General features: G+C 37.7%; 1 pseudogene; it reads left to right on the forward strand.

Moving 5' to 3' along the window:
- Positions 1–2,466: 2,466 nt before the first annotated feature.
- Positions 2,467–38,147, forward strand: LOC142543166 (phospholipase SGR2-like; annotated as a pseudogene).
- The last annotated feature ends 33,942 nt before the right edge of the window (positions 38,148–72,089 follow it).

A 72,089-nucleotide genomic window follows, 5' to 3' on the forward strand; every position in this document is an offset into this window, starting at 1 on the left:
AGATTACCTTGTTCAGCTGGACCCGTATCTCTTCTTTCACTGTAGCCAGGGTCTCGATCTCACGTCTCCTCTAACGCAAAGTGGCCCTAAGTCGCTTGAGTTGGCGGGACTGATAGTCAAGGGCAAGTTGCTTCATACGGATGGCAGCTTGAGCACGGGTGCGGAGTTGCAGGGGAGTTGACGGAGCCATTTCCTGAAATAAAAATGAAAATTCTCAATATAGGTTCAATGACATAGAACAAGAGACAATATATATATATATATGAAATTTTCGAATATATATATATATATATATATTCCAAAAATGGGAAGTTTGGAGATAGACACATGGGTTCGAAGCATATGTCGAGAGGATTCCAGAACAATTGACAGAGTCAAATTCGGAATTTCCTACGAAATGTTATAGGATCTACGAATATTTCTTAAAACGGAAAAAACGGGGTTTTGGAGGCCTAAACGAAGGAATTTCGCGATTTGGTTCGCTCATTGGACAGTTTCAGAGGGGGTAGCATCAGAATTTATAAAAAATTCCACCGAATTTTTTTTGTACAAATTTTTCCTTTTTCCCAACCGGATTATGAACCTGGCGACTCTGATACCACTTAAATGTCACTCCCCGAAACTCAAGGTTGACACCGACGTTGTTTAACAATCACACAATCAAAAACAACCAGTCTCATAGCACAGTATAAACCAAAACCAGTTTATATCATAATTTCAAATAGAAATAACATTGTCTTTACAATCCAAATGAAATAGTAATGCGGAAACGTTTCAATTCGACTAAACATAAACTTTAAAATTTTAAAATCTCGAATCTCGAATTTCACCAGCCCCAAAACTGGCCCGAATCTTCTTCCTCAACATGGAGTAAGGGGTGAGTATTTTGGGAAATACTCACCAAGTGGGGCCGTATCGAGTACAATATAACAACATACATATATTTCGAAAATCACATGACTAGCATACATAATCCATAACACATGCATAAAATTGACCAGGCACTGAGATTCCTCTACTTTATATGGTTTACTGATATCAGTCCCTAATATTTATTCCTCTAAGGGGGCGATGCCATATAACGGTTACAATCCCACCGTGTAAGGGCCATAAATACATCATATTTGGATTCCCTACCATATGCAGTCGAATCTTCACAGTGCCGAAAACCATATGACAATCCACACAAGAAAGGAGTAGAAAAAGAATTTGTACTCGACCGAATTTTTGAAAATGAACATATGCATAATCCGAAAATGTAACTTTAAAACAAGCCCACTTGCTGTGTTTTTGAAATGCTAAAAACGTAGGTGCACGGCTTTGTGGATTAGATCGCTTCTTGCTCCACGTTCGACTCACGCTCTAGGCTGACTTTGGACGATTTTTGGGCAGGGTTTTGGCTAGGGAATGCTGCTGAAAATTCGAAAATTTGCAGCTAGGGATCTCAAAATTAGGGTGTGTTGAGGAGTATGGATGATGACCTGTTTATAGGTGAGGGGATGAGGTTTAATGTGGCAGCCAAATCCTACCCATATGGCATCAAAATCACCCGATTTTCTTTCCATTTCGTCACCAAATATCACCTTTATTTGACTCACATTTGTTCCCTAATCCAACAGCATAGGTTGGCTCGAAATTTAGGTGGCTAGGTCAAGGTTTTTTGTGCCAAAGTTGGATGCTTTCTTTCCAATTAACCATGTATCTATATATCACAATAATTAGACATATAATCTAGTAGGATTTCGAATTAACAATATCCATGCCTTATTTCCTCCGGACCTTGAATGATATCTTCCAATCTTGCGATATTTCTTACCCAATTTTGAAAATATACTTGTACAACTGCATAAATTATTAACTTGATATTAAAGATGTCCAATATATAAAATTTTTCAATATATCTCCCAATCTAATACAAGAATCCAATATCCCTATTTTCTTAAAATTTCCTTACAATTGCTTAGTTAAGCAGTTTAAAAAATCCGGTTCTTACACATGCAATGTTTTCTTGAACCTCCTTCCAATAATTTACAAGTCATGCCTGACCAAATTCATATCACGAGTAAATTGAAATAATGAATCGAAAGAAAAGCTAAACTACTCAAATGATGTTATGTATTGTCCTATGTTTTAACACAAAACTCTTATGAATTTGTCATACGATTCAATTTTATGATACAAATATCAAACTATACTTGTTTAATAAAAAATTATTACTTTTTATAAATTTTTTTTGTAAACATACACCGACTCATATTATAAATATGAATTCGTGAGATTGAATAATTATTATTATGTTTTAAATATGCCAACCGAAACCTTCTATGTTCCATCTTTTAAATATTGAAAAAAAATTCATTTCCGAGATACATAAGGCATTTGCCATGGAACTATAATTTTATATTATATGTTATCCCACGAAATTATGTAATATAAAATTTTTAAATCAGCAATAGGTCACTTTTTATTTTTTACTAGAATATTCCTTTCGTTTCTTCTCATTTCTCTTCGAATTATCTCGTAATCGACTTTTGACCCGCCTGTGTCTCCGAGCACAAATAGTGCCTACCAACTCCATATTTCAGCCGATCTTAAACCCCAAAAAAACTTCAATTTCCCGCAGTCAGTTGAAAATTCACCGATCAGGGTGTCAATTTGCTGTTGATATTTGATAAATTCTGATCACCCAAAAAGTTGGCAGTGTGCTGTATAGGAGAAAAAGAAGGTAATAATAATGCAGATTAATACCGGGGCTAACTCTGGAGGTGAGGAGACCTCACCGGACATGCTAAAGAACACAGCGTCGAATATTAGAAGGTTGGCTGGTAAAATTGAGCAGCATGCTGGCCGGCAGAAGTATCTTGCTCAAACTAGGAGTCCCTCGGATGGCGGAGACGTGCGCTGGTACTTCTGCAAGGTTCCCTTGACAGTAAATGGTCAGTTCATAGTTCTTACTCTATTTAAGAGGATTTTTTCATATATGTGGTCATAATTTAATGTATAAATTTAGATTATGTCATGTTTTAATGCAACCGACAGTTTATATTGTTGTATGATCATGCATGCTTGATATGATCCCGCTGCTATTTTTTTTTTCATATGGTTGATGATAGAAGTCTAAATTTTTGGGTGACGATAAACTGTGGTTGCGGCTTTGGAGACCAGATGGTTGTTTAAGAATCTCTGGCGATATGAAGAATTTGCTAGTTATCAGTGCTTGCGTCTTTCCTGGTTTGTCAAGGATATATTCAGAGCAGTCTCAAGAGACAGCTTTAGATTAATGGTCATTGACATACATAGTAAAATAAATTTCCTTTTAACCGTGAGAGAAAAGACAAGAGCGTCCAGCCACATGGAGCTGCAATTTTTTTTTTTTGGCCTAAGAATCTCAGTCAGATGCAATGGATATAAAATTCGATCGACTGAAACAACCGTGAAGAATTAATGGGGAGGGAAAAAAGATGTTTGTCATGAGTTAGAATGCACAATTTACACTATAACTAGAGAACTACTATCAATGTGGAAAGATTTGATTACTCTACAAATTCCAAATATGCGATCTGAAATAGATTGGAGCAGTTGTTCAGCTGTAGAGGCATGATCTCTGGCCGTGCGGTTATTATTGAAACTTTTTAATCTTCACTATTCAGGAGAATCAAACGTGTCCAGTTGTAAAGCAGCTGTACCATTGTGCAGGAATGGTAGTCATGTTTTGTGCTGCTTTCATCTAGTCAAGCACATTGCTCATTTTTTTGAAATTCAATGAAATAATACTTTACATTTCTGGACTGTTTTGATTAAGCAGCTAGAGGGATTTGCTGCGGAATTAAACTGTTAAGGAGGTTAATGTGATTCATGAGTTGTTTGGAAAAGTACATGGAAGGATTGGGGGACCTTTGAAATGCATAAATTGTATTATTGCACTTCCAATCAGATCTGAAAAGTTTTCATTCCTTCAGCATTATAGTGTTACATAAACCAGGTTTACTCGGGGAAGATAAATCTTGATATCTTTAAACAACAAGCTGAATGCAACCTCTATTTGCATTTTTAAGAAAATATATCTGTTGATTGACTACTTGAGATCCCGATTTAAGCTTATAATATAAGTTCCTACTTAAAGCATTCCACTTTCTGTGTTTGTGCCAGCACTAGCTGCATCTATCCCTCGTACAGAAATTGTGGGCAAAGGTGATTATTTTCGATTTGGAATGAGAGATTCTCTTGCGGTAGAGGCATCTTTCTTGCAGGTCATGCCCCTTTCAATTGCAACATGTCCATGGTGTTTAAACTTGGTGACAAGTGTCATTCAATCTTTTCTGTAATTGTTAACTTACTAAGGTTACGTTAACATTGGACAGAGGGAAGAAGAGTTGCTCTCTAGTTGGTGGAAAGAATATGCAGAGTGCAGCGAAGGTCCAGGGGGGCAGCCTAGTATTACTTCCAGTTCCAAGCTGCAGAAAGATGAATTATCCCCAGATTCTCCTGAGCTCATCCAGCTATATGCGATTGAAGAAGATAGAGTTGGTGTTCCGGTAAAGGGAGGGTTGTATGAGGTATCATTTTAATTTGTAGCCCCTTTTTTCACTTGTTTGTGTGGTAAGTTTTAATTGACTGTTGACTTCATGAATTTCTACTGGATTATTTTGTGTTAGAAAATTATATTTTGATATGAATGTTGACTACCCCATTAAAAAAAATGGTACTTCTATGTTAGATGTGCATTAATGGCATTTCACTACTGTTCAGTCTCATCTCTCATCATATGATGCCCTTGGTATTTTGTGGCTACAAACTTCTGGAAGCGGCACCACCCTTCCCCAACTTGTGGATCATATTAGCTCTTTTGCATGGAAGAACATGAAATGTTGCATTGCATCATTATTGCAGGTAGATTTGACCAAGAGGCATTGTTTCCCTGTTTATTGGAATGGAGAGAATCGACGAGTGTTACGAGGCCATTGGTTCGCTCGTAAAGGTGGTCTTGACTGGCTACCAGTACGCGAGGATGTTTCCGAGCAATTGGAGTATGCATATCGTAATCAGGTGCTTTTCTAATTAAGCATATTTGAGATGTATTTGAATAAATGCTTTTGCCATTTATGTCAATGAAAAGATGCTAGATAACCTTTTTTTGTGGCATGAGCTTAATTTTTCCACTCTTCTTTTATGTGCCTATTTAGCAGGATTTTATTTAATTTTTATGATTGTACTTCATTACATTTTGATCTTCTTGTTATTTTGTCATTAAGTTTTTGGATCAGTCGTGGCTGATGATAGCAAGAGTAATTAATCAAACAAGGGTGCCCTGGTTTTAGGTTTGGCATCGGAGAACCTTTCAAGAGTCGGGTTTGTTTGCTGCCCGCGTTGACTTACAAGGCTCCAATTCTGTATGACCCCGATGTCTAAGTTGAACTTATCTCTCATTTTTAATGAAGTAGTAATATTTTTCGAAATACAAACTTCTCTTTTTCAGGGACTTCATGCACTTTTCACTGGGGAAGATGATACATGGGAAGCTTGGCTAAAGTGTGATGCTTCTGGATTTTCCAGGGTTATGGGTTTTGGAGGGAACACCTTTAAATTAAGACGTGGATATGCTCCATCTCAGACACAAAAACCAACACAGGTGCTGTGTTTAATGTCCAAACCTGACCTTATCTTTTTCCTTAATGTTGATTGCATTCCCGGGGTGCTTTTTTATTCCTTAGTTGTTTGAAAGCAGGAGGGTTTGGAAGCATTGTGTTTGTTAGATATCCCACATCGTTAGATTAAGTTCTCGAGACTAGTATATATGAACTTGAAAAATCTTTCCCGCTAGCTTTTAGGATTGAGTTAAGTCAAAGTCCCATTCTTAACATGATATCAGAGTCAAACCCACAGTTACGTGTTGGACTGTCCTAACTCCTATGGCCACCTGATAATGTCTTGTAAACTTCACGCTCCAGTTCATATCTGGACGTGAGAGGTGTGTGTTAGATGTTCCACATCGGCTGGAATAAGTAATTGAGAGTTGTATATATGAACTTGGACAATCTTCCTTCTTGAGCTTGCTTTTGATGTTGAGTTAGGTTCAAATCTGAATTTTAAAATATTTTATAAAAATGAAGTGTAATAAAAGATATTTGAAACACGTATATATCTATGTATATTCACATACATACATGAATATATGTGCCAGAAATTTAAATGTAGATAAATGAATAACCTCATTAAACCAACTTCATGAAATCATATGAAGAAATAAATGTTAGATGATTGTGTAAATTATTGTTCCTAAATATATCGAATTATTTGTTTTTATCGGGGATCCAATTAAGGTTTCCAGCAATTACACTTTGAAAAGTTTACTATTTTGACTTTTTCACATGAATGCCATTTTCTAAGTTTTTCCATATAATGAATAGCCTATATCTATGATGTTAGGTTAATAAAAGCAAAGAGATAGGTTCAGGTGATGCAGAAAAAGGCTAATTCATTTCCAGAATTAGTTCATATTTGTGTAGAGATCTAAAATAGGAAACTGAATGGTTGTAATTACTCCTAGAATGTCTAGTCATAGTTATTTGCTTTACTTAGGCAATGTCTTTGTTGAGAAATAAAAAATGATGATACCAAGTATCCAGGAGTCAATTGAAGCTGTGGTACCGTTAGGTACTTGATTATCCTAACTTGATTATAATGGGCCGGATAAGTAATGATGGAGTTATCGTCAAGGACCTAGATAAATTGGGCCTATCCACTTGTCAAGAGAATTCTAGAACCGATAACTTGGAGAAGAGGAAAGAGACTAGGAGGCGAGAATATAAATTAGGAAGTTTGAAGGAATGGGGATTTATTCATGTTCATTACGTATTGTTCTTACTAGCTTGTGCTTGGGGGTTCTTACTAGCTTGTGCTAGGGGCAAAGAGAGTAGAGTGCATTTTTATGGTAAAATGATTCTATCCTTGGTTGGGATATTTCTCATATTATATTTCATATTAGTAAATCTGTCCTATTTTTCTATTAGTTAATATTTGCATAATGTTAGGAGATTTAGATCCTAACAATTGGTACGATCTGCTGGATTCGAATCGAAGAGGAGCTGCCAACTGAGTGATAATCAACAATGCTGCTGTCTGTAGAGAAAGACCTTGAAGAACAGCTTACTGCTGTGGGTTGGCGTTGTACAAGCCTCCATTTTCTGTAGATAAATTCATCTGCCTTCTCGATCGAGTTGAGGATCTTCTGTCGATGGTGGAGCAGTCGCCTACCGAAGCCATGCTAATTGCACTTTCACCACTGATGGATGCCTTTAGCTCTGAGCAGTTTCTGAAGCTTTATGATGCTGAGGTAAGGGTAAGGGTTGCTACGTGCATAAGTGAGATCATCAGGATTTCTGCACCCAATGTTCCTTATGATGATGATAAAATGCTGGAAGTTCTTCAATTGATCGTATCCACTTTTGAATAATTGGTAGACACATCCAATAGATCTCACACAAGTTAAGTTCTATTTTGAAAATCATGGCTGAAGTTAGGTCGTGTGTTATCATACTGGACCTAGAATGCACTGAGTTGATCATTAAGATATTTCAGTACTTCCTCAGAGCTTTCAGTGCACAACACCCAGAATGTTTCCTTAAGTCAATTGAGACAGTGATGTCTCTCATTTTAGAGAAGAATGAGGATATGCCTCCGGAATTACTGAAGTCTGTCTTGATTCAGTTAAAATAGAATGGTGTGGTGCTTGAGAAAATAATCCAAAAAGGTTCAGAGGGGATGAAACTCTTCCTAACACAGGCATTGAAGGCGTTAGATGCTGCTGCGATGCTTATAAGGGCACTGATATGACAGTAGGTGAACTGAAAACTATGGCTGTGGAACACGAGGAGAGAACGTCATCAAAAACCAGAAGTTGGTCACATAGGGTTTAGTATGGTCATCATTATTTCCTGATGACCAGAAACAGATGGTCAAATGCTAAGGATGAAGCTCGAAGAGAGAAGTTGCACAGGTTGGATTCTTAGGATTGAGAAATCCCATGATAACAATACCCAAGAGCTAATTTCTCCACATAGTGGTCGTAAGGTGGTGATTCCAGACGACATCACCGTTGTGCAGGCTACAAAGGAGTTGAGAGAGGGGCAGTGTTACGATGGGTGGAGGATCTGGAAAGTATTATGAATGAGTCATCGTTTTCATGATCCAAATTCAATTATTTGGGGTAGAGTGTGCTCATCAATTGGATAAAGAAGATAAAAGGAGTCTAGAGGGATGGACAAGGATTTCCAAATGGTTTCTGGGCCAACCCTACCAAGATACATCACCAGTGGGAAGTATCCAAAATATGAAGGAACCGGTGACTGCAATCATAATTGTTGGGGAAGCAATTATTCGATGGAAGAGGGAGAAGTACCACCGGTAATCGGCTCTGAATCAGGCGGTGTTGGGTCGCCGGTAGAAATCGGCATAGGGAGCGAGTGAAGCAAGCCAGGTTTCTGCGTGATGGCTGTCCAATGGTCGAAGGAGGTGCTGCTATATGAGTTTGAGTTTGGATTGACTTGGAATTGGGCTAGGAATTATAAAAAATAAACACACTTTTTAATTTGTAGGCTCAACAATGAGGATTAGAAGATGGCAAAAGCCCATGACCCAATAATCGAAGTTGGGGCAGTGATGTTCAGGCGTAACAATGAGATCGGCAGAACTAGTCATCGAAGCAATGAAAGGAAGTGGGGAAACTTCAGCGGTCAGGGCATCGGAAGTTCACTAACCCATCGACAATCAATCACGGTAGGTGCTTACCAGATTGTGGAGATCGAGATTTCTTGGTCCTAAGAACAACTGATGGATTTTGCAGGAGGAGACTTCATCAATTTTGGAGGTAGGGAAGGGTTTACCTCTCAAACCCTTGATTACATAATATTTAATGGTAACCATGCTATTCTTGTTATTGGTCGTGGGGTTGATAACGGAAGCCTCTATGGGCTCCTTAAGAACTAAGAGGGAGTTGATTGGGGGTGAAAACGAGTGCTTTATAATGCGGATGGAATTAGGGGAGTATTATGGAAACAACCAAGTTGTTGAAAATTTTCACAACAGCTTGCAGAAAGCAATTTTTTGCTTGGCCGATTGGACTAGAGAGACAAATGCTGTTAATGGAACAATTGGGCGACATCATGTTCCTCATGGTCTTCAGATAACTGTGTTAAACCAGATTATGAAGAGAGTGTTAAACCAGATTATGATGAGATCGATGTATGACGAGAGAAACAACTTAGTTTGAATATGGTTAGGGAGGCGCTGGCCAAAAAAAAGGCAGTGTTGTCATTGCCTATTACGCAGGGGTCCTTGAAGTCTCATCAGGGTAAGAAAATCTATGGATTTTGGTTTTATTGAAGGGTGGCACAACTCAAATTTGGATTATGTCAACGTAATCGGCTAAAGGCTGTTGGTAAGCTTGAAGAGAAGAGATTTAGCCGTCCAATCCAGGGTAAAAACCAAATAAGAGTCTTTGATGGAGGAGGGTATATAGCTATCATGAATTGAAGACGGTATAAGTTAGCATTTAATATCATGGCCCCTCGCATTCTCAGCCTTTGGGACAAGGCTCTTTTTCAAGGAGGAGGTATTGTTAGGTACTTAAGAATAATGGGCCAGATTTGTAATGATGGTGTTATTGTCATAGGCCTAGATAAATTTGGCCTAACCATTTATCAAGAGAATTCTAGAACCGATACTTGAAGAAGAGGAATGAGATTAGGAGGCGAGAATATAAATTAGGAAGATGGAAGGAAAGGGGATTCATTCATGTTTATTGTGTTTTGTTCTTACTAGCTTGTGCTAGGGGCAAGGAGAGTGAGTGCATTCTTCTTGTAAAAGGATTCTATCCTTGGCTGGGATATTTCTCAGATTATATTTCATATATCATATCAGTAATTATGTCTTCCTTTTCTATTAGTTAATATTTGCATAATTAGATGTGTTGAGAGATTTAGATCCTATCAGGGACCAACTTTAGAGTCTAACACGAGTATTTGTAACACCGTACCTTTGATTGTTACTGGAGGTATAGACCATAGATAGATCAACAATATTCTTTCTCCTTATATTTAAAAGCACGGAATCTGGAATATGCTCAGCTTTGTTTAATTATTTCTTCTGCATATATCAATCTTGGCAATTGTTAGCTACAAATCTCCATTTTTCCAATTTTTTAACATTAATCACCTTTTATTGGTTATTGTATCTGAAACGTCTACTACTCGTTTTTCTTTAAAATATACTAGCAATTTTTTTATCCTTTAAAACTTTCAGCCGAACACTATACAATATAAATCCACTTTGCACTATTTAAAATAAATCACCAACTAATTATTTAAAAATAAAAAATGCAATCCAAAACATAAAATCGTCAAACCAAAACCTAAAACTAGCATTTTTCGAAAATAGCATAAACTCTTAAATCCTCTCAAAAACCTCTCATAATCATCAAAAGTCATAAAAGTCATGAAAATCTTTAAAAGTACTCTTAAATAATAGAAGTGCGGAAAACTAGCATCGGTCCTCGGGTTATGTGCAACATCAGTCCGGCCAATTCAACCATCAAGTCCTCCAATATCATCAAAATTATTCTCACCTGCATCATTCACACCTAGTGAGTCTAACAACTCAACAAACTTTAACCAATATAACAAGTACTATGTATATATTCAAATGCAACAGTGAAAATATTTTTAGTAAAATAGCTTTTCATGAACATTCATAACTTAAAACCTTTTTCCTTTCATCATAACTTTTCCTTTCATCATATACGTATGTTTCAATTTATTGAATTCAGATCATTAATTGTGACTTTCGTATCATGTGACTTTCGTATCAGCTGTTGGTCGGTTGATTAATCCTACGTATTACCATGATACTAGACGGCGGGGATATCAGCGACACTCTCACCTGTCACTGAGCCTTGGCCTTACATGTCATCATATCTTTTCGAATTCGTATTCGTATTCGTGTTCGTATTAATCACAATCAGGTCACCTCCTTCAAAACCTTTTATCGTATCCATCACTTATAAAAATAACGCGTAGATATCATTTTTCTTTCAAACCAAGCATGCAACATGTTTTTTAGCATTATCGTTTTCCATCATAAATCCCATAACATTTTAAAATAAATATTTTAAAATTCTTGACTGAATTCAGGACACTGTCAGAACGTTTAACATTTTTCAGGTGAAACCATAACTTGACCATTTTACCGTTGGAGCTTAAAACGACGACCTGAATCCATCCAAACTTACCATAACGTCTTAAAATACACCCATAAACATTTGTTAGACGTAAACTTAAGCTCCTTCACTAATTTTGTAATTCGTTTTAAAACTTAAATCGAAGTCTCGGTTTTGACCCGAATCAACTTGAAACTTAACCAAACCTTACCAAACTTTAAACATAGCTTATTAACACCTAACCATACCCTATGCAACCCAAATCAAGCCATTTAAGACCCTTGAACAAGCCTAGGAAGCTTACTGAATTTTCTTGCCCTTGTTCGAGAACCCTAGCCCAATCAACCATGGTTTCCTTCGATCCTAGCCCCTAACTGAGTGGACCAGACCTTGACCAACCTTCGTAGGACCTAGCCTGAACCCTTAGGACCCACTTAGACAGGCCTCTACAGCCCATGCACTTGCAGCCTTCCAACCCGCACGCTTCAAGACCCGTGCGACTCCAAGCCTAGCGCTCCAGCGCTTCTACTCGCACCAGCCGCCACTAACCCATCTAGGACCATCATACAACCCCCTTAGGACTCTTGGACACGGCCCCTAACCGACGCACGAGTCGCGCCCTTCAAGCAACTAAAGTTCGAAACCATAGTTCCCCTCAACCCAAAAATCGTGCAGCCCTTGTCCTTGCCTATTCCAGCCTTGAACCATGCATCTAGGAGTCCCTAATCCCTCTGAAATTCATCCCTTCTAATGGCCCTACCATGACAGCCCCTTCGTACATCACTTCCATGAATTCAGAAGCATGAAAATCAAAGTTTGATCATGTATTGTCATAAAAACGAAAATAATTGAAAGTGCATCATATTTTTCATGCAAACATGTATAAATACACATAATATGGTATGAAAGATGATCAAGAGAAGATTAAGGCGTGCCTTTGCGTGTTTCACGAACGAAAACAATCTTTGACACGATGGACGTTGGCGGAGAGAGACGGGGAACTTGCTGCGTTTCTTCCTTTCAATTTCATGTGAAAAGCCTTGTAGACGTGTGGTGTGTGTGCGTGTGTGGTAGGGAGAGAGTCCTAGTGTTTTTTAGTGTAGGAGGCGTGAGTTACTTGAAAAATTAGGGCTTGGACACAAGAAGTTTTAATATAAGATATTTGGTAGAAGTTTAGGCCCAATAACCTTAGTATAATAGGCTCATTACGCCCATTAGATAGTAGGTAAAATTTTTCGTTTAGTAAAGTTTTCAAAAATAATAACCGAGCCTCCAAAAAGTCATTGTTTTCTTCCAAAATCGATTACCGGTTTAAAATACGACTCGGCGCGTAAAAACACATCAAAATATATCATTTTCGAAAATTTCATTTTAAATATACCATATATTAAATAATTAAAAATAATAATTTAATAAAAATATTTTCCCTTTACGGTCCCCGGCCTCCATTTCTCGGTCGCGTCTCGATTTACTCATAAAAAAACATTTTTATGCATTCTAGCAAACCATATTTTTAATATGTAAGCATGCCAACCACATTTAATTAACGCAATTAAAATAATTTAATTAGGAATTTTCAATTTTTCCTAGATTTGCATGCAGTTGGATTACGTTATCGCATTTTGGACCTTACAATTCCTCCATCCCTTAAATAAAATTTCGTCATCGAAATTAAAACTTACCGAATAATTTCGGGTTGCGACTCCTCGTGTCAATCTCGGTTTCCCAAGTAGCTTCCTCTTCCGAATGATTTAGCCACTTGACTTTGACCATTTGAATAACTTTATTTCGGAGTCTTTTTTCTTGCCTATCCAGAATTTGTGTAGACCCTTCCTCGTAAGACATATTCGGAGTCAACTGCAGAGGTTCATAATTTAGTAAATGTGAAGGATTCGAAATGTACTTTCGCAGCATTGAGATATGAGACACATTATGCACTCCAGCTAGCATCGATGGCAACGCTACTCTATAAGCTAATGTCCCAATCTTCTCTAGAATCTCAAACGGTCCTATGAACCTTGGACTGAGTTTGCTTTTCTTACCAAATCTTATGACACCCTTCATAGGTGCTATTTTATCGAACACGTGGTCACCCACTGCAAACTTTAGCTCCCTTCGTCGCTTATCAGCGTAACTCTTCTAGCGTCTTTGAGCAGTAATCATCTTATCTCGGATTTTGACTACTAGCTCTGCTGTCTACTTGATCAACTCCGGACCAAATTATCCTCTTTCACCAACCTCATCCCAATGTATCGGTGATCTAAACTTTCTCCCATAAAGTGCCTCGTAAGGAGCCATGCCTATAGACGGCTGGTAGCTATTATTATAGGTGAACACCACTAGTGGTAACTTCAGTTCCAAACTTCTTTGGAAGTTGATCACACAAGCTCGTAGTAGATCCTTCAAAATTTGAATCACTTTTCGGACTGTCCTTCGGTTTGAGGATGAAACGCTGTGCTTAACAGCAACTTTGTTCCCATCGCTGCATGCAGACTCTTCCAGAAAGACGATGTGAATCTCGGATCTGTCCGAAACAATAGATACTGGAATCCCATGCAGTCGAATTATCTCTCGGATATACAGCTCTGCATACTGCGTCATGGTGAATGTCGTTTATCAAGTATCACCCAAATGGCGTTGAATCCCCTGATAGTCCTTGGCAATCTCACTACGAAATTCGTAGTAATATTTTCCCATTTCCACCCGAGAATAGGAAGTGGCTTAAACTTCCCGGTTGGCCTCTGATGCTCTGCCTTAACTTGCTGGCATGTCAAACACTCGGACACAAAACGTAAAATGTCTTGCAGGATGAATGGAGTACGGAATATTGTGAGCTTCTTTCATAACAACCTCTCTTAGTGAATCGCCATTAGGAACCCAAAGTCGATCTTGATATCGAATTATGCCATCCTCCTCAGAATACAGCTTCCGGCCTTCAGATTTATCTCCATTTTTGCAACTGCTCATCAGAAGACTGACCTTCACGGATTTTATTCCTCAGAGTCGACTGAACTGTCATAGTAGAAAGATTGGGGGCCTCGCCTCTAGCATACACTGCGAGCTCGATCGCTGAATCTCTGACTGCAACAGTCTTTGAACTGACAATTGAGTAATAACTACCGTATTTCTACTCAAATCATCCGCAACTACATTAGCTTTTACCGGGTGGTAGCTAATATCGCAGTCGTAGTCCTTCACGAACTCTAACCATCTTCGTTGTCTCATATTCAACTCCTTTTGGGTGAAGAAGTACCTCAAACTTTTATGATCAGTGAAAATCTTGCACTTTACCCCATATAAGTAATTTTTCCAACTCTTTAATGCAAATACTACTATTGCAAGCTCGAGGTCATGGGTCAGGTAATTATTCTCATGAACCTTCAACTATCTAGATGTTTATGCTATAACTCGGTCATTCTGCATTACGACTGCGCCTAAACAAGCTTCGACGCATCTGTATAGAGAACATACTCTCCTTGCCCTGATGGCATCGATAGAACTGACGCTGAAGTCAAAGCTTGCTTCAGCTTGTCGAAACTCTCTTGGCAGTCCGATCCCCAAAAAAACTTCGCATTCTTCTTCGTCAAGGCGGTTAAGGGTACCACAATAAAAGAGAAACTCTGAATGAACTTCCGGTAGTAGCCAGCTCCTCGACCTTGCTGGGATCGACCTCAACTCCATCTCTAGAAATAATGTGGCCTAAAAACACCACTCTCTCGAGCCAAAACTCGCACTTGCTGAACATAGAGAATAATTTTCTATCTTGCAGTATTTTGTAGTACCGTTTTTAACTGCTGATTGTGCGTTTCTTTGCTACTCGAATAAATCAGAATATCATCTATGAATACTATGATAAACTGATCCAGATACGGCTGAAATACGCGATTCATGAGATCCATGAAGATCGTTGGCGCATTGGTCAACTTGAATGGCATCACCATAAATGATGCCGAATTCAGGCATTGAGAGTACGATGAGATTTGCACGAACCACATCCTTTCGTAAACGAAGCTCCAGATTCTTCACAATGCTTGATGTAACCATTTGATCACCAGAGAGAGTAGAAACTCTAAAGCCCAATTCCAAATCCTCGGGTATAATCGTTAGTCGCTTGACGAACGTCTCGGATATGAATGACTGTGTAGCTCCCGAATCCAGCAATGCGTTGGTAGCTATATCCAAAATGAATATCCTTCCTGTGACCAATATAACATCAAAACATCAAATCCAATCGTGTCGAAAAATTAAAAGATTTCAATTCTAAATTACCCAAAATTCTCGAAAATTATCACTTTCGTCCCCTAACAATTCTCGAAAACACACAATTTTACGCAAATAATTTTCGAAAATTGCATCTAAATTCAAAAAAATTTTGAATTCACTCAATTTCAGCCCGATGCTCTTCAAATTTACTGATTTGGTCCCTAAATTACAGAAATTGCGAAGATAGCCCCTGATTTTCTAGAATTCGCAAAACAACCCCTGAACTTTCAAAACTTGGCAATTTAGTCTCTGAATTTTTGAAAATTCGAAATTTCACCTTAGAATTTTTGGTCATCCCAATTTCAGTCCCTAGACTTCTTAAAAGATATTGTTTGACCCTTGAAATTCTCGGCCTAGTGCAATTTGCCCCTTAACTCTTGATTTTTGCAGCCCTTAAATTTTCGGTCCCTTCATTTTTAAACCCTAAAATTCTTATTTTGCTTCTATTCATTCTTTTACATTATTAAGTTTTATATTTTATGCCCAATTTCTATATTTCTTAATGTCATATCTTAAATCCTACTAAAGTAGAGCATGCAATCTATTTTCCTCTAAGTTCTTATTATCCCAATTAATTCCAATAACCAATTTAACATTTTACGCAACAAAAGCAAGATAAAAACGTTAAACAAATAGGTTACCAGTAATCAGAGTCGTGTATGGCTCTGCTTCAGCCTCCTCAGCATGCACGACATAAGCTCTGCCAGAAGTTGGTCCTTTCTTCTTTGGGAAATCAGTGGCTTTATGTCCTTCGTCCTTGCATATGAAGCACTTGTATGTTCCACACATGCATTTGCCAAAGTGTGAGCCATTGCATACTTTGCACAGTGGCCTCTCTTCAGGTTTTGGGGCTCCAGACTGTGGTGGCTTCTGTTGCCCCTGTTTCTTCCACTGTCCTTGGGGCTTTTGCTGCCCTTGAGCTTTGGTAGGTCCCGTAAGTTGCCTCTTGACTGGCTGAGAGTTCTGTTGGTGCTGCTGTTGTTGCTGCTGCCTCTTGCGCTACATCTCAAAATCAATATCCTCCATGGTTTGCTCAGCTTGGAAAGCACAAGTAGTGGCAGCTGAATAATCCGCCGGTCACATCATCACATCACGTCGTATAGTAGGTTGAAGGCCATCCAAGAAGTGCCTCAGTTTCTCAGCAAGGGGCACAAAGTGACATCCCCTATCAAACTTCCTAACGAACTCAGCCACAGTCATGTCCCCTGACAGAGAGTCATAAAAACTCCCTCTTCAAGTGTCCTCGGACGTCAGCAGTAAAATACTTCTCTTAGAAAATGTTCATGAATTGCAACCAAGTGAGGGTATATCATATTCAGCTCCTTCCCACCAAAGAGAGGCATCATATCGCAACATATAAGTAGAACACCTAACTCGATCAACATCCCCCGTATTCAGATAATGGAAATGCACCTCAAGAGATCTAATCCAACCCTCAACAACAAATAGGTCGGTGGTGCCAAAAAACTCCTTCGGACCTAGCCTCCGTGGAAATACGATCGTCGGGCAACCTCTGGGGTTTTTTTCCGTAAACAGGCTCCCTTTGAGACCTTTTCTCTTACGACATCCCCACAAAATTGTAAGTTCACCGTTCCTTCTTAAAACGGATCCCCCACATATCTTCTATAGTTTGTCACAGTCAATTCACATCCCTCAAAATATTTTTCAATTTCTTTTAAAATCAGAAAATATCACAACTTTCCAAAAATGATATTTTTAACAGTAAAAATTTCACTGCTTTACCATAAATCATACAATATCATATTTTCATTTTAAAGATCATAAAATATCATTTAACATGCGTTATGATCCTTCGGGACGCTGCCAAACTTTTATGTAATTCCCAAATGTAAAATGACTATTTTGCCCCTAGACGTAAAAATTCTCGATTTTGACTTTCTCTCACTTTCAATAACATGGGCTTATTCCAAATAATTAATTAAGTTTAAATCTAACTTTTCATAGTTTTATTCAGCTTAATTCGAGGCTTTTTATTTAATTTTTTAATTAATAATTCGTGAGGCGTTTAATTCCCGAATAAATTCAAAACTTAATATTTTTCTTCCCAAACTTTAAACATAGACTTTTTATTACCTAAACTACCCTTGTGAGCCATTAACCACCCCTAGGGGTGGGTACGGTACGGTATACCGTACCGAACTACGGTACCGTATACCGTATCGAAAATATCGGTATGGAAAAATTCCATACCGATACCGATACCGAAAATTCGGTATACCGCACATTCGGTATACCGAATTTTCGGTATGGAAAAATTTCATACCGGTACCGTACCGACACCGAATTTTGTCGGTATACCGAAAAAATGTCGGTATACCGAAAATGTACATTTTCGGTATACCGACATTTTTTCGGTATACCGAACTTAAATTTTAAAAAAAATAATAATAATAAATTATTTTCGGTATTTCGGTATATACCGAAATACCGAAAAAAATATTTCATACCGATACCGAAAATTTCAGTACGGTATGATACCGTACCGAAATGTTCGGTATACCGATTTTTCGGTAATTTCGGTATTTTTTTCGGTACGGTATTTCGGTATTTCGGTATTTTTTCCCACCCCTAACCACCCCTGTGGACCCATGATTCGAATTATGTTCATTAATTTCGAGATTTTGACCCTTGATAGAACCCACCGAGCCATCTCCCTATTCTGTCGAGCCACGGTCGAGCCAGACCCTAGCCAACCCACCTAGGTACCCTCCTGACCAGCCCTGACCCTTTGAACCAGACCCTAGCTCGTGCACGAGCCCTGCAACCAGGACACGAGTGCTGCACGTATGAAGCTTCTTCTCTAGGACTCTTGATCGAACTAGGACTCCTCTAGCCACTTTAACCATCGATCACCTCTGACCCTCACCGATCTTGGACCAAGCTCAGTCTCAACCGAACCCAGCCCAAGACCCTAGACCAGCGCTGCAAGCGCTGCCATCAGAACAAGAGCCGCGCACACTTCTCTTGGCTGCTGCTGCTTTCTTTTTGTGGGGGTTTCTACCCAGGCCACCACCGAGCCCAGCCCTTCCCATCCCTCACTGGACCATCCTAAGGCACCGTCTAGACCACCTAGCCTAGCCCCATACTGAGCCGTGAGCCCCTTTGCCCGAGACTTACCTGATCGCGCATGGGGAAGAGTCCCAATTCTCGTGGACTCTTCCCTAGCGTTTCCCTCGATTCTTAGCCATGCTAAGACTCTTCCTAGGACCTAACCACGTCCCGTACGAACCCTCCTCAAGACCTGGTCGAGCTGGAACCCGAGCTCCCACGTAGCCGAGCCATTTTCCCTTCTAGTGCACGAGGAATGACTTCGAAACCCTAGGACTCACCTCTCTTGCTTTCCCCTCGATTTCCAGCATATAATTTCCTCTAAATTTGTCCATGTTCTATTCATATTCCATCCTACTTTGGCAGCATACTCGTTGGAAATCATAATACAATCATATATACGTAAAACGTTTGAAACTTTGAAAATAATCATCATATCGTTTAACCATCGTACGTAAATATTGTTTCATGCAAAACAATTGAAACATGCATATTATTATTTGAATGATGCGTCAAAGGGTTTAGAAAACGTGCCTTTACGTTTTAGAACGCTCGAATACATGATTGTCAGCGAGGAAGGATGAACGAGCGACGAAGACTCCTAGCTTTTCTCCCTTGATGATTTTCGAAATTATGTGTGTTGTGTGTATTTTTCGGCTGATTGTGGTATTTTGAAGCACCAAGGTAACTTATTTATAGATTTAATTGCATGATAATGGGTTTTGGTTTTGGGCCTCTAAGTATAGGAGCAATTGGGCCTACTCAATTTGGTTAAATTTGGCCCATTAACTCTTATTTAATTAAAACATAAATGTTTATAAAATTTAGTTTCAAAAATAATATTTTTGATCTTTTAAAAGCTCCTCGTTTGCCCAAAACCGGCTTCCCGGAGAAAAATCGAGCTTCGACTTGTAAAATAATTCGAACTCCAACATTTGTAGAAAAATTAAATCATTTTTATTCATATTTAAAAGCCTTGAAAATATTTAGTGAAAAATATTTATTCTAGTCTTTGTCGTCCCCAGTCTCTTTTCCCAAACCTATTATTGAATATCCGGGTAAAATCCTTCAATTTCATGAAAACATACCATATAATCATTTAATCATGCAATCATACCTTTAATCTTCTAATAAATATCATGCAAGCATTTGAAATCAATTAAATAAAACAATTAAACAATCCAAATAATTTGCATGCACGTGGTTTACGTATGTTTGGTTTTTCGGACGTTACAATTCATGACTGAATTCAGGGCACTGCCTGGACATCTTACATTTTTCAGGTGTAAAATGGTCATTTTGGCCTCTAAAACCCTAACTTGAACATTTACCTTTGGACCTTAAAACGACGACTTGAATCCAACCAAACTTACCATAACCTTAAATTCACCCATAAACATTTCTTAGACGTAAACTTAAGCTTGTTAACTAATTTCGTAATTGGTTTTAAAATTTAAACCGAAGTCCGGGTTTTAACTCGAAACTTAACCAAATGTTACCAAACTTTAACATAGCTTATTAACACCTAACATACCCTATACAACCCAAATCAAGCCATCTAAGACCCTTGAACAAGCCTGGGAAGCCTACTGAATTTTCTTGCACTTGTTCGAAAACCCTAGCTCAATCAACCATGGTTTCCTTCGATCCTAGCCCCTAACGGAGTTGGCTAGACCCTGACCAACCCTCCTAGGACCTAGACCGAACCCTTAGGACCCACTTCGACCAGCCTCTACAGCCCATGCACTTGCAGCCTTCCAACCCGCGCCCTTCAAGACCCGCGCGACCCCAAGCCTAGCGCTCCAGCCCTTCTACTCGCACCAGCCGCCCTTAACCCATCTAGGACCATCATACAACCCCCTTAGGACTCCTGGACATGGCCCCTAACCGACGCACGAGCCGCGCCCTTCAAGCAACCAAAGATCGAAACCCTAGTTCCCCTCAACCCAAAAATCGTGCAGCCCTTGTCCTTGCATATTCCACCCTTTAACCATGCATCTAGGAGTCCCTAATCCCTCTGAAATTCATCCCTTCTAATAGCCCTACCATGGCAGCCCCTTTGTGCGTCACTACCATGAATTTAGAAAATGAAAATCAAAGTTTGATCATGTATTGCCATAACAACGAAAATAATTGAAAGGGCATCATATTTTTCATGCAAAAATGTATAAACGCACTTAATATGGTATGAACGATGAGCAAGAGAAGATTAAGGCGTTCCTTTACGTGTTTCACGTACGAAAACAATCCTTGATGCGAGGGACGTTGGCGGAGAGAGACGGGGAACTCGCTGCGTTTCTTCCCTTCAAATTAACGTGAAAAGCCTTGTAGACGTGTGTGGTGTGTGCGTATGTGGTAGGGAGAGATTCCTAGTGTTTTTTAGTGTAGGAAGCGTGAGTTACTTGAAAAATTAGGGCTTCGACACAAGAAGTTTTAATATAAGATATTTGGTAGAAGTTTAGGCTCAATAACCATAGGATAATAAGCCCATTAGGCCCATTAGATAGTAGGTAAAATATTTATTTTAGGAAAAATTTTCGAAAATAATAACCTAGCCTCCAAAAACTCACTTTTTCTTCCAAAATCGATTATCGGTTTAAAATAAGATTCAACGCGCAAAAACATCTCAAAAGATATCATTTTCGAAAATTTCATTTTAAAATATACCATATATTAAATAATTAAAAAGAATCATTTAATAGAAATATTTTCTCTTTACGGTCCTCGGCCTCTGATCCTCGATCGCGTCTCGAGTAACCTTTAAAAATACAGTTTTATGCATTCTAGTAGCAAACCATATTTTTTACATGTAACATGCATACCATATTTAATTAATACAATTAAAATAATTTAATTAGACATTTTTTATTTCTCCTATATTTGCACCTAATTGGATTAGGTTATCGCATTTTGGACCTTACAGCATCATCAAAAAATCCTCTTATGTGTTTTGCTCTCCCTAGAAGTAATTGTTTGTTGATTTTTTCATAAAAATGGGTGCACACTTGCATGGATCGTTTTCTCACTGTTTTGTCCTTCTTTGTCTTTGCTTATGGTAAATTTATATCCTTTCTTATTTGGGGGCATACCCATTAAAACACATTTTTCGGCTTTCGGATCTAATCTGTACAAAACTCCAGATTCAATTTGTATAAAGGTCCTTAGGAATGAAGACAGAACAAGTTCACCTAGATGTTTAAAAAATTATATATATACGTTTATCTGGAAGGGTGGGGAATTAGTTTGAGTTTGTTTAAAGGGAGCTTTCAGATTTTATGGCACAAATGTTCCTTTTTACCAACGATTATAATAAAACAAGTTGTCCCATAGAAATTTCTTAAAATATTACCATTAAGCAGATGTCTATATTTTTGTTTAACAATTCCATGTTGTTAGGGGTTCTGGTATTGGTGAACAATTCAAGATGCCTAAACATTCATGATTTTTCTCCATTATCTAACGGAAGAATTTAGATATTAGAATTTGCTTGTGTTTCACTCATGTTGTAAAAGTCCTTCAAGAATATTACCCCTTCGAACGATCTCGTGTGATCGTTAATAGAAGTTACAAATCATTTTCTTTAAAAATAAAATGTTTTGGAGGAGCATGTTGAACGAAGTTTAGCCTGATGATCTTTGGCAATTGGTGGTTTATGCAACGAACTATCCGTTGACTTAAATGAAGCCAGAAATAAATATTTTGGATAAAAGTAAACTGGGACATTCTGGTCTAAGCTGCTGTTACATTGGATTTGAATGGGTGTTACTCTAAGCCTCGAGCTCTTTTATTACTGAAGCAGATTTCATAAAAATAACATTGTCCATATATCTCTCTAGCACCCAGTCTTCATCCTTGTAGTCCCGAAAAACTGAATTATAAATCTAGAAATAAGTCATAACATAACAGTTGAGTCTCTCTAAATTTTGACGACAGATAATTGTTACGAACAATATTAAAAGATATTTAAAATCAATGCTACTAGCAAGCTGCCAGATCTATCTTAGAAGTGGGTGAGAAACTTCCTTTAGCAATCCAAAGTTTTTCATTACCAGGTCTATATTATTATGTCGGAAGCCCTCCCAAATTGGTTACCCAGGTGTTACGTGTAGGAGTTTTCGTAAAGGGGGATGGAAGCCTCTCTCCATCCGACTTCTTCCTCTCTGGCTTCTGGGATTTGAAGTGGGAAGAAAAACCAATGTATTGCGGTGGTTTCATTAGGCACTCACCCCTGAGGGGGTGCACCTAAGGAAGGAAGTAGCCCCTACTTCTTTTTTAAACTGAGAAACTAGTGAAGTCCCCCTTTCAGTTCAAACAAGACAGTATAAAATCTAGTTGATTTGGAGCGCAGGCCAATAGATCATAAAGGGCAAATGAAAATCGGGGTAGAGGCTACTTAAGCTCCTTCTCGGAACCTTATGTGGTTAGGAGTAAAGCATCCCGAGGTTGGCACAGGAATCGAGGACAGTGATAGACAGGGGAATGGAATTATGGACGGTAGACAGAGCTGTAGGGTCTTTTTACCTGTGTATGCCAAAGAAAAATTTGGACCACCAGATGTAGGATTGGATTTATTTTACCTTGTATATTTTAATTTTTTATTTTAATTCTGAATAATAATATGAATGCAAGATTTATGAATAAAAATATATGACAGACCTTTGTTAGAGATGCTGTTCTTGATCCTAGCACATCTGCATACAAGTGTTTGAAGTTTTTTAGCCTTTTGGTTGACATCTTTGTCCATTGGGACCTGGTCTGCTCAAATTCAATGGCTGCCGGACTCGCAATCTTTAGACCTTGAGATTTTGCCTCTAGTATCCTGTATCACTTAAAGGAACCAATGCATTCTACCTGGGAAATTTTTGTCGTTCTCATACTAAATCTGGACAAACATATTGTCTTCTTTTTTGTCAGGATGACTTGCATCAGCAGCAGGAAGAGGAAATGGATGATTACTGTTCACAGGTGTGCTAAGCTTTTCATGTGGCATCATATACACTCGTATTATGATATTTTCATGGTTCATGCAAGTGAGGCACAAATATTTGCAAAGTTTATTAGATTTCTTGTAACTGAGGCATGGATGTTCATGACGTAGTTTGCTCATAGGAATGGCTAATGCATAAACAAAAACTATTATCGCAATCACAAAGTTATGTATTCTCATAAGTTAATTGCCTTATCAAATTATTATGTCAGAGGGGAGCAAATTAGCTGATTTGAGTCGAATATTACACATTTCTTATACGTCAGCTCGACATCTAAACTTACGCTGGTTCAAAGCTTGGTTCAAGCTCGAAAGAAAAACTATTTTGGGCTTGAATTTGTTTTGACAGAGTTTGAGTTTGAATTCCAACTTGATTTGTTTCATTCGAACTTAAATACTTGTCTTTATAAAACAAATACTTCTATTCATAAAATATTATTAGATACATGGAAGCTAAGAATTACGCACCGGGACACCATGACCTAATCCAACAGGAAGCAATCGGCAATTGGTAATCGGCAATTACCTCTTCTCTTGGACCATATGTTCGAAGGCTGAACCGCGCAGAGATGGAGGAACACTGGGCGAAATGGTTGTGTTATAACTGTAGAGAATTGTATGTATGGACATCGGTGTAGGAAACTATTCTGGATCAAAGGATGGGAGGAAATGACAGACGAGGCTACAAAGGGCCTCGAAATCTCCATCCACGCCATTTCAGGTACTCATGGCGCACAAACGATGCAGATTAAGGGATCCATTATGCGCCAATCACTACTGATTCTTATTGAATGTACACATTGTTTTCTAGATCAGACTGGTGCAGGACATGGACCTTCTACTGGAATGAAAACAAGCTCTTCGGGTTCTTATTGCAAGTGAGCTCCAGCTTCAGTGTATAGGAGTCTGCAAAGATGTGGTAATTTACTTGGGAGAGCACAGATTTTGAATTGACTTCTTTGTAATTCCTCTCAGGGGGATTGAAGCAATTCTGGGAGTGAACTGGCTCAAGAACACGGGCCCAATTCAGTGGAATTTTGCAAAAATGTGCATGAATTTCAATTAGGAGGGTCTACACATATTCCTATAGGGCGCAACAAAAACTTCCAACTATAAATTACTCAATACTGTATATGTACGGGATGGAAAGGATAACCAATTATTCTCACTTCTGGCAGAATTTTTAGGGTTATTCTCAGAACCTTCAAGACCCTTAGCCTCCAAAAAATTCAACCATAGGATCATCCTGGAACAAAGGACGAATCCCGTTGTGGTTTGCCCTTATCGTTATATCCATGAACAGAAAGATGAACTCGAGAAGCAATGCACAGAGATGTTAGCAAAAGGGTTAATCCATGGAAGCACCTCACCTTTTTCTTCCCCGGTCATCCTCGTTTCTAAATCTGATCACACATGGCGCTTTTGTGTGGACTACAGAGCCCTGCATGCAAAGACGGTAAAGGATAAGTTCCTCATTCCCGTCATCGATGAATATTAGATGAGCTGTTTTGACCAAAATTCTTTACGAAACTAGATCTACTAGCGGGATACCATAAGATCTCAATGGACACGGACAACATACCCATGACTGCGTTTCGAACAAACCATGATTACTTTGAATTTGTGGTCATGCAGTTTGGGCTCACCAAAGTACCATCAACATTCAAGGCATTGATGAACTCAATTTTTCACGCACATTTACGTAAATTTGTGCTTGTTTTCTTCGATGACATTTTAATTTACAGTCCATCTTGGGACAACCACTTATATCACTTACACATTTTGCTTAGTATCTTATTGCAGCATCAGCTGTACCTTAAATGCTCCAAGTGCTTCTTCGCGCAGTCAGAGGTGACATACTTGGGGCATGTTTATCACGAGCATTTGTGATGGTGGAGAATGCTAAGATCCAGCCAGTCACGTCATGGCCACAACCATCAAATCCGACGGCCTTGAGGGCATTTCTTGGTCAGACGGGTTATTATCGCAAGTTTGTCAAGAATTATGGGATGGATGCAGCGCGACTAACCAAACTTCTCAGGAAATATTCTTTTCCATGGTTCGACATTGCTGCAGTAGCTTTTGAAGGTGTTGTCTTTACCCGATTTCTCACAACCCTTCATCGTTGAGTGTGATGCTTCTTACATGGGGAGCCTTCTACAGTCACACTTTAGCCCAACGCCGTCAGAAATTGCCAGCGTATGAAAAAGAATTGATGGGGCTCATCAAGGTTGTACGTCATTGGAGCTCTTATTTCTGGGGCCAAGCTTTTGTCTTACGCACTGATCACTACAATTTAAAATATTTGCTGGAACGCATTGTGTCCCCTTCGCAACAACGTTGTATTTGCAAGATGAGAAAAATATTGAGAGAAAAACTTATATCTCTTTAATTGAAAAAATACATGAATTTATAGTTACAAAGGATATATCAAATCCCAACTATTAAGGAGAAACAAATATTAGAAAATATTACCCTACCAAATTTACAAGATTATCATATCCTATCATATTAGAAAATATTACCTAAAAAATACTTCACCGTTCCAAGATCTTTGATTTCAAAGTGTTTTGCCATCATCAACTTAATCATCTCCATTTCATCATTGTTATCTCCAGTGACAATGATGTCATCAACATACACTATGAGAATGGTGATTTTTCCTTTCTCAGAATGTTTAAAGAAGAGTGTATGATCTGCTTGTCCCTGAACATATCCTAATTTTTTGATTACTTGAGAGAATTTTTCAAACCAGGCACGAGGTGACTGCTTCAACCCATAAAGAGATTTGTTAAGTTTGCAAACAGTCTGACTCCCCAACCTTTCTTCAAATCCCGGAGGTTGACTCGTGTAAACTTCCTCTTCAAGATCCCCGTTCAGAAATGCATTTTTTATATCTAATTGGTGCAATGGCCAATCAAGATTTGCTGCCAAGGATAACAGAATTCGAATAGTATTGATTTTGGCAACAGGACCAAACGTTTCAGTATAATCAATGCCATATGTTTGAGTGAAGCCTCTAGCCACAAGTCGGGCCTTGTATCTTTCAATCGAGCCATCTGCCCTATATTTAACAGTAAATACCCATTTGCATCCCACCGTAGTTTTTCCTTGTGGTAATTCGACCAGATTCCAAGTATTATTCATTTTCAAGGCCTTCATTTCCTCAAGGACGGCATTCCTCCATTCAGGCATAACAAGTGCCTCTTGAACAGACCCGGGAATTATTGTACTAGACAATCTTGAGGTAAAGGCACGAAATGATGAAGATAAATTTGAGTAAGATACAAAATTTGAGATATGATGTTGGGTACAAGATCTCTTACCTTTTCTGACTGCTGTAGGTAGATCAAAGTCAAGGGTAGTATTTGACTGAGGATCCACTACCGGTTCATCCTCTTGATTGTTGTTAGGATTCACAATGTCTTTGGTTGCCTGAGGTTTGTTCCGTCTTGAGTAGACTTTTAACTCCTGTGACAGTGTTGATTCTTCCTCTGTTTCCTGTATTGGGATATGTGCCTGAGAATCTGTGTGAGAATTTTGAGGAGAGTTTGTGTTTGGTGTTCGAGGAATCTCATGGAGTGGATCACATATGGGAAGAGATGAAGTATCCCACCAAGATTCTGTATCTAGGTTCCACCCTTGAAGCGAAGGTGGAGGAAAGTAAGGAGTGTTTTCAAGGAAGGTGACATCACGAGAGACGTAGGTCTTCTTTGTGTGTGGGCAGTAGCATTTATAACCTTTTTTAGTGGAAGAATAACCAATGAACACAGTCTTCATGGATCAAGGATCAAGTTTACTTCTGTTGTGATTGTGGACATGCACGAAGGCCGTACAACCAAAGGTTTTTAAAGGAAGATTATTTGAAGTAGACACATGTGGATAATTTTTAAGAAGAAGGATAAAGGTGTCTCAAAGTCAAGAGTGCGGCTTGGTAAGCGATTGATGAGATAAGCAGCAGTGAGAATGGCATCCCCCCAAAGATACTTAGGAATATTCATGGTGAACATTAGGGCACGTGCGACTTCCAACAAATGACTATTCTTTCTTTCGGATACGCCATTTTGTTGAGGAGTATCAACACAAGAGCTTTGATGAAGAATCCCGTTATCCAACAGATAATCACCTAGAATGGTATTGAAATATTCTTTACCATTGTCGGTTCTAAGAGTTTGAATATGGGTATGAAATTGAGTTTGAATCATTCTGTGGAAATCTTTGAAAATTTTGCTTGTGTCAGGTTTATTATTGATAAGATACACCCACGTGAGTCGAGTATGGTCATCAATGAATGTGAGGAACCATTTTTTGCCATTTGACGTAGCACTTGGTGAAGGACCCCAAAGATCACTATGAATAAGAGGAAATGGAGCGGTTGGTGTATATGTTTTTGTAGGAAAGAAATTACGAGTGTGCTTAGCTAAATGACAAATATCACACTGAAGCAAATCAAGACTTTTATTATTGAATAAAGATGGAAACAATTTTTTGAGATATGAGAAACAAGGATGGCCGAGTCTATGATGCCATAACATTATTGTGCCTAATATTAGAATCAGAGATAGAAGCAACGTTAGACACTCGAGTTGGAAGAAAGTCTTGAGGAATCTCTAGGTAGTAAAGTCCATTGTGAATCCTAGCACTGCCAATCGTCTTCCCCGATAGTAGGTCCTGAAATTGACATGACAAAGGAAAAATTTAGCAATACAATTATTGTCAAGTGTGAATTTACTCACTGAGATCAGATTGCAAGTTAGGGCAGGAACATGGAAAACTGACTTTAGGATGACATCCTTAGATAAATGTATGCTACCAAAACCAGCAACTGGAGTCATTGAACCATTAGCAATTTTCACAGAAGTATGGGTAGAACAGGGTTTATAAGTGCAAAATAAATTAAAATCGCTAGTCATATGGTCAGAGGCCCCGGAATCAACAATCCAAGAACCAATGGAATAAGATCGGAGGGCCGAGAAAAGATTACCAGATTGAGTCATAGAACAAGAACCAACAGTTTTGTTTTGCGGTGGATTAAGTGAGGCCTGGCGGATGAGTCGACAATATTCTTCAATCTGTGCAATCTGCTCATTGGGGAAAGGAGCAGAATTTTCTGAGTTTCCAGGTTGTTCTTTAACAGATAGGGCTTGATAACCATGCTGTTCATTCTTTTTCTTGGGCTGCCAATTGGCTGGTTTGCCATAAATCGCCCAACACTTGTCTTTGGTATGGCCTGGACGTTTACAAAGATCACACCAAGGCCCTTTGTGGAAATGTTGGCCAGGAAATGCAGCTTTTTGTGTGTCTAATGCAGACACATCAGGAGCAGGTAGTGGGGTTGGTGAATCATCAGAAAACATGACTTTTCTTCGCATCTCTTCACGTCGAACTTCCGCAAAGGCATCGTCGGGAGATGGAAATGGGTCTCTAGCAACTACCCGGCCACGAACATCATCAAGATTGCGATTAAGCCTAGTTAGAAAATCAAAGACCCGTTCTTTCTCAAGATTACTCCTGATCTTGATGCTGCAGTCTGCACAAGACGAGGAATCATCACGAAACAGGTCCAGTTCTTGCCAAATATCTTGGAGGTCTGAAAATATTTCGTTACAGATTTTTCCCCTTGCTTCATATCCTTCAATTTTGATCGGAGCTCATAGATTTGGGATGCATTTCCAAGGTCAGAGTACATCCGGTGAGCAGCATCCCACACTTCCTTGGCTGTGTGAAACCATAGATAGCGCCGACTGATTTCAGGCTCCATTGAGTTGATTCGCCAAGCAAGAACGATGGAATTTTCAGCCAACCAATTCTTATGTGTTGGGTCAGATTGCGTTGGTGGCTTTAATTATTCCCCACTGAGGTAACCAAGTTACCCACGCCCACAAATAACAATTTTTACCGATTGAGCCCACTGAAGGTAATTACGCCCATTTAATTTGTGGGTAGTGATCTGGATTGAAGAAATGTCACTACCGGAAAAAGTAGTGATAGGCCCAAGAGTTTTTTCTGGCATGGTTTCTTCAGAAGAGACGGATGAAGTTGAAGACATATTAGTGTAGGATGTATTGAAACACTAGTGCTCTGATACAATGAGAAAAATATTGAGAGAAAAACTTATATCTCTTTATTGAAAAAATACATGAATTTATAGTTGCAAAGGATATATCAAATCCCAACTATTAAGGAGAAACAAATATTAGAAAATATTACCCTACCAAATTTACATGATTATCATATCTATCGTATTAGAAAATATTATCCTACCAAATTTACAAGATTATCATATCCTATCACATCAATACAAACTTATTGATATCAATTTAAATTCTCATCAGATTTATCGTACTCTACACAAGATTTTGGGATTTAACTTCACCGTTGAATATAAACCCGGCCATACAAACATTGTGGCTGATGCACTCTCCCAACGGGGTGATACATTGGGAAGTTTCTAGGCCATTCTGTTGCTACTAAGGAAGAACATGACCAGTCTGGGGAGCTCCAGCAAATGATTAAGAAGGTTTGGATAGGGGAGGCGTTAAAATTATGGACCATTATTGATGGACTGTTGTACAAGCAAAGGATCTTTCTGCCCAAACTTTTACCCTTGGTGGATAGAATCATATCATCCATTCATAACTCATGTCATGAGGGGTATCAGAAAACTATTCATAGGCTGACTCAGGATTTTTTTGGGCAGGTATGCGTGGCAGCGTGGTGGATTTTGTCTCGTCGTGCCTAGTTTGCCAACGACATAAGATTGAGCAGCTTCAACCGGCTGGGTTGTTGCAACCTTTACCCATCCCTAGGCACATTTGGATAGACGTTTCAATGGATTTCTTGGAGGGACTTCCGGCGCCACATGGGAAGAATGTAATTTTCTTGGTGGTTGACCTTTATCAAAATATGCCCATTTCTGGCTTTATCACACCCTTATACGGCGGTGTCAGTGGCTATGCTTTTCTTCGATAATATTATCAAACTCCACTGTCTGCCAGAGATGATTGTCAATGATCATGACATCACCTTCACGAGCTCCTTTTGGAAAGAATTATTTCGATTACAAGGGACGCAGCTTCGCTTCAGCTCTTCGTATCATCCATAGTCGGATGGCCAACCCAAAGCTGTCAACCATATGTATTTATGTTTCTTCACGAGTGACTACCCGAAGAAGTGGATTGAGTGGTTTGCATGGGCATAATTCTGTTATAATACTAGTTTCAACTCCTCCTTGTAGACTTCCCCATTCGAGGTGATTTATGTTTGACCACCGGCCTCGCTTCCTCTCCTACAGTATAGGGCTCTCCCACATTGAGGCTGTTGACCATGCGCTGCAAAGCTGAGATGAGATGCTTAAAATTGTTCGGGACATACTCCTTCATGCCCAGAATTTGATGAAGCTTCGGTATGATTCATGTCACAGACAACTACAGTTTGAGGTGGGGGATTGCGTTCTGTTGAAGCTGCAACTTTACCGCTACCTGAGTGTGGCTGCCCACATTAACAAGAAGTTATCTGCACGTTTCTTTGGTCCTTTTAAAGTTCTAGGTCGGGTGGGCGAGGTGGCGTACTGGCTAGAGTTACCCGATTCAGCTAAAATGCACCCTGTTTTCCATATTTCATTTCTCAGGCCTTTCCGGGGCAACCCCGAAGGCATTTCCACACTACCTCATTTACAGCAGGGGGAACTTCTTCCCCATCCACAGGCTATTCTGGACACCAGATTCTACAAGGGGAGACGCAAGCTAATGGTACATTGGCAAGGGTTATCACCGGCAGAGGCTTCTTGGGAGGATGCTTCCACCTTTACAAACCAATATCCTTCCTTTATGTTTGAGGACAAACACATTTCTCAAGGGGTGGATAATGTCACGGACCAGAAAACAAGCCACGACCCATCCACACAAGTTTATCAATGCTACACACATGGCCGATTCAAGCGAAAGGATTAGGCTAGGGATGTTGATTGGTTTATCTCATCTTTTTTCATTTATCGTCAAATAAATCATGTGGATTACACATGATAAGATTAGGTGTTTTTGTTATCCGTAGGTGTCATTGGTAGAAGAAACTCCTGTGTATTTAATTTCGTTTTTGATTAATAAAGAGGCAACAATCAATTTAATCAAAAGTGTGGAGAGATCGGAGGTTCTCTCAAAAGAGCCTCATCATAAACCCTCCAACAATAGGTAGGCAAAGGAGAAAATCAAATAAACAAAAACACCTTCTGGTTCATCACAACTTTGTGTTGAACAGACCCATTACACGATCCATTTCTCAAGCACATAACAGGCTGATTCATAGTTCCTTTGTATTTAAGTTTTTTATTCACATTTTGTGATCTTGATTCGATCTCGTAAAGCAGCACTCGGTACCATAATTTTCTTGTGTAGGTTCCTGTCCGGCATGTAGTATTCATGGTTCATGGTATTGGTCAAAGGTTGGAGAATTCTAATTTGGTGGATGATGTTGGAGATTTTCGCCATTTAACAGCAAGACTTGCTGAAAGACACCTGTCTTCACACCAACGTGGCACCCAAAGAGTTCTTTTTATTCCATGTCAGGTGCATATTGCAGTTCCACGTTTGTATTTTACCTTTTTCCTTCTTCTCTCATTGCGAGTTTGTATTTTCCTAATGGTGGACACCAGAATTTTTTTGATGATGTCCAGACTTTCCATTGTGGTGTTTATTGTTCTTGACTATGCCTGTTAGTACCTTCTATAAGTTATTGTATCAAGAAATGAAATAAATTGATTTTGTCCTTTCTTTTCCCAATGTTGATCTAGAACACCTATTCTTATTCCTATTAGTGGTGAGACATTGAGTTTACGTTTTGTATTTTATAAAGCCTGTGGCCGAAAATTGGGAGTAATTTTGAATAGAAATGATCTAAATTTATTAAAATGATGGGTGGAGAGGCTTCAAGGTTCATATATCGTATGATGAGTGGAGAGGCTTTAGGGTCATATATCATATGACTGGTGGAGAGGTTTCAGGCTTCTAGGATACTATTATATCTTGTAGAAAGAAACTTATGGAAGAAAAATGAAATTATTTTACTGCGTATGATCTTCCATGTTGAGCCTCTTACTCCACCTTCACAATGTCAGAATTATCTCGGCGTTAGTATGAGGCTCCTATCATTGAAATTGTTTAGATATTATACATTTATGTTTTGCTTGCAATTATTTCTTGGTGCTGCTACAATTCTGTTGTGTTGCTCCTTTTTAATTTATTCTTCTCTTCTGGCCTTTTGCTAGTGGAGGAAGGGGGTTGACACTTAGTGGTGAAACCGCAGTTGAAAAAATAACTTTAGATGGCGTCCGAGGTCTGCGAATGATGTTGGGTGCCACTGTTCATGATGTCTTATACTATATGAGCCCTATCTATTGCCAGCACATCATTGACTCGGTACCCCTTAAATGTTTTTCCTATTTTTGTCTTTCTGCCTCTGGTACTATGTTAATACGTCAAATGTATTTTCACATCGTCTTGGATCATGTCAGTATCCATAGTCCATGCCATCTTAGCTCATGTTAATGTAACATAGTTTTCGTATTATTGGGGCACTCTTTTCATAAGCCTGATTCTTTAAATACTTACAATGTACCTGGAGTCGCAGTCTTTTCAGGTATCTAATCAACTCAACAAATTATATTTGAAGTTTCTTAAGAGGAATCCTGGTTATGATGGGAAGGTATATGGGTAGTAGCCATTGAAAATTTTAATTGAACGTTTAGTTTATTACTTTAGCTCAACCACCCATCTGTTAACTTCCTCTGCAGGTTTCACTGTATGGCCACTCGTTGGGTAGTGTTTTATCCTATGACATCCTCTGCCATCAAGAAGCTTTGAATTTGCCTTGTCCAGCAGACTGGATGCATAATGAACACAAAAGAACTGAAGCATCTTGTTCTGGCAATGACAACTTTTCATTTGGAGGCAATCCCGTCTCAAATTCAGGAGATGAGAACTCAAAGAATGTTGAAGTTCTGAGCATGGATGGTCCTGTCGATAATTCAGACCTCATCGAAGACCATGTTGATACATATCATGTATCATCAGAATCTGATGAATCAACTACCGCGGATATTGGCTACCAGCTGACAAATGATGCATCATCATCATGCGAAAATGAGGACAAGCATTCTTGTAGTTCAAATGAAATTGAGTCCTATAAAAGCGATTCAATGAATTACCCAAATAGCATGACAACTGACGTTTTATTATGCGAGGACAATAAAAATGACCAGGGTATATGTGACATCAGTAAAGATCAAACCATTAAATTGTTGAGAGAAGAGGTATTATAATCTCTTATTTTCTAAACTTTTCTTGTGCTGATATTTTCATTTACCTCCTAACCATTTACTTACTTTCCAGATTGATTTACTGAAAGAGAAAATAAAAAAATTTGAAGCTCAATGTGCTGAAACAGGTAAAATTGTTATCTGAACGCAATTGGTTCAATTCTTAGATATTGAGAGTTGATAAGTTGAATTGCTGATGTAGAAGCTTCAGTGAAACAAGTTCATTCAAGAAAGACATCGACAGCAGTGACTCTACCTGATCCTGAGAGCGTTCAACCTGGGAAAAAGGACAGTTCAAAGGGTTATACACCCCTTATAAGATATACAAAATTAGAATTCAATGTACTGCTCTTCCATTTTTTCTGTTGTAACTCGGAGACAGTTGTTTGGTTAGAATACTCTGTCGTGTCTTGTTATGTTGGTTATTTTTTGTAAGCAAATAAGACATGATGTTGTCACCAATGAAATTATTATTTACTGTATACATGCAATTCATGGCCTTCACTTAATATGCTGCTTCATATGTTTATGGACAAAGATACGTTAGTTTAATAAACATGATGTTGATGTCAGGTTGACACGTTCTTTGCTGTTGGGTCTCCTCTGGGGGTGTTTCTTTCCCTCCGCAATGCTCGTATCGGGATTGGTAATGGCCATAGCTTGATACTTTCACGGACATATATTATTTTCTTCTCCTTTTTGTTCATCCTTTTGAAGTGTGCTGGGATTCTTGAAGCATAAGACCAATGACTTGTTGTCTACTTGTCGTGGTTGTGGAAACAATATTACAACTTTCTATTAAATCTCTGGATTAAATCTCTCTGAAGAAGTTTCTATTGTACTCAACCCTAAAATAATTACAGAATTACTATATCAAGACTTTCCCCTCCATGATTGCATTCTAATAAGTAGTTAAGATTTATTTGATTTTTGTTGTGGATTTTATTGAAATTTATGTAGATCTATGCGATTAATAAAAAGGTGTGCTTTGTTTGCAGTTGGTTATTGTTCCTATAATTTGTCAGTTCAATTTGAGAACTTATTTTCTGTTTTTTTCATGTCCGTATTTCGTGTCATATGTGTTTAGTTCTTTTACTTAATTCGGATAGAATGTTCGACTAAAATTTCTTCTGCCTTTTGGATTGCTAGGCAATGGAAGACATTATTGGGAAGATGAAACTATAAACGAAGAGATGCCAGCCTGTCGGCAGATGTTTAACATCTTTCATCCATTTGATCCTGTTGCGTATAGGTCTCTTTTACATTGTTCATCATGGTTCTTTTGAATTTCTTGTCTAAAAAATCTCCAATAATGAATTTTGTTTACCTCAGAATAGAACCTCTAATATGTAAAGCATGTATGCACAAACGTCCTATTATTATTCCGTACCACAGAGGTGGGAAGCGGCTGTATGTTGGATTCCAGGTAAGTTCTCTAAAAAATTCTGAAATGTATCTTCCAACTCTAGGCACTGGTGTTCACACTATTATGATGCAGGAATTTAGAGAAGGTTTAGCTTCAGGTTCTGAAGCTTTTGTTCATCAGTTGAGCGTCGTACGGGTTCGTACTTTTTGCTTGTGTTACTCAAAAGATTGATGCTAAATATTAATGTAATTTGTGAAAGTAGCTGCCTTGTTTCGAAATCTCAAGAAGATTTTTTAGTAGCTTATTCTCGAATGTATTGAACTTCTTTTGAGTGGCATTCAGTTTTTTATGTGACTAAAGGTCTTATTTAAATGCTTTTTGAGGGTGCCTTTTGATTTAAGTAATTTTAAGTCAAGGTTCAAATATATTATAATTGTTAAGATGCTTTTGATTTAAAGGAATTTCAAATTTATCATATCTCAATATAAGCTCTTGTATTAATGATTGAATTCCAGTCTTAAATTCATTTTTTGATCAAATTGTACATTAATCCAAAAACAATCTTGATTTTTATCAGTAAATAACAATCTTGAATTTTTTTGTTGTATATAGTGTTTACATGCCTGTATCCACGGTGGCTGTCAAGTTCATTTGGTTTATTACGAATGAGTATTGAAAAATAATCGAGATTCAAATTATCACCATCCTTCAAATCTCTTGATTTTAGTAACTGTATGGTAGCAGAAATGTTAATATTAGAATTTGGAAATTTAGTTTGATCCTATACTTCTCGTGAATCATTACATAATGATATCGAGCAGTAAAATTTACTACAAGTGGGTGATAGTAGTTATTTTGAAGTAGCTTTTGACAAATGTTTTCAACAATCGTGAATAATCTGCAAAATTTTGACTTCTTGTACGGAGTCAGTTCAATCAGTTCCTCGTTTACAAGAATTGATTGATGTTAAACTGACTTGGTTTTGGATTGAATATTAAACTAACTGTAAGCATTTATAAATAGTTTAAGGTTCTCACAATCTGTGAATCAAGATGCGATGACGGCCAGGATGGTAAGCATATCCGCTGCTTTTGTGCTCCCCTCTGGGGTATTTAGTTAGTCCATGTCTGTTATTTCTGTTATTCTTGACGTAGGAGAAAGCCTTTTACAACAGCCGTATCATTTCCTTTTGCAGAGGCATGTGGAAAAACCCAAGAGAAACAAGAGAGAACATATGGCTCAGTTATGATGGAGAGATTAACAGGAAGTCCAGAGGGGCGAATTGATCATGTATTACAAGTATGATATTTTTATTTTTTTGCTTTAGGCTCTAGCACAGCTGTTATTGTTGGCATTATATAATGAAAACAGTGTTCTAAAAAGTGCTACGTCTAACGCCTAGGCCTATATTTGCTGTTCGTCTTCTTATTCATCTCCATATTTTTTCAACACTTCATCTTTATCAGTTTCAAACTCAAAATTCATAACTATCTTCCTTGTGTAATACAAAATCTTCTTAATGAATTCTCTTTCTGTTTCAACATTTGTCTCCACAACTTAATCTCTACCATCAACAATTCATCCTTGTGCCATAGTTGCTTCACTAGCATTGTTTAATTTTTTTTTTAAGTTTTGAATCCGATTTTAAAAATATATAAATGTTTATTAATCCGCCTAGGCGACCGTTTTTTGCGGCCAAGCCTAGATGCGTCACGTTTCTAAAAGTCAAGGCAGGTGGATGGCGCCTAGGTGCTCCTAGGCACCTAGGCGCTGCCTTTTAGAACACATACACCTCCCATGATTTCTAGCCTTAGGATAAGTGATATTTTTGCGACATTGTAGCCATGGGGTTTAAAACTTGATCGAGCCTTTAGGATAAGTGATTTCTTTAGGATGTTATGGCCACGGGTTAAGGCATCTCATTCAAAATCCTCTTTACGCTGATTAAGGAATTCGAGCTTTAAGGATATTTGATTTCTTTTACTACATTATAGCCACACGGGTTTAATACTTGTGCACAATACTCTTTATCTTTTAATCGGCCTTGGGTGATTCTGGCTTCGAGTGAGTTTGTTTTACTGTATTCATGTGATTTAAGTTCCAAGACTCAAGTACAAGTCAGAAATAATCATTGGTATTTGTCCACTGGCTTTGCCGATCCAGGATAAAACTTTTCGTCATCCTTACCTCTCGGCCATTGGATCACATACGTAAGCATCATCCAACTCCAATCTTTCAGATTTTGTCCCCAAACTTGCTTGAGCAGCTTGCTAGATAAGATAAAACTAAACTCGAATGACTTGTATGAGTATTTTTCACAGAAACTACTGGAGAGATCCCGATACTTCTCTTTTCATATTAAATCATTTATATCGGGATATACCAGATGAACCTCTCTCACCAAGTGCACAACCTGAAAGCTCAAACGACAAATCTAGCTTGCAGGGCTGGTCTGATCCAAGGGAAGTAGATGATGAAGAACTCCCTTTGACCTTTGCTGATAGCATTTCCATAAAAAAGTTCTCCCACAGGGCGAAGAAAGTGATGAGAAGCTGAATGTATCAAGTTTGATTCAACAAGCGGTACTTTGCCATGAACAAAATCAAAGTGGCAACGGCACAACCAACCGGTTACTTATTATGTTACATCTTATCTCAAGTTTTTTCTTCAGCTCAACTAAATGCGGGGTATGGTTTCTAGAATTCAGTTATACGTACGGTTAATGGTCAAATGTCTGGCATATAGAGAAAGGGCTTTGTACAGGTAAAGTGAGGTGTTGGTTATACTAAGTAGGGATGGTGTTGTTAAACAACAATAAGACCTCCTTTGTTATATGTTTACAGTTGATAACAAAAGGCCTGTACATGCTTTACCTTTGAGAGTGAATTTTTATTACAATTTGAATATCGGGGATTTAAAATTCCCCGATTCTGGGAAATGGTGATAATACTCTTGAATAGCAATGAATCTACGAACTGCAAAGAAAACAATGAGAATGAGTGTCACGACCCGTCGTCGAATGTAAGGTCCAAAATGCGACAACATAATCCAAATGTATGTTAGATCTAAAAAAGTTCGAATAACGTAACCTGATTGCATGCGATCTAAGATTTTACTAAAATATATATTAAATTATTTTAAAGCATTAAATGCATGGATATGTGGTTTATTTCTTGGTTTATTAAAGTTTCGTGTATTAGGATTTTCAGTAGTTTTTTCGCGCTCGAACGATGAACAGAGATCGGGGATAATTAAGGAAGATATTTTTATTAATAATTATTTTTAATTATTTTATATATTGGTGTAATTAAGTGAGATTTTCGAAGTTGGGCCTTGGTGAGTCATTTTTACTTGTCGAATCATATTTTAAATCGGTATGCAAACTTTAGCAAGTCAGAGAACTTTTTGAGGGTTCGGGCAATATTTTCAAAAACGTATCTAAATGAAATATTTTTTGAGAATGTTATTGGGCTTAATAGGGGTTATTTTATTGTTTAATGGGTCAAAAATATTTTAATCTTTTTATTTTTAATTAAGAGCTCATTAGCACCCTATATCATGACTTAAACACTACAATTAAACCCTAAACCTAGACTAACTTATTTGGCCGCCCCTCCCTCATTTCTCCAGCAATTTATTCGAAATTTCCAACAGCTCCCACCTTCGGAAATCCTCCCTAGTTTGAAAAGAAATCCCTTCCCGTTTCTCCGGTACAATTCTACGAATTGGTATCAATGTTTTTTAGCATAATAATGCAAAGGCACGCCTATATCTCGTTTCGTTACATCAATATACGTTGTTTGTATGTTTTGCATGAGAAGCATACGATCTATCATCTGGGGTAAGTTTTATACGATTTTTGTCATTAAATATGCTCGTCCTTTGCATGTAACACAAGTTTTGCTGTTCTTGTGTAAGGGGCTGTCGATTTGAGATGCTAAGAGGCTGAACATGTCGAGGTTTAAGGTATCAAAGTGCTGGAGTCGAGGATCGGTTAAACCAGCTAATCGAGTCTAGGGATTTTTATTTGGTGCTTGGGCTAGTTCGGGCCTTGGGAAGGGTACCGTGTAGCGTCTACTAGTTTTAAAAAATGCAGAAATATATTTTTTTAAAAGCTCGCATTTTCGAAATATCATTTAAAAACGTTTCGCATGCATGCGCTCTACAGAAAAATATAAGATTTAAAAATGATCTTAAATATGTGACAGTAAAAATAGCCCAGTTTAAAATAATCAAACTCGTCCAAAATCATACGTAAATATAAACGTATAAAAATCTTAAAATCATCAACGTAGGAAAATGTTCGTATACTCTCTAAATTCGTAAATCATAATGCGGAAAACATGCAGTCCTCGGGTCATGTCACCACACCAGAGTTCAGCACCTCCAATCTCCTCAGCATCAAGCTCACCTGCATCACACACGCCTATTGACTCTAAAGACTCAACACCTGTACCAGTAATAACAAGTACATATACGTAGCACACAACAGTGAAAAATAGCATAATCAACATACATTTCGTGTCTGCAGTAAAAATCGTACAAGTAAGCGTGTCCTTTCAAAATATGATAATAATCATAGCATGTATCATCGTATCAGCATATACGTGTTAAATCATGTCATCTCATGTCATCATAAACCTATACATTTTTTTTAATTGAATTCAGTTTATTACTTGTGACTTTCGTATTAGTTCTATCGTATCAGCTCTATCGATGAATCCATCTATGTATAACCACAGTACCGGGCGACGGGAGACATCAGCGACATCATTACCAGCCAACTGAGCCCGGGTCTCAGCTCATCGTATCTCATGTCATCGTATACATATACATCGTCAGTCACAACCAATTCGCATCCTTCAAAAACAACATCATCATATTCACCACTTAATAAAAACATGCATATACGTAACTTTTATCTTAAAAATAAGCATGCACCGTATTTATCATAATTTTATAAAAATCATAAACATGATGCATAAACATTTAAAATACCATGGATTTGTGCTCAGAGCGCTGCTAGGATCCAAAATGTCACTCCGAGTGCAAAATGACCATTTTGCCCATGGAAACAAAAAAATTACCGTTTTGCCCCTAGACGTAAAATTTCATGTTTTTGATATTTTCTTAATTCCATTGACTCAAACATGTTCCAAATAATTATTTAAACCTATATGAATTTTCTCATATTTTTATTTGGCATAAATCGATGACTTTTAAATTAATCTTTAAATATAACATATTAATGCGTTTTAATCCCGAATTAAACCAAACCTTAGCGTAAAATTCCCAAATTAAAAACTTAGACTTCTAGTAATTATTTGAGCTTAAATATAATTTTTCATAATTTTATTTAGCTTAAATCTAAGCGTTTCAATTAATTCTTTAATTAACATTTCGTGCGGCGATTAAATCCCGAATAATTCCAAAACTCATTATTTTGATCCGTAACTTACCAAACTCTTAAAAATGTCACAAAACATATTTAAAACATCCCTAGACGTAAACTCGAGCCAGTTTCATAACTTAACCGAATTGTTTTAAAAATTGGACCGAAGTCAAGGTTTTAACCCAAAACAAACCGAAACTTAACCAACTATTTCCCACTTTCTTACCATACTTATTATACACAATATCAGTCCCTAATCAACCCAAAACCAGATCCCTTAAACCTTCGAACAGCCCTTAATTGTTGCTGGAATTTTCGCTAAGGACACTCATCGACACCCTACTTACTCAACTCGACTATCCACCATCCTAGACGCCCCTGGCCCGAACCTCTCCTGAATCAAGTTACTAGGGACCAATATCAGAACCTGCTGGACCTACTTCAACCACCCCTCGGCCCCATGCACGCTGCAGCAACCTACACGCTCTAACACCCGAGAACTCACTACCGCGACCACTCCCATTCTCGATCGATCGGCTACATTGGTGGTTCCAACGATGGTTGAGCCTCCTTGAGCCATGAATCAGACCCATGATGGTGTGATCTAGGCCTTGGATCGGCCCTTGCATCGCCGTCTCCAACCGTTCACACTATTTCCTTCAAACCCGAAGAAAAACTTCCTAATCTACACAGCTTCTAGCGTACAGCATGCACCTCTCATTTCCAACCTGTTAACAGTATACCCTCGACCATAGAGCCCTTCAGCAATGCCCTTTGACAGCCCCCTTTGCAGCCACAACAAGAAAATCGTGAATGAACATAAAAAAATCATGGTTTATGCACAACTACACACCGATGAGCACACATGCAAGGATCGAAAATTGTACATGCTTTCACACAATTTCTACACGTAATATCAGCGTGTATGATGCATCAAAAGGAGAACAAGCGTGCCTTGATGATGATTGAAGAGCAAGAACGAGTCGAGGGAACCCGGGAAGATTTTCTTCTTTGGAGAAAACTCGACCGACGCTTTCTTGGGGAAGCTCTTGCCAAAAAACGAGAGGAAAAGATGGTGGGGGAGGGGTTGTCGGCTGGTCAATTATTGGGTTTAGGTCAAGGAGTAGTTTAGGTGATATTAAATAGTAAACTAATAGATAATGGGCCCTAATTTAATAATTAAAAGTTTAAAAAGATAATTAAGCCCAACAAACTTAAAAGTAGGCCCATTAAATCCAATCATACTCCCGAAAAATATTTCGTGTCGGAAATATTTTGAAAATATTAGCCGAACCCTCAAAAAGGTTCCCGATTCGCTAAAATTTGCGTATTGTTAAAAATTAAAATCATGTGAGTAAAAATATCCAATAAATCCTAATTCTTGAAAAATAACTTTAAATCAATTAATAAAAATTAATCATGTAATAAAAATTGTTGTAACATTTCATGTTCGCAATCTTGATTTTGATGTTAACAAAACTTATTATTGTGTTTCTAACATATTTACTCAAGTGTGAAGTTATTAAACAATAAGCAAGCTGAAACTGAATTCCGCACAAACTGAATTTCTGGCGAGCTTCGGTGTTTGAAAGATCCAAATGACAATCTGCCAACTCGACTGATCATATAACTCAATTTGTAACATGTTGTATTTCACGTCAGTTGGGCAAATTCGGATGTCATCAAGGTCTAACTGATCGCTCAATTACCGAATTGATTGCACGAAAACATCAATCAGTTAGGAATGAGCAATTGCAGTATTTTGGTCATATCTTTAAGTTCGGTTATCGAAATGAAGCAATTCAGTATGCGTTGGAAAGATAAGACAATGATCTACAAATCATCTTAAGAAGTCAAAGTCTGAATCGAAGCTTAAGATGTTAATACATGACGATGAATCTACTGGTTCTGCACAAACTGAAATCAGCTAAGCTGATTTCAGCACACCAGCTGAAACTGAACAAACTGATTCAGCTGTTGACCAGCTGACCAACCAACTGCACTGAACCAGCTGCTGACCAGCTGAAACTAAACCAGACCAGCTGAAACTGAACCGAACCAGTTGAACTGAACCAGACCAACTGAACCAGCTGAACTTAACCGAACCAGCAGCTGACCAACTGAACTGAACTGAACTAGCAGCTAACTAGTTGAACTGAACGACCAGTTGAGTTGACCAGTCGGGAAAAAGTCCAGCAAGGCGAATTTGATCGTTGCAATCTCAGAAACAGTACAGAAACATTCCAAACGGTCATATTCTTGTGCCTAACGTATATATCATTGTTGGGGCCTATAAATACAACATCTAGAAGATCAAACAAGAGCTTTTGAAGAGAATTCAAAGCATGTGTAGTAAGAATGAAGAAATCAGTTAGTTGAGAGCACAATCCCTTGTGTGAGGATACATTTGAGATATACACTGTACAGGATAAATTCCTCACACACTCACTCACACATAGACAAGGGAGTTGAATTTCAAAGATTAGTTAAGTGAGTCTTGCACAAAGACAATAAACTTGTCTATGTAGTCTTTGCATATGAGACATTAAACAATGTGCTGATTGTGAGGTGCTACCTACAATCTTGAGAGCTAGGAGTTCAGTTAGACAGTAGTGTAAGTCCTAAGCTGAGTGGGTTTGTACAAAGAGTTGTATAAATCAACGTCTTCTAGTGAATCCTTCCAAGGGGAAGAAGGGGTGACGTAGGAGCATTTGAAGTCTCCGAACATCCATAAACAAATTCGTGTCTATTTTTTTTATTGCATTTACTTATCATTTTAATAGTTTTAAAGATGAATTGTTGAAGCATTTTATGTGTTCTTCAAATAATAAAATATTGCATACAACGTGTTTGATAAAATGCTTCCACCAAAATATTTTTTTAACTCATTCAACTTGCATATATTTTAAATGCTTTACAAAATAATCGGTTTCTACGAAGGATTATTTCGAGTATTTTTCGCTTGGTTTGAACACCAAAATCGATTTAATTCATCGGTGTTCATATTTCAAGAACCGAGCTATTGTAGCTCAACGATGATCCCCCTAATCGATCCTGTCAATTGGTATCAGAGCGGGTTGTTCTTGAAAGAACATTGAAACTGATTTTGATGTTTAAAATTCGAAAATTTCAGATTTTTTAAACATATATATGCAAAACTGAATTTTCGTGCAGCTTGCAGCGACTTTAGAAAAATGACATATCTCCTTGCTCGAGTGTCAAAATGACAAACCGCTTTTTGCGTTGCAAACTAGACTCATAGAGCTTTACAGCGGTATAAAATTTTCAGCCTAATTATGCCCGAGAAAAGGGACTTTACTCGTTGAAGGCAGAGCATATGGGCTGCGGTAGAAAATGAGCTATTGAGAAAATTGGTTAGTTATCATTCTTCTTTTATAATTTTCAAAAATTCAAAAATATAGGGGGAGAACACATTATAATTTTAATTGAGAGATTATTTTTAAATATTGAGGGGGAGAAAATTTTGTGCTTAAAATGTTTTGAAAATGTGAATTTTTTATTCACACAAAAAGGGGGAAAAATATGTTAGTTGAATCAATTTTTTATCCAAGTTTTTGATCTTCAAAAAGGGCGAGATTGTTGGAATATTTCATGTTTGCAATCTTGATTTTGATGTTAACAAAACTTGTTGTTGTGTTTTTAATATATTTACTCAAGTGTGAAGTTATTAAAACAAAAAGCAAGCTGAAACTGAATTCTGCACAAACTGAATTTCTGGCGAGCTTTGGTGTTTTGAATATATCTCTTAGTTGGATGATTCCAAATGACAATCGGCCAACTTGGATGATCATAAAACGCAATTTGTAACAAATTGTATTTCACGTTAGTTGGGTAGATTCAGATGTTATCAAGGTCTAACGGATCGCTCAACTACCGAATTTATTGCACGAAAACAGAAATCAGTTAAAAATGAGCAGTTGCGGTATTGTGGTCATATCTCTCAGCTCGTTTATCGAAATTAAGCGATTCAGTATGCGTTGGAAAGATAAGACAATGATCTACAAATCATCTTCAGAAGTCAAAGTCTGAATCTAAGCTTAAGATGCTGATACATGACGATGAATCTACTAGTTCTGCAAAAACTGAAATCAGCTAGGATGATTTCAGCACACTGAGCTGAAACTGAACCAACTGAACCAGCTGACCAACCAACGGAACTGAACCAGCTACTGACCAACTGAAACTGAACCAGACCAGCTGAAACTGAAGCGAACCAGTTGAACTGAACCAGACCAACTGAACCAGCTGAACTTGTAGAGCCCAAAATCAGTATACGTAAAACCCGTGAATTTATTTAATTTGTTAAATTAATTATTTAAGTTTAAAATGATTTTAGAGATGCATGATTTATGAAATTTCATTATTTTAATTATTTATGTTTATTTGATGCACGTTAAAATGTTTTCTCGAGTTTATGTTTCAAGCGAATATTCGAAGTGGGATTGAGGGAAAGAGGTCGGAGACGATTTTGGCAATTTTAAAATGTGTTATTTTATTTCAAGTGAAGAAAATGACACTTTTAAAGGATTTATGAAGTTTTAACATTTTTAAAGCCTAATTTAAATATTAGGTTATTTTAAGATTTTTAAACTATTAAAGTTTATCAATTGTGGATTTTATTTTAATTAGGAGATTTTAGTAAATTTAGAATGGGATTAGAATTTTATTAAATTTGATAATTGATTTAACATTTTAATTGGCATGATTAATTAATTAATTAAACAAATTTTCCCTTAATTAAAATACACACACACCTTATATTACCAATTATGTGGATGCAAACACCCCACACACCACACACATATATTCACGTATACACACACCACACATATAAAAAAAATTACTTGGTCAATTCTTTTATTATTTTATGGTAAAAGGAGAAGAGAAGTTTTCTTGAAACTCTCTTTCAGCAGCCTCCATATCACCATCTCCCTCTCCAAATTTTCTTCAACAATCCTTTGTTGATTTAGCAGCAAAAAAATAGTGCCTCAAGTCGCCCGGATCATTTCCCGCACCGTGTCGCTTCGATATTCACCGTATTGTGAGTTTTAAAGATCAAAGGCATGTATATTCTTTCATTTCTGCATCGATCATGTCATAGTAAATATTTTGATGTTTATTGTATGAAAATCATGTGTATGTTATGTAAGAGTTTGAGCAAATATGGTTGGATCACTTTTGAAACGGTTTTTGGATCTGAAAACTCGAATTTGCTGTCTTTTTAATTACTGCGATTTTTCGGTCGATTTTCTGGAAAACTTTCAACATATGAAACGTAGAACTTTTTGATACCTTCGATTTGATATAAAATTCGAAATATTTGGATAAGAAATGAGTGAGTTATGATTGTTTTCGTGGGACTGCTCAAATTGCGACTTTTATGAAAATGTGTTCTTGACATGTTCTTGAAGTTATTTGTTGCAGGCTTCATTGGGCATCGCCGGGCTTGTGTTACTGGATTTAGATATGTTATGGGACGTGTTTAGGTGTTATTTGGTGGTTCGTTTGGGTCGGGATTGGCTTGGGATGTAATAGAAGTCGTAGGAAGCGAAACGATGTTGAATTACGGGTTATTGTTGTATTGAAGTTACTTGTCGATGCTTGGGGACGTTTGGGGTGTTTGTACGGGTTTGAATCAATGTAATAGCATCCTAGGATGAGTCTCGAGGTGTTGGTTCATGGACTTTAGGCTTGGATTGAAAGGGTGAATGATTAACTTAGTGAATTTTCGTGAATTTCCAATTACAGAGGGTACCCGGACCCCTTCCCGGACCCCGACACGGAGTCCGTGTCCTTTTTACTTCAAAAATACGAAACTTTCGTGCCTACCCGGACCCCTACACGGGGTCCGTGTACCCCCTCTTAAATTTTTTTTTTTTTAGGATTTGCTTCGGGGTTCTATATCATGGTTTAGTACGATGGTTAAAATTTATTTATGTAAAAATATAGGATTTGTTTTGGGGTTCTATATCATGGCTTAGTACGATTATTAAACGAGGTCAAGTCCCGAGTGATCTAGAATATCATAAGCTATTTATTTATTTCGGTGGCGAGCACGAGTTACCTACGTATAAGTTATGCAAGATAAGTGTTTGAACTCATAATAGTATGTGCAGTAGTGTCCCAATCGAGATCCAACGAATCCCTCAACGCCAAGTAAGTATGTTCGACGTGCAAAAGAAAATATTTCAAGTTTTTGAGGTATGCTAAATATCTTGTGACCAAATTTATGAATGGGTTTGGAAGTCGGTGAACGTGGACGAGGACCTCTCTGCCTCGTTAAAGCATGAACGGGTTTTGATCAGGATTGGAAAGCGGTAAAGCATGACCGGGGAACAATCCACTCGTTAAAGCATGAACGAGGATCTCATGTATGTGGCAGTGGATTTTCCCTGTCAGCCCAGTACTGTGGTTTAGCCTGATCAGGCGAATTTATGTATGGGTCACTTGCTTTGAAACATGCCTCTACGCAAAATGATGAAGTTTATATATGTTCAAGTATGTACAAGTATGCAAGTATGTTTAAGAAAAGTCTTATGATGATGGCACGTCTATGTTTATGTACGTATGTACAAGTTTCAAGGATTTCAGGCTTTAAGTATGCAAGTTCAAGTTTCAAGTACGTACGCTCTATTTTAAAGTTGCATGTGATTTTATTACGTATTACTCGTTACTCCCAGTTTATACATGTTAAGTCTTTAGACTCACTAGACTTGATCGATGCAGGTGAGGATGCATTTGAGGAGACGAGGGGTGAGGACCAGTGAGCTGGCTTGGACTGAGCGGGAGGCTAAACCCGAGGACCGCCATGTTTTTAAGAATTTATGAAAGTTTCAAATACTCTGATTTTATGTTACTGTCATGATGTCTAGTCAAATGCTTTAGCAAATTTTTAATTTCGAACGTTTTGTTGCAGAATTTTTTTTTAGAACGGATTGTGGATTATCGCAATTTGAAAGTTTATTTCATATTTAAGAAAATTTTTATTTTCCGCAAATTTCAAGTAGTTTAAAAAGTACGGTACGTTACAGAACTTAACCGAACCAGCAGCTGACCAACTGAACTGAACTGAACCAGCTTCTGACTAGTTGAACTGAACGACCAGTTGAGTTGACCAGAGTTGACCAGTCGGGAGAAAGTCCAGCAAGGCGAATTTGACCGTTGTATTCTCAGAAACAGTACAAAAACTTTCCAAACGGTCATATTCTTGTGTCTAACGTATATGTCATTGTTGAGGCCTATAAATACAACATCTAGAAGATCAAACAAGAGCTTTTGAAGAGGATTCAAAGCATGTGTAGTTAGAATGAAGAAATCAGCTAGTAGAGAGCACAAACCCTTGTGTGAGGATACATTTGAGATATACACTGTAAAGGATAAATTCCTCACACACTAACACTCACACATATACAAGAGAGTTGAATTTCAAATATTAGTTGAGTGAGTCTTGCACAAAGACAATAAACTTGTGTATGTAGTCTTTGCATATGAGACATTAAACAATATGCAGATTGTGAGGTGCCGCCTACAATCTTGAAAGCTAGGAGTTCAGTTAGGCAGTAGTGTAAGTCCTAAGCTGAGTGGGTTTTTACAAAGAGTTGTATAAATCAATGTCTTCTAGTGAATCCTTCCCAAGGGGAAGAAGGGGTGACGTAGAAGCATTTGAAGTCTCCGAATATCCATAAACAAATTCGTGTCTATTTGTTTATTGCATTTACTTATCATTTTCATAGTTTTAAAGATGTATTGTTGAAGCGTTTTATGTGTTCTTCAAATAATAAAATATTGCATACAAAGTGTTTGATAAAATGCTTCCACCAAAATATTTTTTTAACTCATTCAACTTGCATATATTTTAAATGCTTTACAAAATATTTAATCGGTTTCTACGAAGGATTATTTCGAGTATTTTCCGCTTGGTTTAAACACCAAACTCGATTTAATTCATTGGTGTTCAATATTCCAAGAACCGAGCTATTGTAGCTCAACAATGATCCCCCTAATCTGATCATGTCAATTGGTATCAGAGCAGGTTGTTCTTGAAAGAACACTGAAACTGAATTTGATGTTTAAAATTCGAAAATTTCAGATTTTTTAAACATATATATGCAAAACTGAATTTTCGTGCAGCTTGCAGCGACCGTAGAAAAAATGACATATCTCCTTGCTCGAGTGTCCAAATGACAAACCGCTTTTTGCGTTGCAAACTAGACTCATAGAGGTTTACAGCGGTATAAAATTTTCAGCCTAATTATGCACGAGAAAAATCACTTTATTCGTTGAAGGCAGAGCATATGGGCTGCGGCAGGAAATGAGCAATTGAGAAAATTGGTTAGTTATCTCTTTTCTTTTATAATTTCAAATTTTCAAAAATATAGGGGGAGAACTCATTATAATCTTAATGGAGAGATTATTTTTAAATATTGAGGGGGAGAAAATTTTGTGCTCAAAATATTTTGAAAATGTGACTTTTTGATTCACGCAAAAGGTAGAGAAATATGTTAGTTGAAGCGATTGTTTATCCAAGTTTTTGATCATCAAAAGGGGGATATTGTTGGAAAATTTCATGTTCGTAATCTTTATTTTGATGTTAACAATACTTGTTGTTATCTTTCTAACATATTTACTCAAGTGTGAAATTATTAAAATAAGAAGCAAGCTGAAACTGAATTCTGCACAAACTGAATTTCTGGCGAGCTTTGGTGTTTTGAATATATCTCTCACTTGGATGATCCAAATGACAATCGGCCAACTTGGATGATCATAAAATACAATTTGGAACAAGTTATATCTCACGTTAATTGGGCAAATTCGGATGTTATCAAGGTCTAACTGATCGCTCAAATTCTGAATTGATTGCACGAAAACAGCAATCAGTTAAGAATGAGCTGCTGCGGTATTTTGTTCATATCTCTCAACTCGGTTATCAAAAAGAAACGATTCAGTATGCGTTGGAAAGATAAGACAATGATCTACAAATCATCTTCAGAAGTCAAAGTCTGAATCGAAGTGTAACGCCCCGAAAATTTTAAGGTCCACGCAAACCACGTGCATGCAATTATTAAATTCTTTTGTATTTTAATTAAATGTTTTAATTGCATGAATTAATTATGTTTTGCATACTTCATATTTAAAATATATTTTTCTACATGATTGCATAAAAATTGTATTTTTTAAGGAATATTCAAGTGACGATCGAGGAACGGGGACCGAGAGCTGAAAAATGTCAAATATTTTTATTAAATAATTATTTTTAATTATTTAAAATATGGGTGATGCTTTTTTATTAATTTTGAAAATATGGGGTTTTAAGGTGATTTTATACGCCGGGACGTAATTTTTATTGGTGTTGGATTTTTAACAAAAATGCGAGCGTTTTGGCAACCTGACTAATAAATTCACAAACTTAGTTAAATTAAATTATTTTTAATATTTTAATTAAGTACTAATGGGCCTAATTAACCTCTTAGTGGGCCAATGCTTGATTAGTGTTTAATTAAACTATATATTATACAATTAAACCCATAACCCACCCCCTAATCCCTAAAGCACACGTCCCACTTCCCCCAACAAATCAAACTCTCCCTTGCAAAGTTTTACACGGCACACACCAGATTTTTGGAAGAGAAAGTTTTCGAAAAGCTTGAAGAGAAATCAAGTGTAGGCCCTCGTCGTCGTCGTTCTTCGTCGTCAACGGTTTTTCGTGCGTTTAAACGCAAAGGCATGCCTTAATCTTCCTTTTCTCATCCATCATATCATATTATTGTTTAAATAATTTATGCATGAAGCACATGAAAACAAGTTTCCGAAATTTTCGGATTTCTACATTATTGCATGTTATACTCATGATTTTGAATCCAATAAATTGTTTTATGATACTAAGGGGCTGCCATGATGTCTAGGTTTGGTAAAGTAAGGTTTCTACTTGTTTTGGAGTCCCACACACCACACGTAAATTGCCTGAAACAAAGAAAGAAAAAGAAACAAGAACATGCAGAAACCGTGAACTTGCTGTCATGGGTTTAGGGGATCGGGTTCCTTGTTCCGGGGGTTGGCTTGGCTTTGGCTTGGGCTAGGGCATCGGCCAAGCCCAGGGCAGGGTCCTAGCCGTTCTAGGACCCGAGTTTTGAGGGCTGGGAGGAGTCCTAGCAAGCCGAGAGCTTTAGGGAGAGTAGCGCAGGTTGCAGAAGTGGTGCAGGGAGAGATGGCTCGGCCAGAGGGTTTGTGCGAAGGCCCGAATATTCTTACTTTGAAAATTTGCGGAAAATTAAAAATTTTTCTTTTAAAATAAATGGAGTGCCTCATCCATAAAATCAACTGATGAATTAAGTTCAATGTTTAAAAAAATATAGCAGCGGAAGAAAAAAAAGTTTGCCAAAAATAACAATTCAAAGAATGTCCAACAACTGGTAAAAATGTTTGAGCATAAAATGGCATGTGCTGAAACTGAGGTCCTCGGGTGCCACTACTGCCGACCCAAGCTGGCTCACTGGTCCCCGCCCTCGGCCCTGGCCTCATCAGTACCTACAACAATCAAGTCTAGTGAGCCTAAAGACTCAGCATGCAAATATCGTAGGTAACGAGAAAATGTAATTTACATGGATAAAATATCATGTCATGAGGCATACTTAAAATAACTTGTACTGAGCAATTATAATACGTGCATAACTGAACTGAAAGTCATATTAAATAGAATGTTTGCTCCTTGGAGCCCTGTACTGAAATAACTGATAAAAATTTTCTGTTGAGATTATGGTCTACGCCTGTGGCCCCTGCACTGAACTGAACTGATCGGTAACTGGCTACCGGGGAATATCAAACTGAACTGAGCTGACCGATCACTGGCGACCGGGTGGTACCAAACTGAACTGATCGGTCACTGGCGACCGTATAAAATAATGCTCCCATAATAGTGAATTGACCACAAGCAATATCGCATAAATCTAAAAAATAAGTATTTTCTATTTTCATGCACGTAATATAATTAAATGGCATAATGAAAATATCCTGTATATTTTACCAACTGGATTGGATCGCTCCCAGGCTCGGTGCAACCTTAATATGCCATGAAAAATATGCAATAGCTTATACTTGACCAAACTATGCAATTAAGTTTGAAAATGCGACAATTACGTCTAACGACTTCGTATTTAATCATGACTCCGAACCAACCCAAACCGACACTGAACCGACGTATAGTCATGATTAATATACGCTTAAAATTATGAACTAATGCTCCTAAAATGATGAGGGTCGAAATCTAGGTGAAATGGAGGCCAAAACAAGAAACGCTCTTTCGAGAGTCAATTTGGCACATCGCACCGTAAATTCTCGTACGATCTCAAAAATGATCCGAATCATGAACGGTCAAAAACACAATCTTCCTAACTTTATGAGGCACTGTCCAGTCCAAGGCCATAGGCTAAAAGCCAACCAAGAACTCAAACGAGCCTCCGAACCATCACAGCAAGTTGCTGTCAAATTCCAGCAGCTGTGCAATCGCGTGTCTTGTGTTGTTTTCGAGACTACCGGCCATTGGGGCGTGAACCACCGACCAGAGACTCTTACAAACATCCAAAGAAATGATTTGAACCATGGCTAAGGGCCCTAGGTCAGCCACAATCCTCACCATTCCAGCAACCATCCGAAAGCTCTTACCGAGGGCCCTCATGCGTGCGTGTGTGGTGTTGTGCTTCGCTTGCTGTCTCGACTCGTTCCAGTGGCCATTGATTGACCATGGCACGATCTAGACATCTAGGGGCATGGTATGAACTGTGGCTAAGGGCCATAGGCCAACCAAGATCCATACCATTCCACAAAACTCGAACACACACATGCTGTCAAAAAAAAAAAAAACCGAAGGGGCCGAGAGGGGAGGGGCTGTTCTTGCATTTGATTTAAAAACCGATGCACCATGGACCGAGCCACCAAAAAGGCGACTTATTCACGTCTTAGACATGCTAGGGAAGTGATCCAACCATGGCTATAGGCCCCTAGGGCAGCCATGATCAGATCCTTACCCTTGACAGCAAAAACCGAATTTTTGAAGCACAAAATGGCACCGATGGAAAGCTGCTGTCATTTTTGGATTTCATCATGCATGGGGTTTGTTTGAATGGACCAACGTGGTCCTAATGCCTCCTAATACATGTCTAGATGTTGCCTTGGGAGCCTGGAGTCGAGCCAACCACCTGAATATACAAAAACGAGCAAAACCGTGAAGGCACAAGAGGGACCGAAAATCTGCATGTTTAATTTTTCTGAAAATTGTTGGTATATTTCGGTTTTAGCATGAAAGTTATGATCATGAAATGTAAAAATAATGATAATAGGACTTGATTGAAGAGTCAAGGGAGAATATATGCATGCCTTGTTTCGTTTGAAAGAAAAACGAAAAGAACGAGACGATTCGGCGCGGAGGAGGTGGAGCGCTTTCTATTCTACCTTGCTTCTTACTCGATTTCTCCTATCTTCCTAGCTATGGAACCCACGGTTTTTCTTCTCAATTTCACTCTGAATTTCGAGATTAGGGAGAGGAGAATGATGGTTGGAAAGGTGAGGGGGAAGATCCACTAATAAAGGGATTTAAAATGCAAGACCAAGTCTACCTCTCATTCAAATTTTAAATTTGTTTGAACATGTCTTCTTGGAGTTGCATGGCCGATTGTCCATGAATATTTAGACTAGGATATTGCTTACTAATAATTTAATTAAGGTTGATTAATAATTAAAAAGATTATCATAAAAAAAATGACAATGAATGGGTCCAAGATGATGAGTTGGCAAGGCAATACACAATCCACTAGGGCCGAAATTCTCACAAATAAATGGAGGGGAATTCTTTTCTAACTAGTAAATTTATAACCCTTAAAAGCCTCACAAATCCTTTAATTAATTTAGTGAATTTATCCTTTAATTATTGGAACTTAAGTGAACTTATTTCCTACTCACCTCAAGTAAATAAATTAAATCCTCAAACCTCCTTTTTAACTTAAATGAACTTACTTGCTAGCTATAATAAATTCCGGAAATGATTTCTAAATCTTAAATTTTATCTCTAAACTCCAACTCCAGTCCGGCCTCACTGAAATAACTGAAAGAATAAAATTAAAACTACTGAAATAAAATAATTAACTTTAAAGAAAGGCACTTTAAATACTCATGCAACAAAAAAATCATTTTAATTTAAATACTAGAATTATGCATGGTTTATACGTAGTCTAAGTTACGGGTTCTACAGTTTGGGCTGAGCTAGGCTGGGTCCTTAGGGTCCCACGAGGGTGCTCTAGGGTCTGGGCGGGGGCTGGGGTGGCTCGGGTTGCTGCTGGCTCGAGAGGAACGTGAGAAGCAAGGGAGCACCATAAACACACGTAAGTTGCTGTCATGTAGTCCAGTGGTTGCAGCTCGGGTTCTAGGGGCTGGGTTGGTCTGGGTCGAGTATGGGCGTGGTCCAGGGTTGGTGAGGGTCCTAGGTGTTCATTGGTTAGGTGGATAGAGGAGTCCTAGTTGGCTAGGAGTCTTGGTAAGGTGGTAAGTGTCACGCACAAAACATGCAGATTTTGGGTTCAGTTTCAGGAAGGTTTTTGAGCGGGCCAAGGCTGGTTTTTGGGCTGGGCTTGCACAGTAGGGTCCCTAGGTGGGTTGGCTAGGTTTTGGTTCGAGATGGCTCGGGCGTGTCTCGAGTATTTTGGGAGATGGCTCGGGTGGTTCCCTTAGGTGTCATATTTCGAAATTAAAGAACTAAAAATGAATCCAAGGGTCCACGGGGGTGGCTCATGACTTGGAAGGGTAGAATAAATCATAAAAAGGTTATGTTAAAAATTTGGGATCAAAATAACGAGTTTTGGAATTATTCGGAATTTAATCGTCGCACGAAACACTAATTAACGTATTAATTGAAACGCCTAGTTTTAAGCCTTATAAAATTATGAAAAATTAGTTTTAAGCTTAAATAATTATTAGAAGACTAAATTTAGAATTTAGGAATTTTATATTAAAGTTTGGTATTTTTCGGGATTAAAACACTGTTAAAACAATTAAGAAAAGATAATTGAAAAAGTCTAACATTTAAGCCAAATAAAATTATGAAAAAATTCACGTAATCTTAAATAATTATTTGGGACATGTTAGAGTCATGAAATCAAGAAAAAAGTCGAAAACGTAAAATGTCGAGTCCAGGGGTAAAACGGTCTTTTTACACCGAAAAATTAGTAAAGGTCATGGCAGTGCCCTAAATGCTGTTTTTATGAAATTACGATTTTTTTTAAATGTTTATTAATTGTTCATGATTAAATGATGATTTTTAAATGTCTAAGGGATTTTTATGATTTAAGAAGACATTTAAAATACATGTTGCATGCTTGGTTTCAAAAATGAAAAACGTAATGATATTCATGATTTTTCTAAAGTGATGTGAATGAAAAATGTTGAAGGATGTGAAATAATTGTGACTAATTCGTTAATGTTGGCGACGTCGTGAGGGTTATGGTCCCAGTGGGAGCCCGACGATCGTGTTTCCATCATTGCGAATATGTGGTAACGGATATGTGTAACAGATATGTGGTAACGGTTTTGTGGTAACGGAAGAATGGGAATATCGTGAGGGAAAAAGGCCCTAGAGAGAGCCCATTTATGGGAAAAGGCCCCAGAGGGAGCCCCGACGATCGTATTTCTATTCGAATCATGATAGGCCAGGGCCCAGTTGACTGGTGAGAGTGTTGCTGGTGTCCCCCGCCGCCCAGTACTGTGGTTTTATGTAGATGGATCCATCGACCATCATGAGCATGATCAGGAAAGTCACAATTAACGATCTGAATTCAACAAAAGAAAAGAGAAAAAGAAAAGGAAAATGTTCATGATCATGTTAAAGGTTTTATGTCATGTCATGTTGAGGAAAAAGAAAAAAGTTAAGGTTTATGATTGCATGTCATGAAAAAGTATTTTATGAAAATGTTTATGTTTAAAGTTTTATGCATCATGAAAATATTTACGAAAATGTTTATGTTTATGCATCTTCATGAAAACAATATTTTAAGTACAAGTATTTTTCACCGTTATATGTTGACTGTATTACGTATTACTCGTTATAAAGATTATGGTGTGTTGAGTCTTTAGACTCACTAGGTGTGATGGATGCAGGTTATCATGATAATGCTAATGGAGGTCTTGATGGTTGATCCGACTGTACTGAAGGTGCACACAACCCGAGGACCAGCGCTTCTACTTTTTCCGCACTATGACTTTTGACTCATGCTTTATGATTAAAGATTTTTAAAATTATTTATTTATGCATTTAAGAGATTTTTGAGAGGTTTAGTATGGACTATTCTTTTCAAACTATTGCTTTTTAGGTTTGGTTAAATATGCGACGATTTCATTTGATCACTATTGCACTTGGTTTTTAAAATGTTAGTTGGTTGATCTATTTTAAAATGGTTCTAAAATATTTTACGGTTCGGCCGAATGCTATGTGAGGTTTTAAAAAAAAAATTTCTAGTACTTTTAAAGCAATAAAAAGGGCAGACGTTTCAGTTGGTATCAGAGCAATGGTTCTGTAAAGGGTTGTGCCACCATCAGCGTCGGAAAGATCAATCGTCAAGCCTCAACTTGTAAGTTTTACATGCTTTATGTGATTTTAGATGTTACCTGCATAATTATATGAATTATATGTTTACGTCACATGTTTATTAGCTCTATGAGGATACATGATTTACATGCTTTAGAATTTTTATATGCGATATGATATGAAATTAAAAAAATTATATGATTTCAACGCATGTTGGCTTGTGGTGGAATTGGACTATGTTGATTTTTGGGTTTTAGTACTGACGTTCTAATTTTTGGGCAATAAGTTAAACATGAATATTATGAATGCTTTGGGATACGTATATTTTTCTAAGAAAATACTGATGATTCTTGGATACTAGTTGAATTGATTTTTGGGAATTACTCATAAGTAATAATGATTTAAGGATTTGCAACGAATTTGGGAGTAAGAAAATGTATAAATTGGGATTTTAAGTTTGATGAAAAGTAAGATTGGTTATAAGAATTGATTTTTGGGTAAATAAGTTTAAATTTTTGAAATTTCGTTATGGAAAACTTGTAGAAGAAAACTTAAGAATGCCAAAAATTTATGGGATTAATTGTAGGATTTTCGAAAATTAAGGACCTGTTGGGTAATTTTTGAGGAAATTAAGAGATAAGTTTGCAATTGTTAAGGAATTTTGGGACAAGTTTAGGAATAAGCGATAATTAAATAGTTTAAATAATAAGAATTTTGAGGATTTAGACTTTTAAGAATATTTGAAACCTTGGGATATCCTAGTTATAACGTTATAAGGAATGTTAATCAAGGGTTTTTAAGGATGAATCAATATTAAGCTTGAAAATCTAAGTGTTAGCGGATGTGTTTGAGATTTTAAGATTGAAATTTGATAAGTTGATGAATATTTTGGGTATAAAATAAGAAAAATAATATACGATAAGTATGACCATCTATCTTTTAATTTTGGGAATTTTAAGAAAAATTGAAATTCGAGGTTATAATAACATAGAAATTAGTCATTATTGGTCTTTTTAAGTTGAGAATTGCAAAATAAGAATTTAGAAGAAAATTTAATTGGGATCAAGGAGACGTAAGGACATTCTAGAATTTAAGTTTCATCAAAGTAGCGTAGCGGAAGCGTGGATTTTTGGGATATTAGAATTAAGCCTAAACTTTGGGTTATCTAGGATAAGCGAATTTCGAGGACGAAATTCAATTTAAGGGGGGAAGATTGTAACGCCCCGAAAATTTTAAGGTCCACGCAAACCACGTGCATGCAATTATTAAATTCTTTTGTATTTTAATTAAATGTTTGAATTGCATGAATTAATTATGTTTTGCATACTTGCATATTTAAAATATATTTTTCTACATGATTGCATAAAAATTGTATTTTTTAAGGAATATTCAAGTGACGATCGAGGAACGGGGACCGAGGGCTGAAAAATGTCAAATGTTTTTATTAAATAATTATTTTTAATTATTTAAAATATGGGTGATGCTTTTTTATTAATTTTGAAAATATGGGGTTTTGAGGTGATTTTATACCCCGGGATGTAATTTTTATTGGTGTTGGATTTTTAACAAAAATGCGAGCGTTTTGGCAACCCGGCTAATAAATTCACAAACTTAGTTAAATTAAATTATTTTTAATATTTTAATTAAGTACTAATGGGCCTAATTAACCTCTTAGTGGGCCAAGGCTTGATTAGTGTTTAATTAAACTATATATTATACAATTAAACCCATAACCCACCCCCTAATCCCTAAAGCACACGTCCCACTTCCCCCAACAAATCAAACTCTCCCTTGCAAAGTTTTACACGGCACACACCAGATTTTTGGAAGAGAAAGTTTTCGAAAAGCTTGAAGAGAAATCAAGTGTAGGCCCTCGTCGTCGTCAACGGTTTTTCGTGCGTTTAAAACGCAAAAGCACGCCTTAATCTTCCTTTTCTCATCCATCATATCATATTATTGTTTAAATAATTTATGCATGAAGCACATGAAAACAAGTTTCTGAAATTTTCGGATTTCTACACTATTGCATGTTATACTCATGATTTTGAATCCAATAAATTGTTTTATGATACTAAGGGGCTGCCATGATGTCTAGGTTTGGTAAAGTAAGGTTTCTACTTGTTTTGGAGTCCCACACACCACACGTAAATTGCCTGAAACAAAGAAAGAAAAAGAAACAAGAACATGCAGAAACCGTGAACTTGCTGTCATGGGTTTAGGGGATCGGGTTCCTTGTTCCGGGGGTTGGCTTGGCTTTGGCTTGGGCCAGGGCATCGGCCAGGGGCTTGTTTGAGTCTAGGGCAGGGTCCTTGCCATGCTAGGACCCGAGTTATGAGGGCTGGGAGGAGTCCTAGCAAGCTAGGACTCCACCCGAGAGCTTTAGGGAGAGTAGCGCAGGTTGCAGAAGTGGTGCAGGGAGAGATGGCTCGGCCAGAGGGTTTGGGCTGGGCTAGGCTGGGTCCTTAGGGTCCCACGAGGGTGCTCTAGGGTCTGGGCAGGGGCTGGGGCGGCTCGGGTTGCTGCTGGCTCGAGAGGAACGTGAGAAGCAAGGGAGCACCATAAACACACGTAAGTTGCTGTCATGTAGTCCAGTGGTTTGCAGCTCGGGTTCTAGGGGCTGGGTTGGTCTGGGTCGAGTCTGGGCGTGGTCCAGGGTTGGTGAGGGTCCTAGGTGATCATTGGTTAGGTGGATAGAGGAGTCCTAGTTGGCTAGGAGTCTTGGTAAGGTGGTAAGTGTCACGCACAAAACATGCAGATTTTGGGTTCAGTTTCAGGAAAGTTTTTGAGCGGGCCAAGGCTGGTTTTTGGGCTGGGCTTGCACAGTAGGGTCCCTAGGTGGGTTGGCTAGGTTTTGGTTCGAGATGGCTCGGGGGTGGCTCGAGTATTTTGGGAGATGGCTCGGGTGGTTCCCTTAGGTGTCATATTTCGAAATTAAAGAACTAAAAATGAATCCAAGGGTCCACGGGGGTGTCTCATGACTTGGAAGGGTAGAATAGACCATAAAAAGGTTATGTTAAAAATTGGGGATCAAAATAACGAGTTTTGGAATTATTCGGAATTTAATCGTCGCACGAAACACTAATTAACGTATTAATTGAAACGCCTAGTTTAAGCCTTATAAAATTATGAAAAATTAGGTTTAAGCTTAAATAATTATTAGAAGACTAAATTTAGAATTTAGGAATTTTATATTAAAGTTTGGTATTTTTCGGGATTAAAACACTGTTAAAACAATTAAGAAAAGATAATTGAAAAAGTCTAACATTTAAGCCAAATAAAATTATGAAAAAATTCACGTAAGCTTAAATAATTATTTGGGACATGTTAGAGTCATGAAATCAAGAAAAAAGTCGAAAACGTAAAATGTCGAGTCCAGGGGTAAAACGGTCTTTTTACACCGAAAAATTAGTAAAGGTCATGGCAGTGCCCTAAATGCTGTTTTTATGAAATTACGATTTTTTTTAAATGTTTATTAATTGTTCATGATTAAATGATGATTTTTAAATGTCTAAGGGATTTTTATGATTTAAGAAGACATTTAAAATACATGTTGCATGCTTGGTTTCAAAAATGAAAAACGTAATGATATTCATGATTTTTCTAACGTGATGTGAATGAAAAATGTTGAAGGATGTGAAATAATTGTGACTAATTCGTTAATGTTGGCGACGTCGTGAGGGTTATGGTCCCAGTGGGAGCCCGACGATCGTGTTTCCATCATTGCGAATATGTGGTAACGGATATGTGTAACGGATATGTGGTAACGGTTTTGTGGTAACGGAAGAATGGGAATATCGTGAGGGGAAAAGGCCCTAGAGAGAGCCCATTTATGGGAAAAGGCCCCAGAGGGAGCCCCGACGATCGTATTTCTATTCGAATCATGATAGGCCAGGGCCCAGTTGACCGGTGAGAGTGTTGCTGGTGTCCCCCGCCGCCCAGTACTGTGGTTTTATGTAGATGGATCCATCGACCCTCATGAGCATTATCGGGAAAGTCACAATTAACGATCTGAATTCAACAAAAGAAAAGAGAAAAAGAAAAGGAAAATGTTCATGATCATGTTAAAGGTTTTATGTCATGTCATGTTGAGGAAAAAGGAAAAAGTTAAGGTTTATGATTGCATGTCATGAAAAATTATTTTATGAAAATGTTTATGTTTAAAGTTTTATGCATCATGAAAATATTTACGAAAATGTTTATGTTTATGCATCTTCATGAAAAGGATATTTTAAGTACAAGTATTTTTCACCGTTATATGTTGACTGTATTACGTATTACTCGTTATAAAGATTATGGTGTGTTGAGTCTTTAGACTCACTAGGTGTGATGGATGCAGGTTATCATGATAATGCTAATGGAGGTCTTGATGGTTGATCCGACTGTACTGAAGGTGCACACAACCCGAGGACCAGGGGTTCTACTTTTTCCGCACTATGACTTTTGACTCATGCTTTATGATTAAAGGGTTTTAAGATTATTTATTTATGCATTTGAGAGATTTTTGAGATGTTTAGTATGGGCTATTCTTTTCAAACTATTGCTTTTTAGGTTTGGTAAAATATGCGACGATTTCATTTGATCACTATTGCACTTGGTTTTTAAAATGTTAGTTGTTTGATCTATTTTAAAATGGTTCTAAAATATTTTATGGTTCGGCCGAATGCTATGTGAGGTTTTAAAAAAAAAAAATTTATAGTACTTTTAAAGCAAAAAAAGGGCAGACGTTTCACGAAGTTTATGATGCCGATACATGACGATGAATCTACTGGTTTTGCACAAACTGAAATCAGCTAGGATGATTTCAGCACACCAGCTAAAACTGAACCAACTAAACCAGCTGCTGACCAGCTGACCAACCAACTGAACTGAACCAGCTGCTGACCAACTAAAACTGAACTAGTTGAACTGAACCAGATCAGCTGAAACTGAACAGAACCAGTTGAACTGAACTGAACTGAACCAGCTGCTGACCAGCTGAACTGAACTGAACCGAACCAGCAGCTGACCAACTGAACTGAACTGAACCAGCTGCTGACTAGTTGAACTGAACGAAATGTTGAGTTGACCAGTCGAGATAAAGCCAGCAAGGCGAATTTAACCGTTGCATTCTCAGATACAGTACAAAAACTTTCCAAACGGTCATATTCTTGTGTCTAACGTATATATCATTGTTGGGGCCTATAATTACAATATCTAGAAGATCAAACAAGAGCTTTTGAAGAGGACTCAAAGCATGGGTATTTAGAATGAAGAAATCAGCTAGTTGAAAGCACAAGCCCTTGTGTGAGGATACATTAGAGATGTACACTGTAAAGGATAAATTCCTCACACACTATCACTCACACATATACAAGAGAGTTGAATTTCAAATATTAGTTGAGTGAGTCTTGCACAAAGACAATAAATTTGTGTACGTAGTCTTTACATATGAGACATTAAACAATATGCTGATTGTGAGGTGCTGCCTACAATCTTGAGAGCTAGGAGTTCAGTTAGACAGTAGTGTAAGTCCTATGCTGAGTGGGTTTGAACAAAGAGTTGTATAAATCAAAGTCTTCTAGTGAATCCTTCCCAAGTGGAAGACGGGGTGACGTAGGAGAATTTGAAGTCTCCGAACATCCATAAACAAATTCGTGTTTATTTGTTTTTAAAGATGCATTGTTGAAGCATTTTATGTGTTCTTCAAATAATAAAATATTGCATACAAAGTGTTTAATAAAATGCTTCCACCAAAATATTTTTTTAACTCGTTCAACTTGCATATATTTTAAAAGCTTTACAAAATATTTAATTGGTTTCTACGAAAGATTATTTTGAGTAATTTCCGCTTGATTTGAACACCAAACTCGATTTCATTCATCAGTGTTCAATATTTCAAGAACCGAGCTATTGTAGCTCAACAATGTTCTCCGTAATCGATCCTGTCAATTGGTATCAGAGCGGGTTGTTCTTGAAAGAACATTGAAACTGATTTTGATGTTTAAAATTCGAAAATTTCAGATTTTTTAAACATATATATGCAAAACTGAATTTTCGTGCAGCTTGCAGCGACCATAGAAAAAATGACATATCTCCTTGCTCGAGTGTCCAAATGACGAACCGCTTTTTGCCTTGCAAACTAGACTCATAGAGGTTTACAGCGGTATAAAATTTGCAACCTAATTATGCTCGAGAAAAATCACTTTATTCGTTGAAGGCAGAGCATATGGGCTGCGATAGGAAATGTGCAATTGAGAAAATTGATTAGTTATCCCTCTTCTTTTATAATTTCAAATTTTCAAAAATATAGGGGGACAACTCATTATAATTTTAATGGAGAGACTATTTATAAATATTGAGGGGGAGAAAATTTTGTGCTCAAAATATTTTGAAAATGTGACTTTTTGATTCACGCAAAAAGGTAGAGAAATATGTTATTGTTTATCCAAGTTTTTGATCATCAAAAAGGGGGATATTGTTGGAACACTTCATGTTCGCAATCTTTATTTTGATGTTAACAAAACTTGTTGTTGTGTTTCTAACATATTTACTCAAGCGTGAAGTTATTGAAACAAGAAGCAAGTTGAAACTGAATTCTGCACAAACTGAATTTCTAGCGAGCTTCGATGTTTTGAAGATATCGCTCAGCTGGATAATCCAAATGACAATCTGCCAACTCGGTTGATCATAAAACTTAATTTAAAACAAGTTGTATTGCACGTCCGTTGGGCAAATTCGGATGTTATCAAGGTCTAACTGATCGCTCAATTACCGAACTTATTGCACGAAAACAGCAATTAGTTAGGAATGAGCAGTTGCCGTATTGTGGTCATATCTCTCAGTTCGGTTATCGAAATGAAGCGATTCAGTATGCGTTGAAAATTAAAGACGATGATCTACAAATCATCTTCAGAAGTCAAAGTCTGAATCGAAGCTTAAGATGCTGATACATGACGATGAATCTACTGGTTATGCACAAACTGAAATCAGCTAGGATGATTTCAGCACACGAGCTGAAATTGAACCAGCTGCTGACCAACCAACTGAACTGAACCACCTGCTGACCAACTGAAACTGAACCAGTTTAACTGAACGAGACCAGCTGAAACTGAACCGAACCAGTTGAACTGAACCAGCTGAACTTAACCGAACCAGCAGCTGACCAATTGAACTGAACTGAACTGAACCAGCTGGTGACTAGTTTTTTTGAACGACCAGTTGAGTTGACCAGAGTTGACCAGTCGGGAAAAAGTCCAGCAAGGCGAATTTGACAGTTGCAATATCAGAAACTGTACAAAAACTTTTCAAACGGTCATATTCTTGTGTCTAACGTATATATCATTGTTGGGAACTATAAATACAACATCTAGAAGATCAAACAAGAGCTTTTGAAGTGGATTCAAAGCATATGCAGTTATCATGAAGAAATCAGCTAGTTGAGAGCACAAGCCCTTGTGTGAGGATACATTGAAGATGTACACTGTAAAGGATAAATTCCTCACACACTATATATCACTCACACATACACAAGAGAGTTGAACATCAAAGATTAGTTGAGTAAGTCTTGCACAAAGACAATAAACTTGTGTATGTAGTCTTTGCATATGAGACATTAAACAATATGCTGATTGTGAGGTGCTGCCGACAATCTTGAGAGCTAGGAGTTCTGTTAGGCAGTAGTGTAAGTCCTAAGCTGAGTGGATTTGTACAAAGAGTTGTATAAATCAAAGTCATCTAGTGAATTCTTCCCAAGGAGAAGAACAGGTAACGTAGGATCATTTGAAGGCTCCGAATATCCATAAACAAATTCGTGTCTATTTGTTTATTTCATTTACTTATCATTTTCATAGTTTTAAAGATGCATTGTTAAAGCATTTTATGTGTTCTTCTAATAATAAAATATTGCATACAAAGTGTTTAATAAAATGCTTCCACCAAAATATTTTTTTAACTCATTCAACTTGCATATATTTTAAATGCTTTACAAAATATTTAATCGGTTTATACGAGGGATTATTTCGAGTATTTTCCGCTTGATTTGAACACCAAACTCGATTTGATTCATTGGTGTTCAATATTTCAAGAACTGAGCTATTGTACTTCAACGATGCCCCCCCTAATCGATCCTGTCAAAAATAATTTTCCTGAAAATTCTCTCGTCTCCGTTCCTCGTTCGATCTCGAAATGCACCTAGAAACTCTAATGCATGAACTTTTAAAATTTCATGAATTAAATCCTATCATTCATGAATTATGCATAAAATGCATGAAAAATACTTAAACACACATTAATGAAATAAACATGGATTTAAAGCTTTAAAAAATTAAATTAAATACTAAAGAAATTTAATAACTTGCATGCATGTGGTTTAAATGAACCTTCAAATTTTTTCGGGGCGTTACAATCTCCCCCTTTTTATTGAATTTTGTCCCTGAAATTCGTTTATCCTTGATAATCACAAAGTTTAGACTTAGTTCTAGAATCCCAATAATCCATGCTTCCGCAGCGCTACTCTGATAAAATAATAAATCTTAAGAAGTCCTTATGTCTTCTCTGTCCTGATAAACTCTACCTTCTAAATCTTCGTTTGCCAAACTCAACTTATAACGACCCATGGTGACCTAGTTCAAATTTTTTTTTATAACCTCGAATTTCAACTTTTCTTAAACTTCCCAATATTAAAAATGGCAATCCGAATTTTATTACGTCTTACTTTCTTATATTATACCCAGAATGTTCATTGACCTATTATATTAGCATTTATGCAGTTCGACTCAATAAATCTTAACACCAAAATTTACTAATAGACTTCTATCCTGGGTAATACACTTAATAGTTACACCTTGTAATACATTTAATAGTAATTACACATTATCTCAACCCCATAATAATATTAGCCTAAGATCTTTGAATAAAATATTTATCTTACGGCACCAAATTTACGTAACTTACTATTTACACGTACATCCCAAATATTAAATTGTTGCAAATCTTTAAATTCGAGTAGCGTTAATCCATAAAACCCAAATAATATTAGATAACATAATTCCAACGCACATATTCACTTATTATCAAGTTTCTTAATGATTTTTTTTTTAAATTTCATCAAGACAATGTGTCTACCTCAATTCTTACATGTATCTATCAAGTAACCTAACCATCCATCATGCCCGACTTTCTAGAAAAATTATCCGTAGTGAATATATATATATATATAACTCCTAAGATCATGATTAAAACTTATGTTACATCAAACCTTAAGTCTCCAAAAGTAAGTTAACTTAATGTCTAATTTTGTAACTTGACCGATTGATCATTTTTATATAAAATTATTACCACTCTAAATTCTTAAATTTTCTACAACATTATTCTATTACCACTTAGATTTTCAAGCCTAGTATTGAATTATCCTACAATGCCCCTCGACCGACGCTTTCTTGGGGGAATCTCTAGCTGAAAAACGCGAGGAAAAGATGGTGGGGGAGTGGTTGTTGGCTGGTCAATTATTGGGATTAAGTTAAGGAGTAGTTTAGGTGATATTAAATATTAAACCAATAGATAATGGGCCATAATTTAATAATTAAAAGTTTAAAAAGATAATTAAGCCCAAAAAGCTTAAAAGTAGGCCCATTAAATCCAAACACACTCCTGAAAAATATTTCGTGTTGGAAGGATTTTAAAATATTAGCCGAACCCTCAAAAAAGTTCCCGATTCGCTAAAATTTACGTACCATTAAAAATTGAAATCCTGCGGATAAAAATACCCAATAAATCATAATTTTTTAAAAATACCTTTAAAACATATTAAATTAATTAATAAAAATTAATCATGTAATAAAAATAATTTTCTTGAAAATTCTCTGGTCTCCGTTCCTCGTTCGAGCGTGAAATGGACCTAGAAACCTTAATGCATGAACTTTTAAAATTTCATGAATTAAATCTTATCATGCATGAATTATGCATAAAATGCATAAAATATTTAAACACAAATTATCGAAATAAAAATTCATTTAATGCTTTAAAACAATTAAATAAAATACCAAAAAAATTTATTAACTTGCATGCATGTGGTTTACGTGAACTATCAAATTTTTTAGGGACGTTACATACCGGCTATAGAAGAGTCGAACCAAGCTATGGTGCTGATCCTAAGGGGTCTTAGACGTGGTCCAAAATGGCCCAACCTCGGCTGGTCATGAGCTAGGAGTCGTTCGAGGTGCAATACTCGGGTAGGGTCGTGTGGTGGTTTGTCTCGGGTGAGTCATGTTCGGCTGATTGCATGGGCAGTAAGCTTGGTTAGGGTCGGTCTAGTAGGGTGTCCTCGGTTTGATCTTGGTTCTAAGTAACGTTGGTTTAAGGCTGGTCCCCATTGGTTTTGTCTAGGGTCGAGATTTAGGTGGATAGGTGCACTAGGATTCAGCTCGCTTTTGTGCAGAAACATCCAGCAACTTCTAGGTGCTATTCGAGAGTCTTAAGTGGTCTGCTCTAGGAGGTTTTAGGGCTGGTAGGGTACGGTTAAGGCCTGGTTTAAGTTTGGAAAGATTTGGTTGAGTTTGGGGTTAGTTCAGATTAAAACCAGGACCCTGGTCCAAGTTTTAAAAAGAATTATAGAAGTTTTTGCATGGGCTCGAGTTTACATCTAGGAAACAAATATAAATATGTTTTGAGGTATTTTAAGGAGTTTGGATGGTTTCCGAAATTTTAAGGTCCAGGGATAAAGTGGTCAATTAGGGTTTTTGGGGGCAAGATGATCATTTTGCACCGGTCGAGTTAGCAGTCCTGGAAGCACCTTGATCACTAAAGTGCATGTTTTAAATGTATATGTTACCATAAACATGATTTTTTATGGAAATATGAAAAATACGTTGCATGCCTGATTTTAAGAAAATTTACGTATATGAATGATTTTTATAATTGATGAATATGACGATATGTTTTGAAGGATGCGAGTTGGTTGTGACTAATATGAACACGAACACGAACATGTAAGGTCAAGGCTCAGTGAATGGGTAAAACTTTCGTTGATGTCCCCGCCATCGGGTACCATTGTTATACGTTGATTGTTCCATCGATTAGAGCTGATACGAAAGTCATAACTAATGATCTGAATTCAAATAAAGAATATGAACACGTATATGTTGATATGATAAGACATGTTTCGGGCACGTTATTCTTTGACATGATAGATTTAAGTTCATGCTTTCAAGATCATGAAATGTATGTTAATTACAATAATTTTCACTGATGCATGTTGTTAGAACTTTTCAAGTTCGCAATCTTGATTTTGATGATAACAAAACTTGTTAATTGTGTTACTAATAATCTACCTTAGTGTGTAGCATCTAGAATCACTCACGAGCTGTTTACATCGCAAACTGAAGACCCAACTGATCGCACAAAATGAATCAGTCTAACTGTCACGTCAATTGAGCAGTCCAGCTGATTGTCCAGTTGATAGGTGGTTCAGCAGGAGAACCTCAGAAGCCTGGCCAGTCGAAGGAGTGTTCAACTGATGAAAAAACCCAGCTGATCAGTCCAACTGAACAAGAGTGAAATCAGTTCCACTGACGAGTCAACTGATTTCACCAGCCCAACTGAAGATCAGTTCAACTGACCAGTTCGAAGCATCAGTCAGAATCTTTCAGTTTTGGATAAAGACAAACTCTTTCAGTGGAATACAGCTGTACGTGAAGGTACAAAGCCATTGTCCAGTCAAAGGACAATAATGGACGTTGCATCAGAGCATTAAAGACAAAACGTTTCAGAAGGGCAGTCAAAAAGTCGAGACACAAAGTCCAAGAAACAAATTCAAGATGCAACGGATACAACAAATGAGTCACTGTACGTTCAGTTCTTCCGCCAGTGAAGACTCAACAAGAAGAAAAAGAACAACAAGAAGAAGAGTGAGCAAAAAAAATCTTATAAGCATATACGAGAGAAAAGAAAGGGCACGCTCATTTTATGTAACGCCCCAGATTCGACGACTGTCCTCACTGTATCAAGACGAGTCTTTCCAGCGTGCTTATGTCCTCACTCACACGCACCCTGGGAAACTTCCCAGGAGGTCACCCATCCCAAAATTGCCCCAAGTCAAGCACGCTTAACTTTGGAGTTCTTATGTGATGAGCTACCGAAAAGAAGACGCACCTTCGTGATATGAGTAGTACAAATCAAATCTTTTAAGCCCTCTTCAACTGTACAGTCCATTACATTGAACAGTCTCGGAATCCCTCTCATTCCCGTGTGGGTTCGGTTCATTCATGTTCCCTTCACCTAGAAGCCTGCCAGGAGCCGCTCATTGTCCGTGCAACCTCATGGCACCGGCGATCACCCCCCCCGCCCTCTTCGGCCCCGGGCCTCACAGCGATCAGTTGCACGGACAATGAGCGGCTCCTGGCAGGCTTCTAGGTGAAGGGAACATGAATGAACCGAACCCACACGGGAATGAGAGGGATTCCGAGACTGTTCAATGTAATGGACTGTACAGTTGAAGAGGGCTTAAAAGATTTGATTTGTACTACTCATATCACGAAGGTGCATCTTCTTTTCGGTAGCTCATCACATAAGAACTCCAAAGTTAAGCGTGCTTGACTTGGGGCAATTTTGGGATGGGTGACCTCCTGGGAAGTTTCCCAGGGTGCGTGTGAGTGAGGACATAAGCACGCTGGAAAGACTCGTCTTGATACAGTGAGGACAGTCGTCGAATCTGGGGCGTTACAAGTGGTATCAGAGCCGACCTCTCTTAGTACGGTGTGGTTCGGGGACGAACCAAGCGGAAGCTGGTGGGCATGTGAGGCCCGGGGCCGAAGAGGGCGGGGGGTGATCGCCGGTGCCATCAGTAGTTGCACGGACAATGAGCGGCTCCTGGCAGGCTTCTAGGTGAAGGGAACATGAATGAACCGAACCCACACGGGAATGAGAGGGATTCCGAGACTGTTCAATGTAATGGACTGTACAGTTGAAGAGGGCTTAAAAGATTTGATTTGTACTACTCATATCACGAAGGTGCATCTTCTTTTCGGTAGCTCATCACATAAGAACTCCAAAGTTAAGCGTGCTTGACTTGGGGCAATTTTGGGATGGGTGACCTCCTGGGAAGTTTCCCAGGGTGCGTGTGAGTGAGGACATAAGCACGCTGGAAAGACTCGTCTTGATACAGTGAGGACAGTCGTCGAATCTGGGGCGTTACATTTTACATCAGCTTTCAGAAGTAATCAGCCTAGAGGGAACTCTTCACAGTTATATCAGTCTCGCACAAAGACGTTAAACTTGTGTATGTAGTCTTTCTCACATAGACATTAAAGAAGTGTTGACTAGAAGGTGCTGCCTTCAGTCTAGTCTAGGAGTTCAGTATAGGCAGTGGTGTAAGTCCTAACTGACTGGGTTTGTACAAGTTGTTGTATAAATCAAAGTCTTCTAGTGGATCCTACCCGAGGCGGTAGAAGGGGTGACGTAGGAGCAGTTGAAGTCTTCGAACATCCATAAACATATCTTGTTTATTTAATTGTTTAACTATTGTTTTCAAACTATTTGTATCAGTTTGAGTATCCGTCAGTTCAGTTGTCACCATAACTTAACTGATGAATGCAAAAAATAATCTATCCTTTTTCGGTTATTCAGTTTACATAAGATAAAATGTTTTTTAATATAACAGTCTTCTTCACGAAGGATTACTTCGAGTTTCTTCCGCTTGGTTTTAAACCAAACTCGATTTAATTCATCGGTGTTAATGTTCTTAGAACACGATCTATTGCAACTCATTGGAGAATATTTTGTTTGTTGCATCCAAAAGATGCTCAGCAAACGATCCTTCTATTGGTATCAGAGCATGTTGTTCTAAGAAGAACATTTGAAGAAATCTGTGTTTTAAAATTTTACTTTAAAATAGTGTTAAAAGCTATTTAAAAGTATTTTATACTCTTTTCAAAACTATTTGAAAATATTTATATGTCGCTCTTTAGTAAATGGTTGAGAGGATTGGCTCTGCAACTAATATTGTAGCCACTTCTTTAGACTCTTTGCTTCGGGGTTTTAATCAGCTTGCAGGGGACTGAGAATCACCTGCAAAGATGCACGGCTAAATTGCTCGTTGAACAAGTTTTCAGTTGCAAGTCTACCAGGTCAGCTGTTCTTCAGACGAAACTCATCCATTCTGGTACGTTGGTTGATTAAATCACCAGCTGTATTCCAGTTGAGCCTAGTCAGAGTCAGCTCGACCAGTAAGTCTGCGAAGAAGTCAAGTTCAAGCAGTTTAACTCGTTTCTCTAGCAAAATGAACTCACAACCGATGCTGCAGTTCAAGCAGTCAAGCAACCAGTTGATGGTATATCCAGTTCTGTCGCATAAACCAACTATGTTGGAATACTTCATGTTCGCAATCTTGATTTTGATGTTAACAAAACTCGTTATTGTGTTTCTAACATATTTACTCAAGTGTGAAGTTATTAAAACAAGAAGCAAGCCGAAACTGAATTCTGCACAAACTGAATTTCTGGCAAGCTTCAGTGTTTTGAAGATATATCCCAGCTGGATGATCCAAATGACAATCCGCCAACTTGACCAATCAGAAAACTTAATTTTTAACAAATCATATTTCACGTCAGTTGGGCAAAATCGGATGTTATCAAGGTCTAATTGATCGCTCAATTACCGAACTGATCACACGAAAACATCAATCAGTTGGGTTTGAGCAGTTGCGGTATTTTGGTCATATCTCTCAGCTCAGTTATTGAAATGAAGCGATTCAGTATATGTTGAAAAGTTAAGACGAAGATCTACAAATCATCTTCAGAAGTCAAAGTCTGAATCGAAGCTTAAGATGCTAATAAATGACGATGAAACTACTGGTTTTGCACAAACTGAAATCAGCTAGGCTGATTTCAGCACACCAGCTGAAACTGAACCAACTGAACCAACTTCTGACCAACTGAAACTGAACCAGACCAGCTGAAACTGAACCGAACTAGTTGAACTGAACCAGACCAACTGAACCAGCTGAACTGAACTAAACCAACAGTTGACGAACTGAACCAGCTGAACTGAACTAAACCAGCAGTTGACGAACTGAACCAGCTGCTGACCAGTTGAACTGAATGACCAGTTGAGTTGACCAGTCAGGAAAATGTCCAGCAAGACAAATTTTGATCGTTGCAATTTCAGAAATAGTACAGAAACTTTCCAAACGGTCATATTCTTGTGTCTAACGTATATATCATTGTTTAGGCTTATAAATACAACATCTTGAAGATCAAACAAGAGCTTTTGAAGTGGTTTCAAAGCATGGGCAGTTAGCATGAATATATTAGCTAGTTGAGAGCACAAGCCCTTGTGTGAGGATACATTTGAGATGTACACTGTAAAGGATAAATTCCTCACATACAATCACTCACATATACAAGAGAGTTGAACTTCAAAATTTAGTTGAGTGAGTCTTCACACAAAGACATAAAACAATGTGTTTGTAGTCTTTGCATATGAGACATTAAACAATATGCTGATTGTGAGGTGCTACCTAGAATCTTGAGTGCTAGGAGTTCAGTTTAGGCAGTGGGTAAGTCCTAGCTGAGTGGGTTTGTACAAGTGTTTGTATAAGTCAAAGTCTTTTAGTGGATCCTATCCGTGGAGATAGAAGGGGTGACGTAGGAGCATTTGAAATCTCCGAACATCCATAAACAAATTCGTGTGTATTTGTTTATTGCATTTACTTATCATTTTCATAGTTTTAAAGATGCATTGTTGAAGCATTTTATGTGTTCTTCAAATACCAAAATATTGGATACCAAGTGTTTGATAAAATATTTCAACCAAAAATATTTTTACTCATTCAACTTGCATTTATTTTAAATGCTTTACCAAATATTTAATCGGTTTCTACGAAGGATTACTTCGAGTGTCTTCCGCTTGGTTTGAATACCAAACTCAAT

The sequence above is a fragment of the Primulina tabacum genome, chromosome 4, assembly GCF_025594145.1.
Source record: "Primulina tabacum isolate GXHZ01 chromosome 4, ASM2559414v2, whole genome shotgun sequence".
NCBI lineage: Eukaryota > Viridiplantae > Streptophyta > Magnoliopsida > Lamiales > Gesneriaceae > Primulina > Primulina tabacum.